A 72,089-nucleotide genomic window follows, 5' to 3' on the forward strand; every position below is an offset into this window, starting at 1 on the left:
CCCATTTTTCAGAAAAGAGTGCATATTATCTTCCAAATAGAAAAGCAAGGTAGTCAGATGATCAAAAACTTCAGAACAGAAAGAGGGAAGCAAAAAACAACATCCAACAGAGTGATTTAACTGGTGAATTCAGAAAACACACACTGTTTTACTCATTTTATAAGCTGAATTTAAAGCTTGGAAGACAGAACAAATAAATTAAAAGTGCTAAAGTGGTTACAGTGTTCAGAACTAGTGTTAGATACCAAGTTGAGTTATCCCTCTTCATCACAGTTAAAAGAAACACACCTCTTGTCGCACAAAATTTTATACTGTGATGCTTTTACTACCCCCACCCCCTACCCATTTTTCAGAAAAGAGTGCATATTATCTTCCAAATAGAAAAGCAAGGTAATCAGATGATCAAAAACTTAAGAAGATAAATAGGGAAGCAAAATAGAATATCCAAAATAGTGATTTAACTGTAGATTTCAGAAGAAAAAAAACCTTTTTTTTAATCATTTTTGAAGTTGAATTAGAAGTTTGGAAGACAGAAAAAAAGAAGAAAAAAAGTGCTAAAGTGGTTACAGTGTTCAGAAATAGTGTTAGATACCAAGTTGAGTTTTTGCTCTTTATCACAGTTAAAAGAAACACACCTCTTGTCGCGCAAAATCTTGAACTGTGATCCTTTTACTACCCCCGCCCTCTACCCATTTGAACAGAAAAGAGTGCATAATTTGTATTCTCTTCCAATTAGAAAAATAAGTAAAAGCAACTGGACATTTTTAAAATACATCTTTTCTGTCAGTCGAAGGATTGCTTAGTCCATTAAAAACAAACAGACTAGGATTTAACGCACCCATTTTAAGAAAAAGTTAACATGATAATTGATATATCAGACTTTTTTATGCAATTACTACTGAAGATTCCAGACCAGGTAAAACAATCATTTTATATCCTTTGTCACATTTGTTTGTTTTTTTATAAATCTATCTATAGCGAGTCTTGTCTCTTTGTGTCATTTAGTTATTTTCAAGAATTCTATCCTGGCAACAACAACAACAAAAACACCTACCTACCTACCCTATTTTTTTTAGCCATGTTAATAGAAACAGACAATTTATTTGTTTTGGCCTAAAGATCTTGAAACATTTGTTTTAATAGAGAAATAACAAGTACAGCCATTAGCTGTGTCACTCGAATTTCTTTGTCAGGCTGAAACTTAGCTGTTGCGTTGGTGTCTGCTGTGTGTATCTGGGTCCAAAGCAACTTTCACATTCTCATCTACACACTCACGTTACACAAGTATATATATATATACAATTCCACCCACAGAGGCGTTCGGGGATGGGGGTCTCGCACTCGGGCGAATCACACCACAAAATACAAAGTATAACGTACACAGATTTTACTATTGAACCAAAAAGCAAATTAAATCATGAATAAATCAATCAAGCAAAACTTCCACACAATGACACACTCACTCTCGGTTCACACTGCGCTCTGGACGTGCACACTTGGCAGCACGTATACCGTTCCGGCACCGTTTGTCTTCCTGCAAGTCCAGCATAGGCACACGATTGTCCAAGAATCACAATAATCCTCGTGAATGTCACAGCAGGCATAGTAGAAAAGTCCAAAAGGGTGCGTTGATGGTGGTAATCCGGTGTACACACACACACACACACACACACACACACACACACACACACACACACACACACTCCGGTTTGGTAAGTTACCTGATAAATAATGTAGCCTGTGGATTTAACGGGGAGACTGGTCAGACAGGAAGAGCAATACTTTCACATTTCCGATGTTCAGCGATAAACTTGTTTTCTTCGAGAGTTCGATCTTCGTGCGATTCTGGCGCGTTGTCACCAAGAACGTAAAAAAAACCCCAGGATATCATCATGATGCCTCTCTAGTACAAAAACCAGGTCTAGGAACTCTTCATCTAAAGTCAGTCAGTATTAGCCCCTCAAAAATGTAGATGCGATAATCTGCAAACATCTCTTCAACACAATCTGCATCTTGTCCCATCGTGATTTCTGTTGGCAAAGAACATGTGGTTCTCAACTCACAAGACCGATTTGTCATCTTTTAGAAATTCAGATCTGCCCCAAGTACGTGCAATAAAATGTAGAAGCGATAATCTGAAAAAAATATTTTCGCTTGAACGCTGCCACGTTGTCATCAGTCCGATGTCTTTTATCCAGAGCAGGGATGAACACACTTTTTCATCAGTAGTTTGTTATGTTTATCCGCAGACTGCTTTCCATTACTTGTCGTCTGTTTTAGCTTGACTCGTGGGGTTCTTCAGCCAGGCAAAAAGTGCTTGTTTACTGACACGTTCTCACGTACGACATGTCGTAAATGCAAGTTCTAACGATTGTTTTTTATTGCACTGATAGAGAATGTCGATATTTGTAAACGTCTGCCATTTCCTAATGTTTATTTCATTATTTTGCATACGGATATCGGCTAGTAAGTAGATAATCTGTTACGACACGAAACGCGTTCTAAATCCGGGAAGGGAGGCTACTCCAACGAAGAAGGGAGGCTACTCCAACGTACTTTCCAAAGTGTGCTCCAGCCTTAAACAAACAAACAAACAAAGCCCCAGGTTTAGGAGCTGCTCAAACGTCCATTGCTCCTCAGTCTGCAAGAAAATAAGCGATGGCCTGAAGGAGAATGGAAAAAAATCCTTTGTCAGCACCCTGTGTATGTGTGTGGATGGGTGTGTTAGATAAATAGGCAGGGGGTGGGGGGTGGGGGTGTGTGCAATAGCTACCACGCCTAATGCAGTCTGCAAAACAAGTGCAACACTTCTACAGAGCTTTTATGATACAAAGCTTCAAATAAGAAACACATTACAATCAAATGAAAGCTGAGCCTGTCATTGCAAACTAAGAAGGAAAACATATACAACAATCCAGTGGCATGTAAAATACTGTTCCTTCAGAAAGATGGCTCTGACAGCAGAAACAATTTAACTTGAAGTTTGAGTCAAAAATTATTTCTCTACATTAGCGAACGTACTTGCAGTAATACCCCTCACACATGAAATATTCACAGACTGAATAACAGTTTGTTCCCAATGTTGCTTCCGTGTATCGGTTAGATCCATCTCGGTTAGATCCATCTGCAGAGTACGGATTGTCATCCGTTTAAAAAGGAAAAACAATCAGAACTTGTCATCAGTGATCAACCTACCTTGCAAGAGTGGGGTGAAACACTCACTTCCTGCCAACATGTCTGCAGAAAAAAGGAAACAATGCCAATGGAAGCTTAAAATGATTCTTTTGTTCAATATGTGTACACGTGCTTCATTTCTGGGGTGAAAGTGTAAAATATATCGATGGATTGATAGAACAATATAGCCTCAAGTTCACCGCACCAAAAAATACTTATCAATCAACATTGTCATCACTCGATCAGCTATTCCATCTCTTTCATATGTGTGTGTGTGATGGTGTGTGTGTGTTTGTGTACGTGTGTGTGTGTGTGTGTTTGTGAACAAGCGTTGAAAAACGTATGTTTACCTTGCTCTAGATCTACCGATTTTCGTAGGCGGAGACTTCTCTGCCGTGACAGCGGCTTCGTTTCCCTGGCAGAATTCAACATCTTGTACAGATCTGCCGGTGATTTTCATTTCCTCCGCTTCGTGAGTCACTTGATCCACAGATTTAACGAACATTGAATGTTCTTTTAGTTCTTGTGACGGAAGTAAAATCAAGGAATTAAGTGGGCATTCCTGAGTCCTCTGCTGGCTTCATGTCCACAAAGTAAATCGCACAAACTTGCAGGGTTTGGGGGGTAGTTTATTACTTTGAAGAAGAACAGCTAGTCGTCGCTGCCCGTTCAGCATTCTTCGCGCGAGCTCCAAACAACTCGAAGAGTAGACATGTAACATGTGGGATTTTGGCAAGCGGAAATGACGTAGATCTAATGTCATTCAAAGGTGGGAATGTCAAGGCCAGTTTTTGACTGGTTTTGAACTGAAGTTGGGCTCCGAATGGAAATAAACACGTCCTCCAGCTGCGCGACCCATTGATAACAACAGTTGGAACTGGTAGGAAGATGAACAGGTCTTGCGAACTGGCTACACACTGTTACGGTTCAAGTTTAAGTTCAAAGTAAACACTCAACTGAGGTTGCAGGTAATGGCGGACTTGACTTCCTTCATAACCAAATATCACTCTTCTGACAAAAACACGCAAATGCTATGTTAAACCGAAAAATACGTAAACCGGAAAAGGAAGCGCATCAAAACCAAAATGGCAGCCCCCATGAAATCCGAAAGGTCAAGCAAACAAGTCGTGAATACATGTCCGTGGGTTTTTCAATGTTCGGTGATTTCCGTGGATACATGCGCAAAGGGATATGCGCACTTAACTGTCGTCTGCAATCCATGACATGGATCATTCTGGTAGTTGTTGCTGACAAAACATGATTTTAAAACAGAATATAATGTCAGAATAGCAATATTAACGCTAAGCTCTTATTGTGTTTTCAGCGTAGCAATAGGGTCCGGTATTTTGACTCGAACAAGTATAATGCGACTCGTCTTCGACTCGTCGGCATTATACTTGTCTCGTCTAAATATTGGACTCTATTGCTACGTTGAAAACACAATAACTGTTAATAATCGGAAAACGGATGTGTGAGACCATCCAATCACAGCCCCCGAATTCCCCTACGTGTCTATCAGAATAGCTATATAGGCCTACCTTTCTCATTAAGCTCACCTCGAGAATTGTGTGCGTGTGTGTATTTCTGTGTGTGTGCGCGCGTGAGTGCGTGTGTGTGTGCGCGTGTGTGAGTCACAGTGTGTGTGTGTGAGAGAGTTTTTTTGATTTTCCATTAATAAAAATATGTTACAGACAACGCCGCTTACCTCGAACTCGCTTACCTCGATTTTTCGGATACGTCGAAGTGAACCATTGCCATTGGTCCCGGCCGCGAAAAATTTTTTCACACGTCAGTTACGGGCTTTCAATCCCGAAGGCTATTTTCGAGTAGCTACGAACGTAAACGGAAGTTCCGATGTGTTCGGATGCTTATCGATTTGAGTTGTCGTTCGTGTCTCGCTGACCCAGTACACGGTAGCGCTGGAATGAGTGCAATCCGAGCTACGAACTTTGCCGATTGCAATCTAGAAATGATCGTCACTGCTGCAGGGTCAATGTGTGAATTAATAGGATAGAGCGAAAAGAATTGCACTCAGCACTCGCTCAATCCATGCTGAGGCTCATAAACTCCCAGCATGCAGAACATCATACAGACAGCAGTCTTTCTTTCCTCGCACCATTGGCGAATGGAACGCCCTCCCACCACAGGCAGTATCATCAGCCTCGGTGGAAGCCTTCAAAACCCAGATCTAGACACCATGCACTGCAGCAGCAGAAGACCTCTTGTACACCAGAGTTCCCATTTAATTGCCAGAAACACATTCACAGATACTTCAATATGTTGTTACTGGACTCCGAGTGCCTTTTTAGTTTCTACAAAATAATAGCACTGATGATCTAACGAGTAACGTGATCATGTTCAGTTAGATCTAAGTTGTAACAGTGTAGGTATGTTACAAAGTGCGCACGCAGCTCAATTTTTGACGTCATTGAAAATGGCCCCCCATTTTCTGATCACTCACACTGGCTCAGTTTTGGGGTCCTCTTTTCTATTCTTTTCCAAATTTACATCACATGGGCACCCTGTCGATGACGTAGAGCACATTCTTGACTTTAAGATTGAGAAAGATGTCGAGTCCAACACTGTCGAGCTCGCCGGCCAGAATATCGGGCGAAGAAGACACACAAGAGGTACTTTTATAAAAACAATTTTTAGCCTTTGAACTCTTATGAGACCCCTCTGAACAGTTAGTTTGACCATTTTCCTGCTGTTTCCCAAAGTTTCAAGTCGATAAAGCGATGCGAAGTACCTTTTAACGGATGCGCCGCTTTGCGCCCGGATTGTCACCCATGTTGTATTCACATCCAACATGGCGGTCGGTAAAGTTCGTCTGCTCTCAGTTTCACTAAAAAAAAAAAAAAAAAAAAAAAAATATTTTTTTTATAGTTGTTTAATAGAGCTCTGAACCTTTCTTTTGATACCAAATTGAACAATATTGATAAACAAATGTGTGAGTTACAGTTAATTTTAGCTGAAAAATGTCAAAAATGGTTTCAATTTATCCTCTTTGCCTCTATTACGAATTTTATTACTTTAAACATTCATAACTCGGGTTACACTTATCCAATCTCAAAGTTATATATACCATTGGAATGCTGATTTTCTGCTCTTTCAAGTGATATAGATCAAAATGTTAAATGAAGATTTTGAATTTTTTTGTAACATACCTAAAGGGGGGCTCACACACAGGCGGAGCAAGCGGAGCAGGCTGCTCCGATCCTGCTCCGCTCTCCACCTGCCCTCTCACACACAAGCTCCGGTTCCGGAGCAGGCTGCTCCGATCCTGCTCCGGTAGGGGATTCCCCTATGATATGACGTAGTTTCTCCACTCGCGCTGTCTGATGGGAAATATTGTTACACGTGGATAAGCAGTGGCGGGAAAAAACACCGTGATGTTTACCAAAGGAGACAAAAGTCTTGTCTTTTATCGCAATTACTGAACATATTTCTAAATGGACTCTGTATAAGTCAGTGTGTGTGCGTGTGTGCCAGTGCGTTTTAGAGCTTTTCAGACACAAACTATGTGAGTGTGGGGGTCGGGTGAAGAGAGAGGTGGACTAACAACTGTTGGGACATGTTTTAAGTTTTGGTTCTTTTTTGTTTTATCGAGTTATATCCGAAGCTTCAAAGATGTTCAATGTGTATAGTTACACTAGCTTCCATGGAATCCATTCTTTTCTTTTAGATCTACTACTAACAATTTCTCTTGCAGACGGTTAGACTGTTGCTTTATGTTACGCGCAATATGGCTTTGATTTAGATTTAGTTTTTTTCATTTTGTGTGTGTGGTTTGATTTAGCTTCATTCTACTCAGAAGAAATGTTTTAAACATGATTAACAACATATTACTTTATGGATGTTTGCAAATAGAAACGTACGTGTGTGTTAGGGGTTCATTAGTTGAGGGCGCTAGGGAGGTCTGGACGTTTTGAAATGTAGATGAGAATATGTGGAATCTAGCTGGCGCGTTCTCCGAATATTTGTCATGATTTATTGATTTTTATTTCATTTTCACCCTTGGAGGAGATACATGTTCAGGCCGGGGGGGGTGACAGGAACCCCCCCCCCCCCCCCCCCCCCCCTGGATCCGTCCTTGACGCAAGACAAAAAAGTATCTGTGCTGTAGCTTTTTTTTAATGTTTTATCTCACCCTCATTTTTGAATGTTGTTTTCACACACACACACACACACACACACACACACACACACACACACACACACACACACACACACACACACACACACACACACACACACACACACTTAAACATCCAATTTCAAAGCACAAGTCTGAGCTGAGAATAGATATGCATAAATGTGTAAAATAATGGTGATTTGTGATCAAAACACTTCACAGGGAAGCTTGTTTATAAACTAGTTTATGTCTTATGTATGTGTCTTCCATCGCCCTGGCAACATCAGAACTCCACACCAGCCTGCAAAAGTATAAACATAAAGGGTGACCTGGAAAAGCTGTTATGTAAAATAAGATCATCTCTGCCCTTAGACACATACAAAAACAAAAACAACACTTTGATTTTGTTTTTATTTAATTAAGAAACAAATTTAAGATAATTTTATTCCAGCTGAATAGAACTGCTTTCAAAATAAGGACTGGGCCTCTAACGGTATGTTACTCTTCATATTACAGACACCACATGTTTGTCTAGGTATATATGGGTAAAATAAGACCATCTTTAACATGGGCACATACTTCTGACTTATTTCAGTGAAGAGTGAAGGATGTGTGATTCATTACCTAACAGACACTGGTGTTAACATGTGAAATTCATTAAGCCAAAGATTCCCACTATGCACAGAACACTACCAGGCTATCATACTTTTGCTATGCGTTCCAGTAGAAGGTTACCCTCATTTTGTTTAGTTAGAGAGATCTATGATAGCTGACATTTTGGTTCAAACGTCATGGAATGTATCTTTAAGCTCTTATAAGGAAAGTTTGTCTTGTCACAAACCATGCAAAAGCACATTCCTACCTCCCAATGTAAGACTTTCTTTAATCTGAGTATCTTCCATTTAATAGTACGGCAATTAAACAAGAAAAGTCACACTCTAACTCGATGCAAGTCACACATTACATAATAACTCTCTGCAATTTAACCTCACAATCTGCATGGAGATAAATACCCTGACATTTAGTGTTAAAATGTTGTTTGCATGAAAAAAACACCTGTACCGTAAACTACAGTTGTACCTTGTATTGGCCAATCCCCCGTATGCACTAATTTTGCTCAAAAGTAGGGGCTCGTGAAAAATCGTGGTATTTGATCACTGGTTATGAGAATGATAGTAGGATTTGTTAATGTGCAAAACATGTCTATACCCTCATGTTTCTCACTATGCCGTGACACACTCGTTCGTGTGTGTGCAAGTGCTTCGCCCGAATGGAACATGGAAACCTAAACAAAGCAATACCTGTGTGTCATAGTTTTAGAACAAATGCTCATATCGCAAAAGAAAATTATGACTGAAGATCTGCTTCGCATATCTAGCGTTACGAGCAGCAGCGCTTGTGTCGGGACAAAAGTCATAAACTTGCACAATGAAACATCATAACTGCGTTCAGTTCCGTTTTCCTGATCAAAGAGGGGGGAGGGGGGAAATGTATACATGTCAAACACAGCAACGTTTCATAAAAAATAAAAAATAAAAAACCCACACAGGTCAGTTTACTTGATCTCTTTAAATCCCCCAAGGTCGACCTCGTAAACCTTCGATGAGTCTCTCAAATATTTGTCCACTTTTGACATGGCTATCCAAAGACTGCAGTGGCCAATGTATGAACTCAGCGGTTCCAACTTGAAAGTAGGGGGTGGGCGTGTGCTCGATACTGGGCGTTTACAAGGAAGTTGACTGTAATTGTATATTTGAATTCAGCATTTTGGTCAGCTCTATGTGTTTAAAAGTTTACCTTCATCATTTTGACATTCTCGTACTCAAATCACATCTCAGACAATGTTGTAGACTCCATTGATAGACGATGTGGTGCATGGGAGAACTGCAATCTGAAGAAAAGATTAAGAAAGAATACACAGAGGAAGAATAGTCACAACAACATTAGCAGCACCAACAGTCTATATGATTTTACTCAAAGAACATTTAATCATAAAATAAAGATCAGTGTCATGTCAGTGATCTAATGAGTTTGGGGAGATGGGAAGGGTGGGGGCTGTAGAAGGGTAGTTCGGGAACTGAGGGAAGTACGGGTGGGGATAAGCTGGCTATGTACACAGTTTGAAACTAATCAGCATGGTCATCTATGGATGTAGTGACTAGTGCAATATTTAACGAATTTAAAAGGACGACTCTGAAATGTATCATGTGAACCAACTTCTCAATAAACCAAATGAAGACCAGTTTAAAAAGTTACCTGTTTCATTTTGGAATGCTTTTGGTCCCATCACATCTCTGATGTACACTCCATAGACGCACTGTAGTAATAAAAAAAAAACTTTAAGGAGAAAAAAGATTATGCAGGGAGGAAGAACAGTAAGAACAACAGAATCAGCAGCAACATTCACTAATCTTACTCCACATAACACTGAATCTCAGTGAAGAGTTAGTGATCCAAATATGTTAATTAAACAGAGAGACATAGAGAGATTGAGAAGGAGACAACAGCTATGTGCATGTGCATGTGCATGTGCGTGTGTGCGTGTGTGTGTGTGTGTGTGTGTGTGTGAGGGGAAATTTAGTCATTGAAAACTAAACACTTTCTACTCTTCAATATCAACAGTCATAGACATAAGATTAAGAGCCACTGAGAAAGTTGGACATAAACATGTGTTGCAGGTGAGGAGGGGGGGGGGGGGGGGGGGGCTGGAGGGTCTTTGTTGTTTGTTGATTATAACTTAGCACAAATTCCTGTTGTGCAGTGTGTAACACTGTAATGTATAAGCAGAAATGACTGTGGAATAACTTTCTTCTGTTATATCAGTATGATTATTTGCAAGTTACCCGGATCATTGTGGCATCCTCTTGATCCTATCACGTCTGAGACTTTAGTAGACGTGCCTGTAGAGGGAAGGGATGGGGGAAGGGGTGGGCATAGAGGGTGTCGGTGTAATAATGAAGGAGGGAGGGGAGAACCATTGGTAAATAAAACTCATAATATCAACAGTTCTGAAACTATTTGAGCACGAGTTTCCCATTACCACACAAAGGTGCAGATAGCAACAGATGTTACACCGAGAGTGTGGGGGGGGGGGGGGGACTTTTAGAGGGTTGGTTGTTGGACTGTAGTATCTGAATAGCAGTGCTATGGGGTGAGGGTGGTGCTGGGGCGGAGTATGTATCGTATGTAACTTGAATTGGATAATAATAAGCATGATCACTCAGACAAGAGCTAAAAACGGTGTTAATCTTCACAGACATTACATAATATGAATTCACAAGCATGTACCTTTTGTTTTGCCCTTGAGTTTGGTAGAAGGCAATATTGAGTGTCGAACACAAGTTGCATTGATCACTGACACTGCGTCACCCTGCGGTCAATCTCCTCTGATCTGCAGATTGCACCTGCACAAACCCAAACAATGTTATGATCGCAAAAAGCCTGCATAGCCAATGGATCTAAGAACACAAACACTCGATGGATCTAATTAGGCCAACAAAAAAAATTTGTCTGTTTCTGGTAACATGGCTAAAAAAAAATAGGGTCGGTAGGTAGAGATTTTTTTTTTTTTTTTTTTCCCCAAATGTAGACCAATAAAACTAACTTTTTACTTTCTTTTACTTTATTTGGTGTTTAACGTCGTTTTCAACCACGAAGGTTATATCGCGACGAGGGAAAGGGGGGAGATGGGATAGGGGAAAGGGGGGAGATGGGATAGAGCCACTTGTTAAGTGTTTCTTGTTCACAAAAGCACTAATCAAAAAATTGCTCCAGGGGCTTGCAACGTAGTACAATATATGACCTTACTGGGAGAATGCAAGTTTCCAGTACAAAGGACTAAACATTTCTTACATACTGCTTGACTAAAATCTTTACAAACATTGAAAAACTAACTTTAAAAATCGCGCAAAGAGACTGGATTCACTATACATAGAGACAAGACACTCAACACATTTACAAATCGTCAGCGGACTTTCGTTTTCACACGTTTTTGTTGTTCATTTTCTCACCCTGTCCTTTACCACCCCCCCCCCCCCCCCCCCCCAAAAAAAAAAATTTAAAAAATTTGAGTTTGGAAAAAAAAAGTTTAGGGTCGGCGCCGAAATTTAGGGTCGGTCGGGTGACCAGAAACAGACAATTTTTTTTTTTTGGCCTTAGAGAGTCTGCAAACGAGTCATTTTACGTTGGAAATTCAATGACAATCTGTCAGTCAATGAAGCAGATAGATCTGTCCCTGCGATTGTTTTTGCAAGCAGATAAATGTTTCAACTTCACTTATCCCCTTATCATTCAACAAATTGATATCTTGCATGATGAATTTTGTGCCGAGGAGCTGAACAAACAATCAAAATCAAGCATTCAGAAGACAAACTTCAGTCGCAAAAAACAAACTGACGAGAAAGAACCTAGCTTAATTACTGCTGATTTCGGCCAAACCAACGCATTTGCATACCGAAGTCATTCCTCCTTTGATTCCAATCATTGTACATGATCTTAATGCAAAAACAATACGAACAAGAAGGGCAAAGCTCAAATGCTTGACCTTGACCTAAACCTAGCAATGACATCATACACTAAGAACTGCTTTACACATTTTTCCTACCAAAATACATGTGACCTTGACCCAAGGTCAAGGTCATCCAAGGTCATGCAACACAAAGCTGTTAATTCAAGACATAGGAAGTACAATGGTGCTTATTGGCTCTTTCTACCATGAGATATGGTCACTTTTAGTGGTTCACTACCTTATTTTGGTCACATTTCATAAGGGTCAAAGTGACCTTGACCTTGATCATATGTGACCATTTTTTAATGTGTCTCATGATGAAAGCATAACATGTGCCCCACATAATTTTTAAGTTTGAAACAGTTATCTTTCATAGTTCAGGGTCAAGGTCACTTCAAAATATGTATACAATCCAACTTTGAAGAGCTCCTGTGACCTTGACCTTGAAGCAAGGTAAACCAAACTGGTATCAAAAGATGGGGCTTACTTTGCCCTATATATCATATATAGGTGAGGTATTCAATCTCAAAAACTTCAGAGAAAATGGGAAAAATGTGAAAAATAGCTGTTTTTTAGACAACATTTATGGCCCCTGCGACCTTGACCTTGAAGCAAGGTCAAGATGCTATGTATGTTTTTTGGGGCCTTGTCATCATACACCATCTTGCCAAATTTGGTACTGATAGACTGAATAGTGTCCAAGAAATATCCAACGTTAAAGTTTTCCGGACGGCCGGACGTCCGGACGGACGGACGACTCGGGTGAGTACATAGACTCACTTTTGCTTCGCATGTGAGTCAACGAGCTAATCGAAATGAGTAACATTGCACCTGCATTGACTGCAGGGCCGTAGCAGCCCTACCGGCCACTCCGGCCATGGCCGGACCAGTTTTTTGTTAAAAAAAAAAAAATCGTCTTCATAAGCTTCAGCGCTGTGTTAGGAGGAAGGAGGGGTCGTGACTTAGATCGCACAATGACAGCGTTAAGCGAGAAATTGTCACTAATTGACATTCACAAGTGAAGACTATAGATCTAAATCTAAAGTAAAACTAAAAGGCAAACTGCGTATGCACCGACTGAGACGCATTACTGATCCACTGAGCCATCGCGTTTTGCACTGAAGAGACATCTGAGTTATCTACCTTAGTTCACGTTTTTCGTTTCCCGGGAAAAGTACCTTTTTATTTTTTTTATGGCCGGACCACTTTTAAGCGGGGCTCACACACAGGTGGAGCAAGCGGAGCAAGGGTGGAGTCATTTAGGAACCTACGCTAATTATGATGACGCGAGCTTCCATTCAAATTAACTTAGGCAACGATGGTTCGATGACGTCATCCAATAGTCACATCACAGAAGGAAATGTACAAATGCTGAACGTAGGCCATTTTAGCTCGACTTATTAGACAGATAGGCTTGAGGAGAATGATAATAACAAAGTTATTAACAGAATGCAGACCTCAATGATCGTGAGAACGCACAATACACCACTAAACAGTTCCGACGTTTACATGGAACAAAGAAGGAAAATCACGTGACCGCACAGACCCCTCTCATTGGCTGCGTCATTTTTTCGAGGAAACAAATCGTCTGCAACACAGCTGTGCGCATGTTCTGCGACTGACGAGTCAGACACTTGTTTATTTTGTTGTTTTGTCGATGTAAGTTCAGCGATTATCGATTTTAACGATGGCATGTCACTGCCCGATGATTGATTGTGACAACGGAAGCTACCGTCTTCAAAATGGAAAGCTAAACTTTGCAAAATTCAGTCCGACCAGGTTCCACACGAGTCTGTGGCCAACCACCGTTCAGGTAAGCGCAACACTGTAACAGTTCTTGATCAACTTATTTTATTGCCTGACATTCATGCGATTTATTGGTTTTTTCTGCAAATTCCATAGCATGATTACAAAATCGTTTAGCTAGACCTGCATTTATACAGCTTTGAACGTTACAAAAACTGCACTGCAGTGTTTGAATCTGCCGTGCATGAGGTCAAAATATTTGGCTCACTTTCTGTGTCGGTGTGTTTCCGTTTCTTGTTTTTATATTTAGTCAAGTTTTGACTAAATATTTTAACATCGAGGGGGAATCGAAACGAGGGTCGTGGTGTATGTGCGTGTGTGTGTGTGTGTGTCTGTGTGTGTGTCTGTGTGTGTGTGTGTGTAGAGCGATTCAGACTAAACTACTGGACCGATCTTTATGAAATTTGACATGAGAGTTCCTGGGTATGAAATCCCCGAACGTTTTTTTCATTTTTTTGATAAATGTCTTTCATGACGTCATATCCGGCTTTTCGTGAAAGTTGAGGCGGCACTGTCACGCCCTCATTTTTCAACCAAATTGGTTGAAATTTTGGTCAAGTAATCTTCGACGAAGCCCGGGGTTCGGTATTGCATTTCAGCTTGGTGGCTTAAAAATTAATTAATGACTTTGGTCATTAAAAATCGGAAAATTGTAAAAAAAAAAAAAATTTATAAAACGATCCAAATTTACGTTTATCTTATTCTCCATCATTTGCTGATTCCAAAAACATATAAATATGTTATATTCGGATTAAAAACAAGCTCTGAAAATTAAATATATAAAAATTATTATCAAAATTAAATTGTCCAAATCAATTTAAAAACACTTTCATCTTATTCCTTGTCGGTTCCTGATTCCAGAAACATATAGATATGATATGTTTGGATTAAAAACACGCTCAGAAAGTTAAAACAAAGAGAGGTACAGAAAAGCGTGCTATCCTTCTTAGCGCAACTACTACCCCGCTCTTCTTGTCAATTTCACTGCCTTTGCCATGAGCGGTGGCCTGACGATGCTACGAGCAAAATGGCATTGCGTTCAGTTTCATTCTGTGAGTTCGACAGCTACTTGACTAAATATTGTATTTTCGCCTTACGCGACTTGTTTTGTTTTACTCCATGTTGTTAGAGCATGGCTGTGATTAAAAAGCAATAAAAATTGCTTTGTAGAGCCATAAATTGTTAAATCTGATATGCATCTGTCTGTTTTCAACAGCTTGCATCCGCATCCAACACACAAGAAGAAACCAGCACAACGATATTAAAGTGGATTCGACTCATCAGCCGTGTAGACACAACAGCAGAAGGAAGGCACAAGCTTTTTTCACCTGCAAAAGATGCAAGGGTTTGTTCTCTACACTTTCTTGATGGCACACCAACTGCAGAGATTTCTTTCCCAACACAACACTTGGGATACCCTGGATTTCAACACAGAGTAAGTTTTTAAAAAAAATAATTTTCTTGTTATATTTTGTGTGTGTACGCAGTAAAGAAGATGGGAAGGTGTTGAATGTATTTGTTCACACATGCTGCTTCTAGTATCACTATGATGTGTCTGTGCCTTACAGCTTGAGTGATTTAATTGACTTTTCGTCTGTTCGTGTGTTCTGAAATCTGAACAAGAATGAATGTGGGAAGCCAAGCTAAGTTTTATGTGGGTGGTTTGTTTCCAGAGTGCGATTTGATCAACATTAGGAGAGCTCTCCATAGAAGCCAAAGGAACAAAAGAGACTGTGCCAAAAGGTCAGGTGTCATGTCTACTGTCCCGAATGACACACGATTGCTGACATTTCACCATTGCCAACAGAATAAACAAATAAGAAATAGGTAGAAAATGAATGTGAAAACTGACTTTAATTGTTGATCAGTATTTTCTATACCACTAACAAATAATCTACTTGCACATAGCTGTTTGGCAAATGTATGTTGCATGGGACACACTGACATGAAAGTGGAAGATGTTTTTCCCTCTAGAGAAACTACATATCAAGTTACACTTTTTGTGCTCTTCCATTCCAGTTGGCAATCAATTGTTAACGCATGTTATTAGAAAAAATAGAACGAAAACAGATTAGATAGAATGAAAAATGTACTGGTGATGTCATTTGGGACATACTGACATGAAAACGTCACCTTTTGGAACAGTCTCAAAAACAAGTGTACCGGGGAATTCACAGAGGGAGTTCTGTATTGCACTGAAAATGACTACAGTGGGTCCAAATGACCATGCACCTTTATAAGTTGAAGTTGGGGGCATTGAACCCAAACGGACAACATATGTGGAGAACCCTGCATGAAGATGTAATACTACCATAAATACTGACAGAATGAACCCTGTTTGGCAATGTTTCAGACAGCCAGAGTGCTGATAGACATACCCCGACCAAAGCACCGGCTAGGCAGAAGAAAATGGGCAATGCGAGATCTGGAATTCCAGTTTGAGGCGTGCCAGGCCCAAGGATCATCAAGGGAGAGGAATGGTGTGCACAGCTAGTTGATTGCCAGAAAAGTGTGACTCTGGCCCTGAACAAGACCCATTCGCGACGGAAACATTTCTGGGTGCTCTTGTTTTTGCTTATTTCTTGATATTTTTTTGTGTATAAGCAGATGCCAACTTAATGCACACCCGTTATGCGCAATCTTATTGCAATGAGTAAGCTGACTAAGGAGAACAATAGACTGAAGAGACAAGTGAGTGTGTTCAAACTACAGATTGCAAACATGGCTATGAAAAAGAACGCAGACAGAAAAAATACATGGTTATTCAGAAATCTGATTTCTCGCAGAACATATCATATTGCACTGGTATAGCCACGACTAGTCTCTTCCAATTAAATCATGTTTTTAGTGTCACCCTTTGTAACAAGAAGATGGCAGGAAAAAGTCAACAATTCTAAAAATACAAGAATTTTTAGCGATCAACCAATGAGTATTGACCCTAAACGTTATAGTATAGATGAGATGTTGTTTATGCAACAGAGACGATGATTAGACCTTAAGGATCTAGCCTATCGGTTTCGCTAATATAGGTAGAATAAAGTACATGTCACCAGAGTAGCCAAGAGCAACCTTTAACAATTTACTGGTTTGTTTTCATTTGTTTGAATGTTTCTCTCTTCTTCCTGCGCACAGTCTTCTCTCCATTTCATGTCACCTGTGCATACCATAACATTTTCTGAGAAAAAATGTTTGTTTGGCTCACATTTTGTGTGTGTCTTTATTGATGTTCGTATGATGCAATGAGTATGTCAGAACAAAATCTGAGTTCTCGTACTTTGAAATGGAGAATGAGAGACAAGACAAAGCATTACAGCACAAAGTCAAACATATCAGCACTTGCAAACAAAATGCACACAATACAGTCAGCTCAAAAAACTTTACTTATGTTGATAAACGTTATCACTAGCAGCAGATCAAATCTGATGACTTCATCCACTTGGCAATGAACATATTGGGAAGAAATATATCTAGTTTCATATATTTATATATATATACCAAAAACACACATGTAGTACAGTAAAAGTCATATCTATAATGGTGTACACAGGAACCTTCCTTTTCAGAACTCCAAACAATAATCTGATAAAAAAAATTCCAGTACAGAAAAAGAGGGAGTCTTAAAATGTAGGAAAACTTACATAGGTTTTGACAAGACAAACATTTATATTTTAGATGCGACCCACCCTACTACCTTTCAGGCTGAAAACTTACAGAAACGAAGCAGCTGTTCAACAATGTTGCTCTGCCCATTACATGTGTAAAGACAGGGGCGGATCAGTTGCTTTGTAAGGGGGGGGGGCACTTTGAATCGAAAGTGAATGTGATGGGCGCGAAGCCCCCGAATTTGCTAGGGGGGTCCGGGGGCATGCCCCCCTGGAAATTTGTTTTGCCCAAAGAAGCAAAATGGTGCCATCTGGTGCCATTTGAACTTAGAAATGGTCATAGAATCAGCATAGAAAAATCTTTTTTTTTCTTCTTCTTTTTTTTTTTTTTTTTCGGGGGGGGGGGGGGGGGCACGTGCCCCCTGTGCCCCCCCCCCCCTCGTCCGCCCCTGAAAGAGTAGAGCTTAATGCCTGGATCTGGCAAAGCATTTACATGAGTTGACAAATTGTTGAAATAAGAGTCGTCAGGATTGTTTACTTTGTGGAAGGGTTGCTCTCCTTGTTTATCTGTGTGGTTTCATAGTTAAGAGGAAAAAGCTGTTCTGTTAATACCGCTTTCCCTACTTCTACTAGTTCCTCCTGTTGCTGCCTGTATCAAAACGGGAAACAGGATTGGATTACTTTGGGAACAAGAGGTTGTGATGGCTGGCTCTGGGAAACAGGTGGTTGTGATGGCTGACTATTGGAGACACCTAGAAGTCTCTTTCTGATTTTGACAAAGATGCAATCAGGGGCTTCCTCCTCCACAATGACTTGCAGCCTGTTGCACATGGTCAAAACCCTGCCAAAAGGGAAAAAAATAAAATAATCAATATGAGAAAGAGACAGGAGACAACAACTTTTACTAAAGCATCATTTAGGACAATTTACCAAGTTGTACATAACAAATTGCTCACAAATTTGAGTGCAACTTGCATGAAGAGCATTTGCAGGGATGGCCAGATCTCAAAATCTTCACTTGCCAGACAGGCGGGTCATTTCAAGAAAGTCCAGTCCACCAAAAAGAATTGCTTGCCGGGTACAAACCCCAGTTGCTATAACTGCATTGTTTATAACGTTTTGAAACTAGAGTATTACAACCAGAAGTGTTGCATTTGACGAGAATTTTCACTAGCCAACCAGGTGAGTTGCCAAGCGGTTTTAACTAGCACAGCGGATTTTTTGTACTCGCCCCTGGTCATTAGTCAGATCAGATGATTTGACCATCCCTGAGTTTAGAAAGTCTGTTCAGTCATTGCTGATTAACTGTATCACTATCAGTATCACTGCACTTTTTTTTTTAAAATTATATGTATATAACATATATTGCTGACAGCGACAGGCATAATTTTAGTGTGTGTTAATACTAGTATGCTGGTTTTTTCAGATTTTGACACATTCCCTGTTCACTGAAACCAAAATGTTGTTAGGCCACACAAACCATCTTGCAATTCAACTTGAACCATTCTCTTGTTCAAAAGTAAAGTGCAAGGTTTCCTACCTGTAAGCCTTTCCTCCTTAAAACTCGTTGACGAGGCGATGCATGAGGTCGAGCTCACACTCACAGGCAGCCGGTGATGAAGACGCTTGGCCACAGGAATCGCCCATCTTGCTGCCTTTCAATCCAGTTGTGATGATGAATGGATAAGGATAAACTTGAGCACACCTTTCACATACAACTTCTGCTTGTACTCCCGAAGAAGCACCCTCTCTGCATTTTCTGCTTCACGGTCAACAGGAATCCCATCTCCCAAGTTCCAAAGCAGGAAAAGCTCTAAAACAAAAAGGCCTTGAGATCAAATCACAGTTTTTCGCACCTGTGGAAGGCATTCTTTTTCACCCCTCATCACCATTTTGTATGTAAACTTACAAAATACTCACTGACTCAGCTTGGGGTAAGCTTAGCAGCTATACAAACTGGCAGTGGCAACTTAGTATGCATGTTTGTTGTTTCTAAAAAATCTAACCCACACGTCAGATTGAAAATGGAAAACTTTAGCATACACTATCGCAACATGTATGCATCACGAATCGGAATATAGTTATGCTTCATAGTAAGTTAGATTCCGTGGACAGATCAACGGCACTTATTCAAGTTTTTGACTTTAATCAACTGAAAAGTTACAGATTTACAGAAGTTGCTTTTTGACTCACATGCGAAGCAAAAGTGAGTCTATGTACTCACCCGAGTCGTCCGTCCGTCCGAAAAACTTTAACGTTGGATATTTCTTGGACACTATTCAGTCTATCAGTACCAAATTTGGCAAGATGGTGTATGATGACAAGGCCCCAAAAAACATACATAGCATCTTGACCTTGCTTCAAGGTCAAGGTCGCAGGGGCCATAAATGTTGCCTAAAAAACAGCTATTTTTCCCCATTTTCTCTGAAGTTTTTGAGATTCAATACCTCACCTATATATGATATATAGGGCAAAGTAAGACCCATCTTTTGATACCAGTTTGGTTTACCTTGCTTCAAGGTCAAGGTCACAGGAGCTCTTCAAAGTTGGATTGTATACATATTTTGAAGTGACCTTGACCCTGAACTATGGAAGATAACTGTTTCAAACTTAAAAATTATGTGGGGCACATGTTATGCTTTCATCATGAGACACATTCGGTCACATATGATCAAGGTCAAGGTCACTTTGACCCTTATGAAATGTGACCAAAATAAGGTAGTGAACCACTAAAAGTGACCATATCTCATGGTAGAAAGAGCCAATAAGCACCATTGTACTTCCTATGTCTTGAATTAACAGCTTTGTGTTGCATGACCTTGGATGACCTTGACCTTGGGTCAAGGTCACATGTCCTTTGGTAGGAAAAATGTGTAAAGCATGTGAGTCGTATGGGCTTTGCCCTTCTTGTTTGAAAATATTACAATGCACGCGAAAGCGATCTGTTCAATATATAAACAAGTCACGTAAGGCGAAAATACAACATTTAGTCAAGTAGCTGTCGAACTCACAGAATGAAACTGAACGCAATGCAACGCAGCAAGACCGTATACTCGTAGCATCGTCAGTCCGGGCTTCGTCGAAGATTACTTGACCAAAATTTCAACCAATTTGGTTGAAAAATGAGAGCGTGACAGTGCCGCCTCAACTTTCACGAAAAGCCGGATATGACGTCATCAAATACATTTATCAAAAAAACGTTCGGGGATATCATACCCAGGAACTCTCATGGAAAATTTCATAAAGATCGGTCCAGTAGTTTGGTCTGAATCGCTCTACACACACGCACGCACGCACACACATACACCACGACCCTCGTTTCGATTCCCCCTCTATGTTAAAACATTTAGTCAAAACTTTTTTCTTTTTTTTTTCCCTTACACCTGTTCCTTGTCCCGGTGTGCACTCACGCCGCCCCGTCCCTGCACTCACTGTTCCATGCACATCTGAATTTCGTTCCGCTGCCAGACTTGTCGATTTTACAGACGCTCCAGGGAGGGATGTCGGGTCGCTGCGGTAGGCTACCCTCGGAAGATGACACTGCACTTCTGCTGAGTCACTTCGACGGTGTTCAGTAGTGGGTCTGTCCCGAGCTAACGGACGCAGCCCACTACCTACTATGCCCCCTACTAACGACATTGACAGCTAAGTCGTGGAGCCAGACTGAGTGAGGGTCCCCTCCAGAGAGCAGACCGCCACCACGTCCCTCCGTCGACCCCCCAGAACGTCACACGTTGAGGACTGACAGCAGAAGTACTATTCAGGGAAGGATCGAACAGGAACACTGAGACCAAGGTCACCATGAGAGCTCCGGGCATGAAGGGCCACAAGAGCAAGGACACTTTATAATTTTGGATGATTAATGAGATGAGGATGATTATAATGATGATGCTATGGATTTCCAATTTGGTTTGAGACTACGTGACAGGGCAGCACTCTACGCTTACTGTCATAATATATCCTGGTGTCAACCAGGCCCGAGAACTGCCGCACCTGCGGTGTTGGTCAGGTAAACAGAACCTGAGCACCCTCAAAGTTGCATTCGTTAAGTGAATGACACTCGGCTGTGTGATTCCAGCCTTCCCATAGGAACCATAGCACTTCCACTCTGGGTAGGAGCCGACCGCAGCCCAAAAAACCCACATGACCCTGATGGGATTCGAACCCACGACCTCCCGGCCCACAGCCCGATGCGCTAACCACTGCGCTACGGGGGCCGGTATTGTCAAAACTTGACTAAATGTAAAAAGCAGATGTGGTATGAGACAGTAAGTAAGAGAGTATTAATATATCCTACACACTGTACTTTGCATACCTCACCAAACCTTGATCTCTTCCAAAGCCTTGTGCAATTTCATATGTCAATTTAAGCAAAGAGACGTCACTCTAGTAAGTATGGGGTGACATAATAGTTATAAAATTATCCAAAGGGAAAAAGCTGTCAAATTTATCAGGAACCAATATGCCGTTTGACTTAAAAATACATTTTTACAAAACCAGTATACATATGATTTAATTTGAAACATTATGAATATGAATTCATTACCTTGTAGTTTGGTTGTGGGACAATATGTCCAGATGGCGACTTGAAATCCCTCGTTGAATTTAATGCACTGGATTCATTCTGTGGTATGGCATATGTCAATTTTAAGTGAAAAAACAAACAAACCACACAGACATACACACTCACAAGAAACTTAGTGCACATCGAAGCATCAGAACACAGAGCAATACATGGATACATTGGAACCAAGGACTACTTTAGTAGTCCTTGATTGGAACCCATCATTTATCAGTACTATCACTTTTGCATAAAGCACACTTTTGTGCAGCAGAACAAAAATAATAATTTTGCGGGATATGATAATTATCTAATTCAGTGTTAATTTAACTTTCAAAAATAATATGTATCATTGAGTTCGTCAATAATAATTTCAACAAGAAGAGCAAACGCTCGATCGAGTCACTTTCGCAGTTCTGAATATTATATGAGGCATCAGATGGACAGGAAGAAATTGCTATTCACAACACAATGCATACCTGAAGCATACCTGTGACCTTGAAAAAGGTCAAAGGTCACCAAAGCAGACGTCAAAGTGTAGAGGTCACTGGGAGTCACGTTCACATAAAATTTGAGCCCGGTCACTTTTATAGTTTCCGAGAAAAGCCCAACGTTAAGTTGTGTGTTGCCGAACAGAAAAGGCTAGTTATCTCCCTTGTTTTTCTGATAACGTTCGTAAAAGGCTACAGATGTAAATACTTTGATGTAAAGAATAATCCTACAAAGTTTCAATCACATCCGATGAACTTTGTCAAAGATATAAAATGTCTAATTTTTCCTTTGACGCTGACCTGTGACCTTGAAAAAGGTCAAAGGTCAACGAAACCATCGTTAAAGTGTAGAGGTCATTGGAGGTCACGACTAAACAAAATATGAGCCCGATCGCTTTGATAGTTTCCGAGAAAAGTCCAACGTTAAGGTGGTGTCTACGGACGGCCGGCCGGCCGGACAGACTAACACTGACCGATTACATAGAGTCACTTTTTCTCAAGTGACTCAAAAAGTAAGTCAGAAACAATAACAAACAAGAAGGGCAAAGCCCATACGACTCACATGCTTGACCTTGACCTTTACAAATAACTAAACCTAGCAATGACATCAGACACTAAGAACTGCTTTACACATTTTTCCTATCAAAACACATGTGACCTTGACCCAAGGTCAAGGTCATGCAACACAAAGCTGTTAATTCAAGACATAGGAAGTACAATGGTGCTTATTGGCTCTTTCTACCATGAGATATGGTCACTTTTAGTGGTTCACTACCTTATTTTGGTCACATTTCATAAGGGTCAAAGTGACCTTGACCTTGATCATATGTGACCAAATGTGTCTCATGATGAAAGCATAACATGTGCCCCACATAATTTTTAAGTTTGAAACAGTTATCTTCCATAGTTCAGGGTCAAGGTCACTTCAAAATATGTATACAATCCAACTTTGAAGAGCTCCTGTGACCTTGACCTTGAAGCAAGGTAAACCAAACTGGTATCAAAAGATGGGGCTTACTTTGCCCTATATATCATATATAGGTGAGGTATTGAATCTCAAAAACTTCAGAGAAAATGGGAAAAATGTGAAAAATAGCTGTTTTTTAGGCAACATTTATGGCCCCTGCGACCTTGACCTTGAAGCAAGGTCAAGATGCTATGTATGTTTTTTGGGGCCTTGTCATCATACACCATCTTGCCAAATTTGGTACTGATAGACTGAATAGTGTCCAAGAAATATCCAACGTTAAAGTTTTCCGGACGGACGTCCGGACGGACGACTCGGGTGAGTACATAGACTCACTTTTGCTTCGCATGTGAGTCAATGAACACAAATGAACATAATAAATACCTGAAAAAGCGACTTTCTTGCTGCAGATTTACCACTGTGGTTGTCTGCTATTGCCTATTTAAAAAAAAGGGGTAAAATATAGGTAATTAATATACCATTAGCTTAAGGGCAGGTGGGCCAGTGCAAAATTGACCAAATCGTTCAAAACACTGTTTTGGGTATTTTAGCAGATTATGTTTCCATAACATACCTATCATCCATGTGTGTCGGTGTTTTTGTCAAAAGTGTCCTATTTATCTGTCAATAAAGACAAAATGTGAACATGTGTGGCATTGATTGTCTTCTGTAGTCGATATTCCCCCGCCAAAAAATGTCTCATTTCAAAGGCTAGTTACGGCTTTGTCCTCAGCAAAACAGTGCATTCACGACATACGAAACTGCGCAGCAGCTCTTGACCTATAACATGACCTCAGTGTTTTGATGAATGTTCCATTCACTCAGCCACTTGTCCGTTGCAAAGGCAGCAATCGTAATCGAACGGAAATGTCCTTATTTGGAAGGTACTCGACATCCATTGGTTCGTTTCCTAAACCGAAATCGGGAACCAGTTTACTTTGTGAGTGCGCATGCTCAGCTTGCGAATTTTGCATACGGAAACTACCGAAGAGACTCTCGGCCATGACGGGAACACCCGAAGTTCACTCGGTTTTACAACATCCTGGTTACACATCAAACGATCGGTGACAACCGAAAGCGAATTTTTCCTTGAGAAACAACCTTTGATACGATAACAATGGCTCGAAATAAGAAAGAGGACAATGTCTTTATTAGTTCGGTTAGCAACAACAAGTAGTTCCGCTGGTACTAGGCCAAAGTTTGGATTCTGTCGGTGTTTCCGATACAGAGGAAAGCTTTGATCTCCACGCAGATCCACAAGTCGCCATTTCCGAACACGCCATGCAGCACACTTTTTACGTCTCGGCTTTGGCTTGCTTTGCGCTGAATTTGAGTCAGTTTCTGTGCAGTATCTCCTCGACAAGCAAGTTGAGCATTTGCTACGCAAAAAAACAAAAACAGGAGAAAGTATCCAACATCAGTCAGATTATCGGTAATGTTTGCTGGGCCTGCCATTTCCCGAACGAAACTGGATCAGCAACTGTTTGTATCAATCTGCACTTTCGTAAATTATTCCGTCACTGTCTTGACGAACTGTGTCATTTTCTTCACCGCGATACACAGTTCATTGCGAAGAGCTTCCTCAGTAAATCGTTCAGATTCCACGTACGATTTGTTGTCAAAAAACAACTCAAACGAAAGTTTCAAACTCATCATCCTCCATCTTGCTTGTCGAAGCACCAAAGTACTGTATCGATGTAAAAACAAAAGCAGAAAACTTCGAGGAAACCAACAAATCGACGAGATAACGGAAGGAAATAAGTCTCGTTCTGGCTCAAGTAAGTTACCGTTAAAAATACCGTTATTCTTGCATGCAAATACAAACGAGAATCGGGTCATTGATACACGTTTAGCGCTGGGGCAGTATCCCCATGCTGGTTGACAGAGGGAAAGAAGGGATGGACGCATAAATTCTCTGCTGGCGTGCTAAAGGCTAAGTAGTTTGCAATTCAAATAAACTAAGCTGTTCATTCATAACACAGTTTTGTCCTTGTGTGTCTGTTTCAATAGTGTTTCTGTGGTGTTCAATCTTCAATGTCGTTTTTCTCAGTTCAGCCATTTTGCCTACGGTTACGTCTTGGGTTACGCGATTTCTCTGGCTGTAATTTAGCTAGAGCAATATTTTCTTTTGTAGTTTGTGCAGAATATAACATTCTGGGGGATTACGAAGGGATTTTGCTGAAATTTTATTATAGTCATATCCAGATTATTTCAAAAAATAATTTCGCAAGCGTTACCCTAAAGTTTGACAGTTGTAACAAAGAAGTGTTCCTAACTCCAAATATAAATATAATAAACAAGATCTGCTTCGTAATCCCCTAGAGCATACCCAGAAGGATAAAATAAAACAATAATTAGAAGTGTGACAATCACATCTGATGAAAATCCGTGTATCTCCTGTACTCCACTTTTGTCTGTATTTTGACTGTTTTTGTCCCGTAAAACAAAAACCAGCAACCGAAAATACAAAAAGTGACTATTCTTTGTCATCATTTGTTCATTTCTTTCATAAAATAACATTCAGACACAATAAAACATTCAAAATTAAAAAAAAGGTAGTGCACTGGCCCACCTCCCCTTAAACCCGAGCGCTGGTGTAGCAATGTCCGAATTCTTCGGATGTCAGCTTTCTCACTCGATATATACTTGAGACTGAAATAGCTGTTCCCTAGACAAATTAAAGAAGTAAACTTATAAGGATAAAAAGCATGTCAGTTTCTTGCAAGTCAAGGAAAATTGTGGTGAGATTGAACATATTGCAACCCATAACATTGAGTGGTTATGTCCCTTAGATTGAAGATGAATCAAATTTCAATTTAAAAAAATTGGTTTGACAAATTTGTTCCCATAAATCTAATGTCAGAACTATCAGAGGGTGGTTGAAATTAACCACATGCTTTAATTCTGTTATTCTAGGGAGAAAATATCCCGCGATACCATGGATGCACGGAGCTGTAACTTAATATACGTAACATATACATACCACAATAGCTGTTAATAACATTTATACCTGGCGTTTTGCAGTAGGCGTCTCTCCTGTTGGTGACCTGTGTGCCCTCTTTGTCCCAGATTTGTCCTCTGACCAAAACGATGGGCTTCTTTCATCCTGTGGTACGACACAGTTAGATATGTTACCAGCGGCACAACATTCTATCCTGATGCGTTTTGTTGTTTCATGTGTTGTGCTTAAGTATTGTGATTGTAGTGTAAATGTGTTTTTTTCTTCTTCCAAGAACATAGTATTATGCATTTGAACAGTAGTACATGAGGGAAGGGGATTGTCAGTATGGAGTTTATGAGATATGTACATTAGGCTTGTTCATGTCCTACTTATAGGCGCGCGTGCGTATCTAATGTTGATAAGCAAATTTAGTATGGGAGCAAGTATTTTTGTCTGCTCATACTGACTGTGCTGGCAAAGAGAAAACTGTGAGTAATGAATAACAAGATGAAAATAAAGTTGACTTTCGCACAGAAAATACCATACTACATTCACGCTCTTCAAATGTAAATACACCATATTGACTAGCCCATCAAATCCTGGCTGACATTCTGCCCATAGCTGCTTGTGTGTTTGTGTTTTCATTCTATTTGTATGGGTGGGGTACCATGGAAGCTAGTGTAACAATAGATTCAAAGAAGCTTTGATAATATTTTCACAACAAATTGATTTTACTGTCTATATTTTGTAAAACATAAAGGATTACAAAATAAATCAGTGTTGGTTTTGGGTGGTCACAGAAGCCAGTACTTGTTAAGCTGTTATCACTGGAACCCCTAATCAGAAGTTGGTACTTTGGCATGTGTTCATACTGGTGCAGCGGTATATATATGTTACAGTTAATCTGTGAAACCAGGGAATAAATGTATTAACTAGGTAATACATGAATTAACTGACGGAAAAAACCAGTTAATTCATGTATTACCTAAAATATTTTAGTTCATACACGTATTCCCTACTCAGTTTCACAGATTAACTGCAACATATATAATGTGAAAGATAGAGAAAGCTCCTATTTTTGCTTAATTGACATATTTATTTTAAAAAAAAAGATAGAAGTAACTGTTGTAAAAATTGCAATCGTAAAGAAAATGTAATGGCAGTAAACTTGGAAAGCACAGCTAAGGGCAACACTGTAGAATGCACCGCGCGTCTCCAACCACTGTGATCAAAAATAAGTCAACTTGAGTGCGCTATCAATAATTATTTACAATGCTTCAGTTCTACCACAGGTGGAAGGTATCATTCGCTGGACCACCACTATCATAGTCTTACTATGATATTGGTAGTCTTACTATGATAGTGGTAGTCCAGCGAACAATATTTTCCGCCTGTGCTTCAACATCACCAGTGAACACAACCTGGGAAGCAAACATCTAAATCTAATATTTGATTTTGACCTAAATCTTAGTAATTATAGCAGAGAAAAGACTTACCATTCTGCGCATCTGTCATGAATTCCGTACACACAAAACTGATGACAGTTAAGAGTGACATAACTTGAGCCAACGGGAGTGACCAACAGTCGACAGAATAACACTGACAGCCGTCGTCCGAAGGTGGCTGAACGGACGTGAACCTAACGAAAATAAAGCACGTTCAGCAAATCAAATTATAAAACATACACGTAAAATATCAGGTGCTCTTCTGTCATCTGCTCTTCATACTTCATTATTTTGCACGTAAATCAAACCCTAAATTTTACACTGATAAACGTTGTTCGCTCGACCCTAGAGTATGGGGCAGTTGTCTGGGACCCATATATTTAAAACTGGATACCGACAAAATCGAGAAGATTCAACACAAAGCAGCGAGATTTACCTGCAAATATTACAGATCCATGGAGAAAACCCGGTTGCGAGAGATGCTGCAGAGACTGAACTTGCCATCAGTCTCAGACTCAGCACTTGCTGACCGGCGTAGACAACTTCGCCTGACGATGCTGTACAAGATAGCTGGAGGGTTAATACCAGCCATACCCCCAGAAAGTTTTCTCACACCCGCAGAGAAGAACAAGCGGAAAATCAGACCAACAAAGCCTATAACAACTCGAGGCCATTCAAAATTCCAGTGTTAGTGTTAGTCTGCCATTAAACTAACGACAACAAAGAAGGGAAGTAAGCCTGAAGGGGTTTACGGGAGTTGTCTGCCCCATTATCGAAAGATACTTCCGGTTATAACCATCAGAAAACAACAAAATGTGCGTTCTCACGATCATTGATGTCTGCATTCTGTTAATAACTTTGTTATTATCATTCTCCTCAAGCCTATCTGTCTATTAAGTCGAGCTAAAATGGGCTACGTTCAGCATTTGTACATTTCCTTCTGTGATGTGACTATTGGATGACGTCATCGAACCATCGTTGCCTAAGTTAATTTGAATGGAAGCTCGCGTCATCATAATTAGCGTAGGTTCCTAAATGGGGTGGAGTAGGCTGCACCAGGCGGAGAGATGACGCTACTTCCCTTGCAGGAGTGGAGAAAGTTGTGTGTGCGGTGCGGAGCAAGGAATAGGACACGTTTCTATTTTTGGCTCCGGTGCAGCGGTGCAGCCAATCAGCGCACTCATCACTTTCTCCGGAAATAGTAGTGTGACACTAGGTGGCATCCCAAATAACGACGGCCGCCTTTTTCGAAAGAACTTTTTCATGGATTTTAGTACACAAGAATACCGAAACGGAAAGATACAATGTGGTTTCCGCTAGATTTCAAGTCACGCTTTTCACTTTTCCGAGGAAGCCAACAGCTGAGTGTGAAGAAACGCTGCTGTTCAACTTCGAAATCTCCAGTCGCAGACGACCTTCGCTTTTGCAGTACAGTCAATCGACTCAATGCAGGTGCAATGTTACTCATTTCGATCAGCTTGTTTTCGTATATATTTTTGCATTAAGATCATGTACAATGATTGGAATCAAAGGAGGAATGACTTCAGTATGCAAATGCGTTGGTTTGGCCGAAATCAATACAGCAGTAATTAAGCTAGGTTCTTTCTCGTCAGTTTGTTTTTTGCGGCTGAAGTTTGTCTTCTGAATGTACCACTTGCTTGATTTTGATTGTTTGTTCAGCTCTTCGGCACAAAATTCATCATGCAAGATATCAATTTGTTGAATGATAACGGGATAAGTGAAGTTCAAACATGTATCTGCTTGCAAAAAACAATCGCAGGGACAGATCTATGCTTCATTGACTGACAGATTGTCATTGAATTTCCAACGTAAAATGACTCGTTTGCAGACTCTCTAATTAGATCCATCGAGTGTTTGTGTTCTTAGATCCATTGGCTATGCAGGCTTTTTGCGATCATAACATTGTTTGGGTTTGTGCAGGTGCAATCTGCAGATCAGAGGAGATTGACCGCAGGGTGACGCAGTGTCAGTGATCAATGCAACTTGTGTTCGACACTCAATATTGCCTTCTACCAAACTCAAGGGCAAAACAAAAGGTACGTGCTTGTGAATTCATATTATGTAATGTCTGTGAAGATTAACACCGTCTTTAGCTCTAGTCTGAGTGATCATGCTTATTAATATCCAATTCAAGTTACATACGATACATACTCCGCCCCAGCACCACCCTCACCCCATAGCACTGCTATTCAGATACTACAGTCCAACAACTAACCCTCTAAAAGTCCCCCCCCCCCCCCCACTCTCAGTGTAACATCTGTTGCTATCTGCACCTTTGTGTGGTAATGGGAAACTCGTGCTCAAATAGTTTCAGAACTGTTGATATTATAAGAGTTTTATTTACCAATGGTTCTCCCCTCCCTCCTTCATATTACACCGACACTCTCTATGCCCACCCTCCACCCCCTTCCCCCATCCCTTCCCTCTACAGGCACGTCTACTAAAGTCTCAGACGTGATAGAATTAAGAGGATGCCACAATGATCCGGGTAACTTTGCAAATAATCATACTGATATAACAGAAGAAAGTTATTCCACAGTCATTTCTACTTATACAGGGTGACACGAAAAAAACAGATCCCACCAAAAGTTTAATATTTTCTGAAATAATCAGCCGATTCTTTTATTTTTTCAGGTGAGCCAAGCTGAAATGATGTTCTAACAGCCCACCAAGTTTGAGCTTCAAGATGTCATGGACAACGGAGCATAAGACATTTATAGTCGAGGCCTATTTTCGCCGGCGAACAGATTTGCTCGGGCTGCGCACAACAGACTCTCTGACTGAATCAATATTCCTCGGTGTCCTTGCTGATTTAGGTCGACCAGAGTGGGATCCCCTGTTAGGGTTTTTACTATTGAGGTTATTGACAGTCCCATGGTCTCTGAACTTATCCCTCCATCCATAGATAACTGATTTAACAGGAAAGTCTCTACGTCCAAACTGTCTTTTGAATTCCAGTTGAGCAGCGTGGATAGAATTCGACCGAAAATAGGCCTCGACTATAAATGTCTTATGCTCCGTTGTCCATGACATCTTGAAGCTCAAACTTGGTGGGCTGTTAGAACATCATTTCAGCTTGGCTCACCTGAAAAAATAAAAGAATCGGCTGATTATTTCAGAAAATATTAAACTTTTGGTGGGATCTGTTTTTTTCGTGTCACCCTGTACATAACAGTGTTACAAAACAGGAATTTGTGCTATTAAAGTTATAATCTACAAACAACAAAGACCCTCCAGCCCCCCCCCCCCCTCCTCACCTGCAACATATACATGTTCATGTCCAACTTTCCCAGTGGCTCTTAATCTTATGTCTATGACTGTTGATATTGAAGAGTAGAAAGTGTTTAGTTTTCAATGACTAAATTTCCCCTCACACACACACACACACAAACACACACGCACATGCACAGCTGTTGTCTCCTTCTCAATCTCTCTGTGTCTCTCTGTTTAATTAAAATATTTGGATCACTAACTCTTCACTGAGATTCAGTGTTATGTGTTATGTGGAGTAAGATTAGTGAATGTTGCTGCTGATTCTGTTGTTCTTACTGTTCTTCCTCCCTGCATAATCTTTTTTCTCCTTAAACAGTTTTTGAGTCACTTGAGAAAAAGTGACTCTATGTAATCGGTCAGTGTTAGTCTGTCCGGCCGGCCGGCCGGCCGTCCGTAGACACCACCTTAACGTTGGACTTTTCTCGGAAACTATCAAAGCGATCGGGCTCATATTTTGTTTAGTCGTGACCTCCAGTATTTACATCTGTAGCCTTTTACGAACGTTATCAGAAAAACAAGGGAGATAACTAGCCTTTTCTGTTCGGCAACACACAACTTAACGTTGGGCTTTTCTCGGAAACTATAAAAGTGACCGGGCTCAAATTTTATGTGAACGTGACTCCCAGTGACCTCTACACTTTGACGTCTGCTTTGGTGACCTTTGACCTTTTTCAAGGTCACAGGTATGTCTTGAAGGAAAAAAATTGAAATATCATATCTCTGAAACTATTCATCGGATTTGATTCAAACTTTATAGGATTATTCTTTACATCAAATTATTTACATCTGTAGCTTTTTACAAACGTTATCGGAAACACAGGGGAGATAACTAGCCTTTCCTGTTCGTCAACACACAACTTAACGTTGGGCTTTTCTCGTAAACTATAAAAGTGACACAGCTCTAAGAGTAACAAATGTTAGTGTGTCTACTGTTAATATGATTGCTTCGAAAAAAAATTAATGATGCTAGTTTATGTGAATTAAGTTATTGATGGGGTTTGTTTATGTGAGATTAATGAGAGTATTTTTAATGCCAAGGTAAATATTTTGTTGCTCGATCCATGCAATCTCATTCTTCAGGTATGCATTGTGTTGTGAATAGCAATTTCTTCCTGTCCATCTGATGCCTCATATAATATTCAGAACTGCGAAAGTGACTCGATCGAGCGTTTGCTCTTCTTGTTTTATTACTACAGTGCGTCTATGGAGTGTACATCAGAGATGTGATGGGACCAAAAACATTCCAAAATGAAACAGGTAACTTTTTAAACTGGTCTTCATTTTGTTTATTGAGAAGTTGGTTCACATGATACATTTCAGAGTCGTCCTTTTAAATTCGTTAAATATTGCACCAGTCACTACATCTATAGATTATCAGATTAAGTTGTCTTCTTCTGCATTATGCATATGCAATATTCATCTTTAGTGCGCGCGTGTGTGTGTGTGTGTGTGTGTGTGTGTGTGTGTGTGTGTGTGTGTGTTTATTGGTTGAAGACGACACAGGCCCCTTCCCTTATTTGTTTATCTGTGTGCGAGACTTCGTGAGTCAGTTGCATAGGCAGGATAGCTAACTGAGTTGCCTGCAAGACCGTTAACGGCATTTTGCACTGTATATTTGCTGTACATTAATTTCAGCTTAGGTATGACCAATACCAAAAGTTACAATGTTGTAGGTGAAAATTAATGGTCTGTCTTTTGGGCTCTTTCCAAAAAGGATCCGAATTCGGGGATAAACTCAACCGTTTCGGGTTTTATATGGAGCCGTACACTAATTAACCCGATTTAAGCATTAAAGAATTTAAGAGTGTTAGTTTTGGAGGGTATAAACTATGTAATTTAAATGAAAATTTCAATAATAAATTTTCGTATAATTAATATACTTACCCAATTCTCATAGTTTATACCCTCCCATCCTTCCACGCTACTTAATTTCCTATGGCGTCTTTTTTTTAGCTTGGTTACCACCCTTTCGAGGGCAGGTAATTTGAGTAGTTTTTCGACATCTAGCATATATGAGATCTTAGTCAATGCATCCCTCAGACAACCAGTTACACCGTTAATGACACATGAAGCAATAAGGTAACTATCAGATAACACTTGTATACAGAAAATCCACTCGGACAAGATCAACAAAATCTTACGATCTTGTTAACTCATTGGAGACGTAATGTTTTAGTCCTTTTTTTTTGGTTGAAAATGTGCTGAAAAAAGAAGATTACAGCTAGATCAAAACTCAAAAGTGTTCCAAATTACCCCTCCATTTGACCTGTGAACTCGCCACTGTGTTGACCTTTGTCATGCATAAGATATAGTTAATAATCGCCAAATATTAACTAACTAGGTCAACAGGTCAAGAAGTATTAAGCATTTTTATGGGCTGCATTTGTTTCATTTGTGTCACCTTTTATGTTTATACTTTTGCAGGCTGGTGTGGAGTTCTTATGTTGCCAGGGCGATGGAAGACACATACATAAGACATATAAACAAGCTTCCCTGTGAAGTGTTTTGATCACAAATCACCATTATTTTACACATTTATGCATATCTATTCTCAGCTCAGACTTGTGCTTTGAAATTGGATGTTTAAGTACTAGCTAAAACCCTGAATAAAGTCTTCGCAATACATGGAATGGGATCAAAAGTGTGTGTGTGTGTGTGTGTGTGTGTGTGTGTGCGTGTGCGTGTGTGTGTGTGTGTGTGTGTGTGTGTGTGTGTGTGTGTGAAAACAACATTCAAAAATGAGGGTGAGATAAAACATAAAAAAAGCTACAGCACAGATACTTTTTTGTCTAGCGTCAAGGACGGATCCAGGGGGGGTTCCTGTCACCCCCCCCCCCCCCCGGCCTGAACATGTATCTCCTCCAAGGGTGAAAATAAAATAAAAATCAATAAATCATGACAAATATTCGGAGAACGCGCCAGCTAGATTCCACATATTCTCATCTACATTTCAAAACGTCCAGACCTCCCTAGCGCCCTCAACTAATGAACCCCGAACACAATTGGGGGCCACCCCCAACCTGATACGGTCCGGCCATGAGCGTTCTATATCGTCCTCTTTAGAAACTTGTTGCGCTGTTGACACACGTACGTTTCTATTTGCAAACATCCATAAAGTAATATTTTGTTAATCATGTTTAAAACATTTCTTCTGCGTAGAGTGAAGCTAAATCAAACCACACACAAAATGAAAAAAACTAAATCTAAATCAAAGCCATATTGCGCGTAACATAAAGCAACAGTCTAACCGTCTGCAAGAGAGATTGTTAGTAGTAGATCTAAAAAAAAAGAATGGATTCCATGGAAGCTAGTGTAACTATACACATTCAACATCTTTGAAGCTTCGGATATAACTCGATAAAACAAAAAAGAACCAAAACTTAAAACATGTCCCAACAGTTGTTAGTCCACCTCTCTCTTCACCCGACCCCCACACTCACATAGTTTGTGTCTGAAAAGCTCTAAAACGCACTGGCACACACGCACACACACAGACTTATACAGAGTCCATTTAGAAATATGTTCAGTAATTGCGATAAAAGACAAGACTTTTGTCTCCTTTGGTAAACATCACGGTGTTTTTTTCCCGCCACTTCTTATCCACGTGTAAAAATATTTCCCATCAGACTGCGCGAGTGGAGAAACTACGTCATATCATAGGGGAATCCCCTACCGGAGCAGGATCGGAGCAGCCTGCTCCGGAACCGGAGCTTGTGTGTGAGAGGGCAGGTGGAGAGCGGAGCAGGATCGGAGCAGCCTGCTCCGCTTGCTCCGCCTGTGTGTGAGCCCCGCTTTAGGAGCTGTGCTACGGCACTGGTCACTGTACTGCGAAAGCGAAGGTCGTCTGTGACTGGAGATTTCGAAGTTGAACAGCAGCGTTTCTTCACACTCAGCTGTTGGCTTCCTCGGAAAAGTGAAAAGCGTGACTTGAAATCTAGCGGAAACCACATTCTATCTTTCCGTTTCGGCATTCTTGTGTAAAATCCATGAAAAAGTTCTTTCGAAAAAGGCGGCCGTCGTTATTTGGGATGCCACCTAGTGTCACACTACTATTTCCGGAGAAAGTGATGAGTGCGCTGATTGGCTGCACCGCTGCACCGGAGCCAAAAAATAGAAACGTAGCACACAGCACTTTCTCCACTCCTGCAACGGAAGTAGCGTCATCTCTCCGCCTGGTGCAGCCTACTCCACCCTTGCTCCGCTTGCTCCACCTGTGTGTGAGCCCCCCTTAAACAGTGTACAGTCAGAATCACCAGCATCAGCGTGTGCCAGTATGCATGCGGTTTGTGGCTCCCATACGCGTGCATGCTTTTTAATTAGAGGGTGTATTTTAGTTTTACGACAAGAAAAAGAAGTTCTTTCCTTCAAAACATCCAAAATATCCGTATTAGATGTTGTCGTTGAACATGTGTTGCACACAGCAAACATTTTGAAATCTCCGAAGCTGCTTGCAAAGATGACGCAGAGATCTGTACAGTATCTCTGGATGACGCAAGGATAGTGTTCGACTCGGCTCTTTGACTTGGTAAACATCGGAACTTCCGATTACGTTCGTAGTTACTCGGAACCAGCCTTCGGGATTGAAAGCCCGCAACTGACGTGTGAAAAAATTTTTCGCGTCCCGGCCAGCAGCCTTCTTTTTATCACTAAAATTCCTTCACTTACCTCGACTTTGGATAGCTCGATTTTCTGCTTAGCTCGATCTCATGCCCAGGTCCCACCTTATTTTGATCACATCGGTTAGCTCGATCTTCACAGACTTTTTGTCTCTCCATATGACGTCAAACGAGAAGTGACGCACAAATGTAAACGTCATAAGATTATGTTACCCCAAAGAGATGAGGAAATCTTTCGCAAAGAAAACATGGAAAAAAGTCGCTAAACCAATCAAATTGCCAGAAATGAGAAAGAGAGAGAGAGAGAGAGAGAGAGAGAGAGAGAGAGAGAGAGAGAGAGAGAGAGAGAGAGAGAGAGAGAGAGTCCACAGCAAATATTCAGTGCGTTATTCAGTACAGAAAAAACACGTAAATCATGTGCCTGTGACGCTCAAATAGAAAGAAGAAAAACAAATGACGCTTTATAATATGACGTCACAGGGCTGTGCTAATGACGACAATGTAGTAGATCACATGCACTGGGAGAAGCGCCGATGGTCAACTTGGTGTATACAGACTACGCTGCTTACCTCGATTTTTTGGATACGTCGAAGTGAACATTGGTCCCGGCCAGCAGCCTTCTTTATATCACTAAAATTCCTTCACTTACCTCGACTTCAGATAGCTCGAAGTCTTCCTTTGAAAAATCGAGCTATCCGACGTGTTGGATAGCACGAACTTCGGATACCTCGAACTTTTTTGGGGGCCCCGACAAGATCGAGGCACAGGCGGAAGGTATCGTTCACTGGACCACTACTTTCATAGAAAGACTACAAGGTATGTCACTCAGCTTCGAGTCGTGCTCCACTAACTTCAGAAAAAAAATTATGCAAAAAATAATTGCCAATGTCAAGAATCTGTGTAACTTTACAAATGCCATGATAAATGAATGTTCTAAGTTATCTAACTATCTGTACCTTTTATATTTAGCTACCTGTCCGCTGCATGTTTTTGAACCGTATTTTGTGCAACCAAACGTGTCTGTCACCGGCATACCACTTAGATCCTGTGGGAATGATGAACGTGGTACGTCCGAGGAGATAGTAGTGCGATGCGCTCATTGGTTGATAACCGGATATTCGATGATTAGTTTTGATTTGGCAAACGGTTCTTCGCCAAAAACCTAATAGAGTGAAACTCCCGTGGGTAACTTCCCTTTGCTGCAATATTTACATATGTTTTAGACCAATCAGCACTGGTATGCATATTCGGTGCGGGATGCATGATTTCTTCCCAACTACAGGGGTGCGTTGCATAGGCAGAGCGCCACAGAACGTTTGCGAACGTTTTCTAGGCAACGCATAGTTTTGTTGTGGCGCTCGCGAGCGTTAGCAAGCGCTCGGTACGAGTACCATTGTCTGGGGTCACTGAAGCGTAACAATGGCGACCGCTCGCCGAGAATGGTCTAGGCAACGGGGGTTTGCGCGGAGCATTCTGTAACGTACCTGAGAGGTGGCACGCCAGAAACTATTGCACTGTACAGAGCTTGCTGATTGACTCCCTGTCTCTTTCTCTCTATCACAGTCTCTCTTTCTTTCTCTGTCTCTCTCTCAGTCCCTCTGTGCCTGTCTCTCTGTCTACGTCTCTGTCTCTCTCCTTTTCATTCTTTCTCTCTTCCCTCTAACTATGTCTTTCTCTTTCTTTCCATCTCTCTCTACATCTGTCTGTCTCTCTTTGTGTCCGTATGAAAGTCTCTCTCTTATCTTTTTTGCTCTCTTTCTATTTATCTCCCCTTTCGCTCTCTTCCCCTCCTCATCTCTTTCTCTCTCTCTCTGTCTGTCTCTCTGTCTGTCTCTCTCTCTCTTTCTTTCTCTCTCTCTCTCTCTATCTACCTCTCTCTCTATCTATCTCTCTCTCTCTCTTTCTTTCTTTCTCTTTCTCTCACTCTCTCATAAACACACACACACACACACACACACACACACACTCACAGATACAGAAGCACACACACACACACACACACACACACACACACACACACACACACATAGGCAAATATAGGCACACATGTAAACACACACTCGCAGACACGCGCGAGCGCATATGCACGCATGCATACTCACTCACACTCACGCACACACACACGCACACATACAGACACATGCTGTACATACATATACACACACACAAGCACACACACACACATACACACACACACACACAGACACACAGACAGAACGTGTGTACATGAGTGCGTGTGCGCGCGCGTGACTGCAAGTGTGTGTTTGTGTGTATGTGTGTCTGTGTGTGAGTGTGTGTGTGTGTGTGTGTGTGTGTGTGTGTGTGTGTGTGTGAATGTGTAAAGCACCTGTGTGTTTGTGTGTGTGTGTGCGTGTGTGTGTGTTTTATGTGTGTGTGTGTGTGTGTGTGGCTGTGCGCGCACGTGTGTGTGTGTTTGTGTGTGTGTGTAAGGTTGTGCATGTGTGTGTATGTGCGCGCGTGTGAGGGTGTGTGTGTGTGTCTGGGTGTGTATGTGTATGTGTCTGGGTGTATGTAGGTGCATGTTTGTGTGTGTGTGTGTGTGTGTGTGTGTGCGTTAGCATGTATGAGTGTGTGTTAAGGGTGGTTTGTGTGTGTGTGTGTGTATGTGTTTGTGTGTGTGGTTGGGCGTGTGCATGTGTGGTTGTGTGGTTGTGTGTATGTGTGTGTGTCTGTGTGTGCTTGTGCGTGTTTATGTGTGTTTGTGTGTGTGTGTGTATGTGTGTATGTGCACGTGTGCATATATGCGTGTGTATGTGCACGTGTGCATATATCCGTGTGCATGCTAATGTGTGTGAGTGAGTGCGCGCGTGAGTATGTGTGTGTGTATATTATATATGTGTGCATGTGTTTGTAAGTGTGTGTGTGTGTCTGTGTGTATTTGTATGCGCGCGCACAAGCGTTTGATTGTGTGAGTATGTATGTGTGTGTGTGCGTGTGTGTGATGTGTTCGTGTGCGTGTGTGATAGCTTGTTTGAGTGCGTGTGGTGTGTGTGTGCGTGTGTGTGTGTGCGTGTGTGTGTGTGCTTGTGTGTGTGTGAGTGTGTGTTAAAGGTGGTGTGTGTGAATGTATATGTTCGTGTGTGTGGATGTGTTTTTTGTGTGGGGGTGGGGGGCTGTGTGAGGTTGTGTGTGTGTGTGTGTTGCTTTTTTCACGAGATCGAACTTATGATTGGAAAGACTGACGACCACAAACATTCACAGAGAGAAGAATGCGTGCAGAAAGTGACACTTGCGGGTTGTTGAGATGAGGCATAAGAGGGAAGGAACTCTCTCTATCTGTCTGTCTGTCTGTCTGTCTGTCTGTCTCTCTCTGTCTTTCTCTGTCTCTCTGTCTCCCCACTCTCTCTCTCTCTCTCTCTCTCTCTCTCTCTCTCTCTCTCTCTCTCTCTCTCTCTCTCCCCCTCCCTTCCTATTTCCGTGTAACGAATTGTGTGGGTGTATTTGCTTGTGTGTTTTGGTAGTAACATACGCGACTGCATGGCACTTTAAGTGTGTCATCTTGTATTTGCTGCAAGGTCGCGTTATCTGCTTTTTTCACGAGATCAAACTTAAGATTCAAAAGGCTGGCGTCCAAAAAAAGTCAGAGGGAGAAGAATGCTCGCAGTTAGTGACACGTACGTGCGGGTTATTATGATGAGGCATAAAGAGGGAAAGAGTTCTCTCTCTCTCTCTCTCTCTCTCTCTCTCTCTCTCTCTCTCTCTCTCTCTCTCTCTCTCTCTCTCTCTCTCTGTCTCTGTCTCTCTCTCTCTATCACACACACACACACACACACACACACACACACACACACACACACACACACACACACACACACACACACACACACATTCTTTATGTCTCTTTCTGTCAGTCTGTCTCTCCCTCTCTTTCTCGCTCTCTCTGTCTCTTTTTCTCTTTACCTCTCTCACTGTCTCTCTCTGTCTCTCCCTATCTCACTGTCTCTCTCTGTCTTTCTCTCTCCATCTCTCTATCCCCCTTCCCCCACCTTCATATCTCCGTGCAATAAAGTCTGTGGGCGACCGGTTTGCATTGTACCGTACCTTTAAGACAACAAATCTTGTAGAAACATACTTGTCAATTCCAGTAAACAGACACATTTTAAATGTTTTGGTTAAATTTAGATTGGGTATTTCCAGACTTGCTTTACATACAGAAAGGTATAAAGCTGTAAGTGAAAATAATTTGGTCTGTCGTTTGTGTCAATCTAGTACTGAAGATGAATTGCATTTTGTTTTATGCTGCCCTGCACTTGAAAATCTAAGACGTCAATTTATTCCAGCAAAATTTTGTAGATGTCCTTCGAACTTCAAACTTGCACTGTTGTTGTCTGTGAAAAATGAAACTATACTTTGCAATGTAGCTAAGTTCTTGTATTTTTCATTTAAATGTTTAGAAAACGCTGTTTAAGCATTAGTATTTTATGATTATACATTGTCTTTTCTTCTGTTCACTTGAAACGACGCGTGTGTGGATTGCTGCTGCACACACGCTCTACTTTTGTGTAACCAGCCCCCTTCCGAAAGGGGCTAAGGCCTTAAAGGAATAAAATCTTGTTCTTGTTCTTGTTGTTCTTGTTCTCTCTATCACACACACACACACACACACACACACACACACACACACACACACACACACACACACACACACACATTCTTTATGTCTCTTTCTGTCAGTCTGTCTCTCCCTCTCTTTCTCGCTCTCTCTGTCTCTTTTTCTCTTTACCTCTCTCACTGTCTCTCTCTGTCTCTCCCTATCTCACTGTCTCTCTCTTAGTCTCTCTCTGTCTTTCTCTCTCCATCTCTCTATCCCCCTTCCCCCACCTTCATATCTCCGTGCAATAAAGTCTGTGGGTGTATTTGCTTGTTTGCGTGTGCGTAAGGCAGCGGCTGTGTGTGTGTTTGTGTGTTTGTGTGTGTGTGTGTGTGTGTGTGTGTGTGTTTACGCGTGCGTGTGTGCAGAAGGGCGAGAGGGAGAGGGGGGCGAGAGAGAGACAGATAGAGAGATCGAGAAAGAGAAAGAACGGGAGGGAGAAACAGACAGATGAAGAGAGAGAGAAAGAGAGACAGAGACACGGAGAGAGAGAGAGAGAGAGAGAGAGAGAGAGAGAGAGAGAGAGAGAGAGAGAGAGAGAGAGAGAGAGAGAGAGAGAGAGAGAGAGCGCACGCGGGCTTTTTACTCCTAAACATTCCCCTTTAATCAACCTTTATTGACTGACATGAAGACCACAACACTTTTCCACGGACTCGACAAGAAATCCACCTGTCAAATCTGACCACCAAAAAAAAAAGAAAAAGGAAAGGCCCTGCGTGGGGTACGAAACTCAAACACACACACACACACACACAAACACAGATATCCTAAGGCCCAATGCATAGCGTCACCCCTAAAATGTACTCATGGACTGAGCTGTAAGCGATTGGACTCGTCTACTTTGGTCAGTGCGGGTAGGGAGGGCTGTTCCAAGTACAAATCGACTCTTCGCATGATCGCCCCTAATATGCTTGCATGGACTCGGCCGTCAGCGAAGAGATGGGTCCATTTACTTGAAAGTGGGTAGAGAGGTTAGAATTGAGTTCGCCGCGAACAGTTCGCCGCGAACATAGCGTTGCCTACAACATGAAAACTGTTTGTGTCTTCGCGAACAGAACGTCCGCTCTATGCAACGCACCCCAGGTAGCGGTTCGCAAACGAACATTCGTCCAAATGATGGTTAAAAACAACCTGCAGCGGACGGCAGCTGAAAATTAAAGGTGCATATAGTTAAAACAATCATTCAACTGTATTTATTTGACCTTACACAGACTGTAGGAAGAGGCAAACGTCTTGAACAAAAAAATTGTCCGCAGGAAGCGACTCCAAGAACATAGACGACTCGAAGCTGTGTGACATACCTTGTAGTCTTTCTATGAAAGTAGTGGTCCAGTGAACGATACCTTCCGCCTGTGATCGAGGTAAGCTGCGTTGTCTGTACCTGTACATGTATTATGGATCCTTAATCAAAACAACGTCTTACACACACACACACACACACACACGCCTCAGGGACTCAGTTCCTCTTTGTGTTGAAAATATTAGGTCTCGGCGAGCCCGGACCGAAATAGTTTTTGATCTTAGTGACCAAGACTAGTACGACTCCAAAAGATTACAAAATGACGTAACGTTGCGCCAAATGACGTAAAATACTTTACAATCATTCTAGTCTGGTCCCGTAAACATCCTGATGGAATTATTTTTGAAGCAAATAATCTTATGGGAAGAAAATCACTTCTTGGCAACATCAAGCCCTGCTGAGGTTGATGCGCTGCGACACGGTTGGTAAATAAACGAATGCTCATGAGCGCAAGAAGTATTTTTTTTAACTTACTGTACTGATCTGCCGACAAGGTCTGACAACGACATGTGGCAAGCATTCTAGTAAGCTTAATAATGAAGATACAGAGCCCCACTACTTGCACCTGAATACTCTGAGCAGTTGGCCAAGCTAACTGTCAAGTCGGCAAATTGGAGGACTACTTTTACTGGCCATATGTGACTGATCTGCTCTGTAGACGTGATGATGGCAGAGCGTGGGGTGGCGAGCTGGTTGCTGCTCATGCTCGCCACTCACCTGCTGTTCACGGCCAGCCACGGGTTCTGTCCTACGGACTTCTATGGCGAAGGTTGCAAGAAGAAATGCAGATGCGTCAGCCCAATCAACAGCAACGAGTGTGCCTGTGCGTCTACAAACGGCCAGTGCGACATGTTGTGCATGTCGGGAAAGTATGTCCTGCCTAGACCCACCGAGCACCACGTGGCGGCCGCGGTGCTGGGAGGAGGGGCCGTAGCCTTCGTCATCGCTGCCCTAACCCTCCTCGTGTGGAACAAACACCTGGTACGTTTGGCCCCTCACCTTACTGTCACGTACGCATTAGACTGTGCCAATTTGTTTAGGTCGGGATATGCTTGGGACTGAGAGTGGTCGGTTTGACCGTGTGTGTGTACTTGTTTGTCTGACACGCCAGTAAATACAGCACCCTATACTCACGTGACATGTATGTGACTATCCCCCAAATTCGATTTATTCGAAAACGCACCGTGCTGCTGATCGAACTTTGGACCATATCCCCCCCCCCTCCCCCTATTCTAGTTTGTGATGATAAATGGTATTTTGACTTTGAAATTAGCTTCAACGCAAAATATTTCTGTTCATATTCAAGGGACGTAACCGCTCGGTGCGTTTTCGAATAAATCGAATTTGGGGTAAAATCGATCGAATTACATCACAAATCTGCTTCAATTGCAAGATCTTGCCATGATTTTCTCCCTCAAGATAATTGTACCGCTTGAAATTGGCGAGAAAACAGTCAGTCTGAAGTTAATTTTACATGTCACGTGAGTATAGGGTGCTGTATTTACTGGCGTGTTGCCTTCTTAATGCTTATCTGCTTGCCTGTTTCTGTAGCATAAAGCTATGTTTCCATATAGTGACGCGACGGCGACACGAGTGGCGCTGAGAAGGATAGCACGCTTTTCTGTACCTCTCTTCGTTTTAACTTTCTGAGCGTGTTTTTAATCCAAACATATCTTATCTATATGTTTTTGGAATCAGGAACCGACAAGGAATAAGATGAAAGTGTTTTTAAATTGATTTCGAAAATTTAATTTTGATCATAATTTTTATATTTTTAATTTTCAGAGCTTGTTTTTAATCCAAATATAACATATTTATATGTTATTGGAATCAGAAAATGATGAAAAATAAGATGAACGTAAATTTGGATCGTTTTATAATTTTTAATTGTTTTTTTACAATTTTCAGATTTTTAATGACCAAAGTCATTAATTAATTTTTAAGCCACCAAGCTGAAATGCAATACCGAAGTCCGGCCTTCGTCGAAGATTGCTTGGCCAAAATTTCAATCAATTTGATTGAAAAATGAGGGTGTGACAGTGCCGCCTCAACTTTTACAAAAAGCCGGATATGACGTCATCAAAGACATTTATCGAAACAATAAAAAATAAAACGTCCGGGGATATCATTCCCAGGAACTCTCATGTAAAATTTCATAAAGATTGGTCCAGTAGTTTAGTCTGAATTGCTCTACACACACACACACGCACAGCCGGACAGACAGACAGACAGACAGACACACACACACACACACACACACACACACACACACACACACACACACACATACACCACACCCTCGTCTCGATTCCCCCCTCTACGTTAAAACATTTAGTCAAAACTTGACTAAATGTAAAAAGATGTCAAGGTTAAACTTTTATTACCTCTGATATGGTTTGTCAATTCCTTGTAACTTCTAGTTGAGTTGTTCTTTGCTACTGGTCACAAGTGGGGGTCAGCTCACACGGACGCATTTTTTCAATACAGTCTAGGGGAGAAACTGGTCACAAAGCACCCAGTACATGCCAGAGAGATAGGAGAATCGGCACAATCAAAGAAAATACCAAAATCATTCAATAGATATGGAAATATTAAGATTTACTGTGAAAATGCTAGCAAAAATGGCGTCCAAAAATGGGAACGCACACTTGGTGCGTCTTTGAAGACTTACCTCCCGTTCTGTGTTGTGCTGTTTTTGTTGAAATAGTATCTAATAAAACTGATGCAGTTCTTGAAATGTTGCAAATTATTGTTGTCTTTGTGAAATGCGAGAGTGTTCTGAGGCGTAATCTGCATACGGCTGATGTCCCACATAGGGTACCCCACTTCGATCAGCGTATCACTCCAAATGAGCTTCATAGCAGAAAAGCAGATACACTACCAAAACACTGCATAACAGATCTACAAGTCTGAGCCAGAATCATTGAAATTTACTTTCTGTATAAAATATTGCAATCAAATTTGTTCACGCCGTCACACAAATAACGCAGGTTACCCTCGCCTTCGATTCAAAGTAACTCCAATCTGACTGAATTACCATCGAAACGCAGATGACGAACTGATTCACCACACATTTGTGGTATTTTACACACAAATTTCAACTGTGTTGTTTCGCGATAAACAGCCATAAACAAACAAATGTGGCGCCGTCACGTCGCCTCGGAAGGAATAACGCAGGTGACCAAGACTTGTTTCCGATACCTGTCTGATTAAAATCATCGTTTTTTTTCACGAATGACGGCTCTTTGGCAGATCTGGTGAGTTGGAAACTGTCTATGAATGTTTCATTTAATGTCAAATGCGTACATTCTTGTCGATATTGTTACCTTTGGGCTCATAAATTAAGTCAATCGTCGTGTTGTCCGAAAGTGACTTTTGTCAGCATAGAACTTACTGTGCTTTGATCATTGACTGAGAAGAATCTTCCGATGACACTAGTTCATTTCACTACGCGACTGCAGATCTGCAAGGAAACTTATGGCAGGGGAAATAAGCTTAACTGAAGACGAATAAGCGGAGTAACTGTTCTTCAATGGATTGCTCTCACTGATCTAAATATTTAGATCTTGTCGTCTGCTAGTCTGCTAGTAAGTAGTCTTCGGTCGTGTGAAAGTCACATCTATTTTGACTGTGTAGTGAAATGTTGATCTTTGATGATTTGGCAACATAACTTCGCTAAATGTCAGTGCTTCGAGTGTATCTCCCCGTTAACCGCATTTGAAAACGTCTTTTAACAAGACCATGTTTGGACAGCCCAGACGGGGAGGATCCTCGATAGCTCACAGGGTATATAATGTTTTCCGCCGTTTTTTTTAAAGAATCCTTTCAAATGTGCTATTCCAAAAGTACCCTATGACACGACTCGAGTGGCAAAGAACATTCTCTGCAATTCCTGTCTCAGTCCGTGCAGCCGTTTCGGGTCCTATCGTCATCATACAAACATACACACAGACACACAAGAACCAGCTTTAAAAGTTAGATTATGTAGGAACCATGTGAACCAGTGATTTTTTCTTATGTACAACAGATACTACAGTATGTCTGCATTATGAAAAGCAATATTTCAAAAACAAAACTAGAGATTTGGATTTTGACCACTTTTCCCCCTTTCTGTCACCAGTACTGAAGAACAACTCATAATTTCTGAGAGGTATTGTACTACCAAAAACGTCATCTCGTATACTGTCCGGGCGTACTTTTTAAAAATTTGAATTTATTTTAAAAATATAAGCAAGCTCTTTCTAAGCACTATCATTTTAAATGACACGATTGTCAGTGCTGTTGCTGCAGTCATTTTTGTGCACGAGGAAGTCCCTGTGAGTCTTCGCCATGACTAAAAGTAAATGTCCGGGGAAATAGGCGCAAGTGCGGTAACAATTTTTAGGAATATATGTTCATCCCACTTTGAAGGATTTTTTTACACACGAATACGCTCAAAACAACCTTCAAACGATTTTTGTTTTTGAACTGGTCTTTGTTTACAGCTGAAGTGCGTCTGAGTCTAGCCAAGAGGCAACAAAGAGAGAAAATAGACTTGGGGTTTCCATAACCGTCATCTCCGTTACCGGCTTTTTCTGGCACATTCGAAACCATTTATGTTCCATCTTGTGATATGGTGTTCGCTCACATGACCAACAGTCAAGCCTTTGAGCTTGCGTTCCATGTATTTGGATTTTCTGTACGTATAGATTCAAGGGTGCCGCTGGTGTAATTTGTAAACACACCATTCGCAGGTTTCAAAAACGCCACTGAAGAGTTCAACCACGCGCGTTTTTAGATCCAGTCACTTAAACCGTCGTATTTGCTCAAGCTTGCTACGTAGAAACACATCATTACCACAGTTGGAAGGCTTAGTGATTGTTTTACAAGCTAGTAAAATTTCGTTGATCTAGTCCGAGGAGATTTTGTGTATTAAAAGTGTTATATGATATTGTAACAATCAAGTTTGCGTTTTAATGAAACAGATCCTGTGATTGGTCAGAATGCCCCAACTCATTAAAAATTACAGGTGACTAATTGTCGATAGCCACTCGCTAAAAAATCCATTAACAACCTGCTGGCGAGGCGCATTGATACAACCTCAACTAGTCTCGGTTAGCTTTGAGGGTCATTTTACAAGTAGGAAATATGAAGTACCAACGAAATACCGAGACCATAAGGTATGCGAAGTGATGACGTCGAATACGTGACGTAAGTTGATGCATGAATTCTTTCGGACTACGTCAGTCAATTCCAAAGATCGCTTTTGTGACGAAAAGAATTTGTTTTGAGTTTGCTGTCCAGAAACCCGTCAAAAAAGATGGGAAAATGTATGTGAAAGAAAACAAAACAGGAGGAGAGTGATACGATAGGAATACAGAGACATATTTCTTGGGACTTGACCCTTGCAGGTAGGTGGACTGAAAGTAGTGTGTGAACAGAACAGAACCAATTCTGTCTGTTTACCATCGCATGAAAGCAGGAAAGAGATCGTCGTCAGATTGAATTACAATAACATTAACACGCTTCCATTTGAAACTTCTCGGCGCTTCGCTCCGTCGGGCTTCAATTACCTTTGGTCGGGCGTCAATCCCCGATGAAGACCTCGAAGTTTCAAATGGAAGCATGTTAATGTGTAAGTGTTACATGATAGTTAGTTACGTTAATCAATATGAGGCTTATATCGCGCGTATTCCGTGGGTACAGTTCTAAGCGCAGGGATTTAAAAAAAAAAAAAATTATGCAATTTATATCGCGCACATATTCAAGGCGCAGGGATTTATTTATGCCGTGTGAGATGGAATTTTTTTACACAATACATCACGCCTTCACATCGGTCAGCAGATCGCAGCCATTTCGGCGCATATCCTACTTTTCACGGCCTATTATTCCAAGTCACATGGGTATTATTGCGTCATTTGTTAACTACGGTGTTTCAGTTGGTCATCTTGCAGTGAAGATCTAATGAAAACTAAAGATATTTTCTCCTGGGCACCCAATTTAATAAGCTAAACAAAAACACCAAATTTCTGCGAAAAAGCCAGAAAGTGGTTTTCGTCTTTTTTTTGAAAACCAAGTGGTCGCTACTTATTGAATGAGTGTAACGTCTTTTTCACGAATTATAGTCTATTTCAAAGACTTGCAACAATTTTCAACATTATTAATCGAGAAAACTCAACACTTTGTAAGAAATGTGGTGCACAAAACAGTGTTCCTGATCACGAATCATTGTGTGAACTTTCTTATTAACTTTCTTTCATGAAGTGTACGTATTTTTCTAGCAATAGGCGTGTCCCCTGTTTTGAGCGAACACTGTTTTCGTGGTGCACTACCTGTGTTTTTTTAAAAATCGACAAAAATACATAGCGGCCATAATTTCTCTTAATTTGAATGAATTTCAACTTCAAAAACATTGTTTTAGAATGCAGATTAAAAAATATCATTGTATGAAGAATTTGAAAAAAAACGTTGGTTATACCACCTACCAGCAAGCAAAAAATTTTTTTACATTTTTGTTTTAATCTATCAACTTTTTCTTTATTTTTGTATTCTACCTTCTTGTATTTTATTCCGTTTTCTTCATTCCGAAGCTTTTGGGTTGAAGATCGAATTAATCAAAAGGTTGCATAATTATCGAATACTTCCAGTGAACGATGTTCCAGAATGACCTATTCTACTTTTTTTTTTAGTAACATCAGCATTTAGGAAAAGCTTATAATTTGTTATAACCGCGTATCGATTGCAATTAATGGCGGTTGAATACGTCTAGTTCATTAACTTCTACTTCAACTTTATCTGCTGTAAGGTCCGGCAAACTGGTGGCAGCTAAATAGTCTCAAGTCAATGAAAACTTTTCGACGATTACCTGCAGGTGTGTGTGTGTGTGTGTGTGTGTGTGTGTGTGTGTGTGTGTGTGTGTGTGTGTGTGTGTGTGTGTGTGTGTGTGCAGTTGAACAAGAAGGGTCCGCTCCGCAGGCAGCATGGCAGGGGTTGTGTGGACGCCCAACATCACGAACCCGTGGACGGGCCCGCCAACCAGATGCTGCAGTATGACGTCACTCTGGACCACTCCAAATCCAAGAAGCTGCTGGCAGAGATGAGCTCCACATCGCATGTGGCAGACATGCCCAGGGCCGCGAGCTACGGGACAATGGAGGCCAGCACCAGCTCCGTCAAGTCCTACGCAACCACGTTTGATTCGTCGGTCGATGTGAGCCAGGGCACATTGATGGACGGCAGGCTCTACCTTTCGCGCCACAGTGATCCCCAAACCATCGATGAGAATCCTTTGGAAAATATCGATGAGGAAGCACAGACTTCAGAAAACCAAAAGCCCAGTCCAGCCGCAGTTACAAATATAAGAACCGGCGAACAAGAAGTGGGTGCAGCTGAATCAAAACCTGCAGATCAAGCGACAGCGGAGACTGCATCAGGTGTACCTCAGCCGGGAAATCAGAATGAAGTTGGGAATGTAACCACATCAGAAGGAGATCGCAACAATCTAGCGAAGTGACAGTTAGGACGTAGTGGGTCTCCGGATCGGTAAGGCGTTTCCATGGCAAGTAGACAGCAAAGTCTAATGAACTACAGCACGTAAAATCTGGACAAAAGGATCGCGAAAGGCTCTACTACAAAAGCACAAAGCGGCTGAAGAGTCAGTGCATTTGAACAAGAGACAGACGAAGCATCTGCAAAGACCCCATGTGACTGATGGGACCTTTTAAGGCACTCTTTCTGGTTGAAGACGGGTCTCTTTGGCAGGCCGTCGCTTTTGTATTTTATTTTGACAGATTTAGTTTTTTGGGCACATGCAGGGCATCCATCGAGGATGTACCTGCGATCCCATAGTCCGGACCAGGTCAAAGGTTGTATGACACAAATTTCAAGAACGTTGATGAAAAAATAGCGACTTGACAGTGTGGCCTTAACTTTTGCAAACGGGCAAATATGGCGTCCTCAAATAGCCCTATCAAAAATCGGGAAACACGACACAAGCAAATGCTCTAAAAAAAAAAGTGTAAATCAATGTTCATAAAAATCCGTTTGATATGTTTTGATATTAGATATGGGTCATTCTCAGTCATGGTCCGAACACGTAACATAGACACAAAATGAAAGTTCAAAGAAAATCGTTGAAAACTAGATTTGCAAAAGAATAGGGTGTGATAAAACTATAAGTGAAAAAAGTTAAAAAGAAACTTGCTGGTTTTCCTTATATGGAGCTACAACGTATGTAACCGTTTTTCCATTGCACAGTCGAGGCATGGACACATAAAGACATTGTCAAGACTGAGAGAAAAGGCATTGAAATGCAAATCAGAGTCAGGACTGTTCCGCTTAGCTGTGCTTGTCCAAATTTACTTGGATTTATCATAATTCAGAACAATAAAGCAGTTAAACGAGTTGAATATCTGACGGCAAAATTCGCTTCAAACTTTGCATGTAATATCTTATTAACTTGGGAAAAAGTACATCAAACATTAAAATGAAATAATTAAGAGTTTGGGTTGTACCATATTCTGACATAAACTTGGCCAACAAATTATTGCAACAAATTTCGCACCCAAATTAAAGCATTAATTCCCGTGTAATTTCATTAAAACTTTACATGCCAGTTAAGGCCGTTCACTTGATTATCAGGATCAATTTTTGGATTAAAGATATCTTTTACAGGGATCACGTGACCGCCGCTCAAATAACGGTACCTTCAAAATCGACCAGACAAAAACAGAAGGGCCCAATAAAAAATCGACAAAAAATCACAATAGGCAAACCTTTGCAACTTTTACATACGAGAAGAAAGTCAAATCAATTATAACTACCCTGAACAGGTTGATTTGTTTAGCTAGCTTGCGTATTTCGTGTGCTATGCTATTCCTTCTAATGCGGTTGTCGATCGCAAGAGCGGTCAAAAACGGGACTTTTTGCGTCATTTTTTTTTAGGGGTATCATGACAAAAAAGCGCTTCACTTTAGCAATGACTTGGTAGATTGGTTTGAAACTTTCAGAATAATTTATCAACATACTGCAAATACTTCGAGCGAAATTTTGGATCGTTACAGTCATGTGTTAAGATGTTATGCAATGTTTTGGAAAACGTTGTTAAACTCGTCATAGTTCAGTTGTGTCCAAAAAATTCATGACTTCGCATGTCTGCGAAAGTTTTATGTGCGTATATGCACTAACACAAATTTGCTAGGCTTGTAAACACGCTTCATATTTAAGGGATGATTCTGGTGCCACAGCGATGCCCAGCCAAGCGTGACCGCAGCATGTTTTGAGAGGCACGCAGCGATGACAGCAGTCAGAGCGAAACAGCGTGAACGTTCCATATTTTCCTTATGTGTTTGCATGACTAGCAAATTTATGCCAGTGGTTACACACAAATGAAACTTCGACAGTATCTGCATGAATCATTTATCTGTAGACATGCAAAGTCGTGCATTTTTTTGACATAAGTGGACAATCCTATGACGAATTTAACAACATTTTCCAAAACATTGCGTCACATATGAGAAAATATCTGTAACGATCCAATGTTGCTCGAAGTATCTCTAGTATGTTGGTACATTATTCTGAAAGTTTCAAAGCAATCCACCAAGTCATTGCTAAAGTACAGAGCTTTTTGTTATGACACCCCTAAAAAATGACGCAAAAATTCTCGTTTTTGACCGCTCTTGCGATCGACACCTGCATCAGTAGGAATAGCATAGCACACAAAATACGCAAGCTAGCTAAACAAATCAACCTGTTCAGGGTAGATAATTGATTTGACGTTCTTCTTGTATGGAAACGTTGCAAAGTTTTGCCTATTGTGCCATATGATGATATGAGAATTTGCCAGTGTATCCGGTTAGTGTGTGTGTGTGTGTGTGTGTGTGTGTGTGTGTGTGTGTGTGTGTGTGTGTTTCGACAGAGGTAATCGCGCAAGCACAGATAGTTCGCAGGATTGGTTGAATACGAATGAAATACATTTTAAAAGCCAATCACAGGACATTTCACAAACTCGTAAATTGCTCGGCTTGGCGCGCGTTTTTGCTTTGGTACCTTAAAAATTTGTTTGTGAAATGTTCACTCAAATTTAGCCGATTTTGTCGATTTCTTAAAAGTCGATATTTGAATCACAAAGGTGACATCAGTGCATTCCGTATAGTCTCCTGTATCCGCTAAATAGCGACTTTTTGTATTATTGGAAAAAGACCATATCATGTCGATCTGTTCAAAAGTGTATAACTAGAGACTGCCTACTTGACTGAGATGATGTTACACAATTCCACGCAAAACACGTGCTGACCTAATTCACAGAAGCAGGCAGGCTCGCTGGGCCTTCGTCCTTTCAATGTTGAGCGAGTTTTGGCGAGGAACTGGGTTGAGCTACGGTAGGGTCACTGCGCATGTCTGGTTTTGTTCTTCGCGGAAACGCTGTTGGGTTGTGTCCAGTCGCGTCCCTTGCAACAAGATGGCGACAAGCGCGTTACGGATTTACTGTTGTGGAGAGTTGATGGACGACGATGATGAACAAGCAGTACTGTTTTATTGTTGATGTGAATGTAATGCCAAAACATCGAACCATCGATTCGAACGTCAATGAAGAAGTGAGCGTGAAAATCGAGCGCAAAACAGCCGGGTAAAAGTTCAGGGCGCTAAAGTACATTTGAGCCGAAATCGCACCCAAACTCCTGTTGACCTCATTTCTTCCCAAAATAAACATCACTGCTAAAATAAAATGCATTAAAACCAAGACAGTATCCAACCCAGTATCCTTAATTTTTGAAAGGCTAAGTGATTTACAACAAATGTCTTCTCACAATCCGTAACTTTGTCAAAAAATATTTGCAGAAGTTTCTCACCTCGCCTTGGCAGCCATCTTGGAACTGGAGAGACCCTACGCAGGAGGCAAGGTTGAAAGTTGGTTAACCGGTGACGTCACTCCAGTCGTACCGGACCGAGTTTTTGCGACCTCCGGTTCGACTCGAGTCACCTTAGTTGACGCCAAAACTCCCTCGTTGTGTACTGCACTAGTTCAGCCAGTCCTCTGTTTCTTAGACGCTAGATTTGGCGAGTGTGGCGAGGAAGTAGCGTTTCTTAGGCAATTCTCGCCGCGAGGAAATCTAATTCAGCGAGCTGAACTGAACCGCGCTGAACTTTTTGTTACAAGGATGCATTAACACACACACACACACACTCAATGATAGATGTCTTTGATGACATCATATCCGGCTTTTTGTAAAAGTTGAGGCGGCACTGTCACACCCTCATTTTTCAATCAAATTGATTGAAATTTTGGCCAAGCAATCTTCGACGAAGGCCGGACTTCGGTATTACATTTCAGTTTGGTGGCTGAAAAATTAATTAATGACTTTGGTCATTAAAAATCTGAAAATTGTAATTAATTTTTTTTTATATAAAACGATCCAAATTTACGTTCATCTTATTCTTCATCATTTCCTAATTTCCAAAAACATAAAAATATGTTACATTCGGATTAAAAACAAGCTCTGAAAATAAAACATATAAAAATTATGATCAAAATTAAATTTCCGATATCCATTTAAAAACAATTTCATCTTATTCCTTGTCGGTTCCTGATTCCAAAAACATATAGATATGATATGTTTGGATTAAAAACACGCTCAGAAAGTTAAAACGAAGAGAGGTACAGAAAAGCGTGCTATGCAGCACAGCGAAACCATTACGGCGCTGAACAGGCTCGTCAGTTTCACTGCGTTTTGCACGAGCGGCGGACTACGGTCATTGTGAAAAAATGCAGTGCGTTCAGTTTCATTCTGTGAGTTCCACAGCTTGACTAAATGTAGTAATTTCGCCTTACGCGACTTGTTATTTCTTCAAACCGGTGTCTTGTGCCTTTGCTTGTCCCCAAGCTGTATTGCAACTTCGAAGGGTCTGTCAGTGTTCGTTTGCTTCAGTGAATGATTTAGGTCAGTCGCTCATACTCGGCTTGATATGCACGAGGAAAACGAGGAATGACTGTCCTTTTTACATTCAGTCAAGTTTTGACTAAATGTTTTAACATAGAGGGGGAATCGAGACGAGGGTCGTGGTGTATGTGTGTGTGTGTGTGTGTGTGTGTCTGTGTGTGTGTGTGTGTGTGTCTGTGTGTGTGTGTGTAGAGCGATTCAGAGTAAACTACTGGACCGATCTTTATGAAATTTGACATGAGAGTTCCTGGGAATGATATCCCCGGACGTTTTTTTTCTTCAATAAATGTCTTTGATGACGTCATATCCGGCTTTTTGTAAAAGTTGAGGCGGCACTGTCACACCCTCATTTTTCAATCAAATTGATTGAAATTTTGGCAAAGCAATCTTTGACGAAGGCCGGACTTTCGTATTGCATTTCAGCTTGGTGGCTTAAAAAATAATTAATGAATTTGGTCATTAAAAATCGGAAACTTGTCATTAATTGTTTTTATTTTAAACGATTCAAAAACAATTTTATCTTATTCTTCGTCACTATCTGATTCCAAAAACATATACATGTGTTATATTTGGATCACAAACAAGCTCTGAAAATTAAAAATATGAAAATTAGGATTAAAATTAAAGGACCATAACAGGCTCTTTTTAAGGTCAGATAAAGCAGTTGGAGTTGATTTAATGATATAGGTAAGCATCTACAGATGCAAAAACCGATCAGTAAATCTCAGGTTTTGTGTTGCATCAGTCTAGTTTTACACAAAATGCATGCTCAAAAAGCGACCAAATTCGTCTGCTACGCGAGACTTCAAATTCCCCGCGGCGGCAAGCCCTTGGCTGTGACGTCACAATGGGGAAACAGAAGCGAAAGTAGCAACGCTCGGTGTGCGTCTTTGCTGCAGCTGTGGATGCGCGCGTGCTCCCTACATCATGCCGAGAGAGTGTGCTGCTGCCGAATGTTCGGAGTTGCAAATAAAAGATTCAGGCTTGAGTTTTTGAGTCACTTGAGAAAAAGTGACTCTATGTAATCGGTCAGTGTTAGTCTGTCCGGCCGGCCGTCCGGCCGGCCGGCCGTAGACACCACCTTAACGTTGGACTTTTCTCGGAAACTATCAAAGCGATCGGGCTCATATTTTGTTTAGTCGTGACCTCCAATGACCTCTACACTTTAACGATGGTTTCGTTGACCTTTGACCTTTTTCAAGGTCACAGGTCAGCGTCAAAGGAAAAATTAGACATTTTATATCTTTGACAAAGTTCATCGGATGTGATTGAAACTTTGTAGGATTATTCTTTACATCAAAGTATTTACATCTGCAGCCTTTTACGAACGTTATCAGAAAAACAAGGGAGATAACTAGCCTTTTCTGTTCGGCAACACACAACTTAACGTTGGGCTTTTCTCGGAAACTATAAAAGTGACCGGGCTCAAATTTTATGTGAACGTGACTCATTGTGTTGTGAATAGCAATTTCTTCCTGTCCATCTGATGCCTCATATAATATTCAGAACTGCGAAAGTGACTCGATCGAGCGTTTGCTCTTCTTGTTATTTGTTTCTATCCGACTGGGTAACAACTACAACGACGACAATAACACTGACAACAACTCGAAAACCAAGAACAACTACAATGTCAACAACAACAGCTTTACAATGATAAACTGTAGGTGGAACACGATTGATTTGACACGTTACAACCTTGATTTCATTTACGACGACGACAACAACAACATCAACTTAAATTGGAGAACATAATTATACGTCTTCAACAACATAGCCAACAACAAATCCGATAGAACTTCAATCACAACAGTGATCATGGGCTGCCTAATCTATTTGTTGAGTCTGGCAGACATTTTACTTCCACCCTTGAGAGAGAATGTTTTTTCCTCGTACACTTTGTGCCTCAAACCTGACTAAGAGGATACAATTCTACATTAATCCCCGATTATCAACCAAAATAGGTGGGACACTTCCGTCTCAACTCGGACGCCGCTGTAAGAACGATCTCCAGTAACAGACGCTGATAACGACACAGCTATCTGCTCGCTCCTAAGCCACTCCCCCAGCCTGTATGCCTACACACTGGCACCAATTAAACCTCCAACTGAGCTGTTAACCCGTGGTTTGTAAAAATGTAAAAATATTGTACAAATTACGTCGAACCTCAATCCGCGATTTGTAAAAAAAATTAAAACAAGAGGCGAAGCCTTCAAGGCTCACGTAAGAAATCGACAAACAGTAACACAAACTCAATCACTTCGTCACACATACACACACACACACACACAGTAAGCGGCATAGGTGACACTGTGCAAGAAAGCGAGACACTAGATCTAGATCTGAATGGCCGATTTCGAAGAAAAAACTAGTCTCGGCCCGCTCGGCAAAATAACAATGACCGAGACTTTCAGTAATTCCTTCGCGTGACGTCTAACCCTCTTACGTCATAATGTGACGTCTTCAAATGTTGTGACGTCTTCAAATGTTAAAGTTTCTACCACAGACATACATACATACATACGCACGCACGCACGCACGCACGCACGCACGCACAGACAGACAAAAGTTAGCATCGCATAGGCTACACTTACGTGAGCCAAAAATTCTCTATTCAGCCTATTGTCCCATCGCTGGGAAATTCGGATCGCTTCCTCCCAGTGGAAAGCTAGCAGCAACAGAGTCCCGCTACCCCAAAGTCAAGGGATCCATTAGATTTGTTTTTCTTTCTTTTTCCATTTCGTTATTTTCCTTCATCGCTTGCGAATTCGGATCCCAGTGAAAAGTTAGCAGCAACAGAGTCGCGCTTGTGGTCCAAGTTGTGAACATTTCCAAGTTGTGGAATGTGTCCAAGTTGTGGTATGTGTCCAAGTTGTGGTATGTGTCCAATATGTGCAATGTTGTGGTATATGTCCAAGATGTGGAATGTGTTCAAGATGTGGTATGTGTTCAAGTTGTGGTATGTGTCCAAGTTGTGGTATGTGTCCAAGATGTGGAATGTGTCCAAGATGTGGTATGTGTCCAAGATGTGGTATGTGTCCAAGTTGTGGTATGTGTCCAAGATGTGGTAATGTGTCCAAGTTATGGTATGTGTCCAATATGTGGTATGTGTCCAAGTTCCAAGTTGTGGTATGTGTCCAAGTTGTGGTAAGTGTCCAAAATGTGGTATGTGTCCAAGATGTGGAATGTGTCCAAATTGTGGTATGTGTTTAAGTAGTGGTATGTGTCCAAGTTGTGGTATGTGTCCAAGCTATGGTAATGTGTCCAAGTTATGGTATGTGTCCAAGTTGTGGTATGCGTATAAGATGTGGTCTGTGTCCAAGTTGTGGTATGTGTCCAAGATATGGTATGTGTCCAAGTTGTGGTATGTGCCCAAGTTGTGGTATGTGTCAAAGACGTGGTAATATCGTCATGTGTCCAAGTTTTGGTATGTGTCCAAGTTGTGGAATGTGATGGGACAATAAAGAAATGGAGAAAAAAAATCTAATAGATTCACTGACTTTCGAGTAGCGCGACCCTGTTGTTTCTAGCTTTTCACTCGAAGGAAGCGACCCAAATTTCCCAGCGATGGGACAATAAAGAAAAGGAAGAAAAATCCCATAGATCTCCCTTGACTTTGGGGTATCGCGACTCTGTTGCTGCTAGCTTTCCACTGGGAGGAAATGATCCGAATTTCCCAGCGACGGGACAATCTAGTAATGATATGGAGAAAGAAAACAAAAGCAACGGAGTCGCGCTACCCCAAAAGTCAAGGGATTTTGTTTTTGTGCCTTGACTTTTGGGATGACAAGAAGATATCGGGAATATTAACGTGATTTGTAAAAAAACTGATTACAAATCACGGGGCGCGCAGACCCTTGATTTTAACTCCCAGGCTCAAAACTGTAAGGTTCAGCAGCTAAAATTGCTTCTATGAATACGGCTTCTGACGTCATCGAAAATTTTACCCAGAATTCACCACTTCCATACTCTCGCGGACGTTCGAGATACAATGGCCGCCAGATCGGATCGCGAAAACGCTTCGCTTCTGCCACGAACTTCGTCGGATTATAGCCTAAACGATTCCGAAATAAACTAAACCCTGTGAGGGAAGGTGAGAAAACAATTTCCTACGGCATGCATATGGTTAACCTAAGTCATTTGTCCAAAGCATCAGTGTTCATTATATCCACAAAAAACACTAAAAGCTTTAATAACACATTTACTCATGCATGTGTATTCAGCATTGTTTTCACTACGTTACATATACGACGCTTTATATTTGTGTATAATATGTAATGTGTAAATATTCATATGTTGTTGTTTTTCTCTACCTTTTTTTCTACGTTAATATCCGTGTAAATATGTGATTAGATTAGTCCCCTCTCTGGGCGAGGGCTGGTTGAAAAAAAGCTCGTGCCTTATGCCACAACCCTCGAAAGCTCGTGCCTTATGCCACAACCCTCGAAAAATAAAATTTGATTTGATTTGAAGTCACGCCAAAACGCAAATAAACGCGTTTTTGACACCAAAAATAGCCTGTTGGGGTCCTTTAATTGTCCGAAGTCGATTTCGAAACAATTTCATCTGATTCCTTGTCGGTCCCTGATTCCAAAAACATATTGATATGATATGTTTGGATTAAAAACAAACCCAGTACGCTAACAAGAATAGAGATACAGACAAGCGTGTTATCCTACTCAGCGCGACCATTACCCCACTATTCTTGCTTGTCGATTTCACTGCCTTTGCCTTTGTGGACTGACGAAACTACGAGTATGCGGTCTTGGTGAAAAAATGCAGTGCGTTCAGTTTCATTCTGTGAGTTCGACAGCTTGCCTAAATGTTGTTATTTCGCCTTACGCGACTTGTTTACATTTAGTCAAGTTTTGACTAAATGTTTTAACATAGAGGGGGAATCGAGACGAGGGTCGTGGTGTATGTGTGTGTGTGTCTGTGTGTGTGTGTGTGTGTGTGTGTGTGTGTGTGTGTGTGTGTGTGTGTGTGTGTAAGAGCGATTCAGAGTAAACTACTGGACCGATCTTCATGAAACTTTACACGAGAGTTCCTGAGCATGATATCCCCAGACGTTTTTTTCATTTTTTCGATAAAAGTCTTTGATGACGTCATATCCGACTTTTTGTAAAAGTTGAGGCGGCACTGTCACCCCTCATTTTTCAATGAAAATGATTGAAATTTTGGCCAAGCTATCTCCGACGAAGGCCGGACTTTGGTATTGCATTTCAGCTTGGCGGCTTCAAAATTAATTAATGAGTTTGGTCATTAAAAATCTAAAAATTGCAATTAACATTATTTTATTTTTTAAACAATCCAAAAACAATTTCATCTTCTTCTTCATCATTTTTTGATTCCAAAAACATATAAATCTATATATATATACGACTTGTGTGTGTGTGTGTGTGTGTGTGTGTGTGTGTGTGTGTGTGTGTGTGTGTGTCCGCGATGCACGCCCAAGGTTCTCGATGGATCTGTTTCAAATTTGGTGGCCATATTCAGGTACACCCCGGACACAACCTGCTCGATGAAATATTTCAACACGTACTCTCAGCGCACAGCGCTGAACCGATTTTGGTTTTTCTCTGGATCCATTCCCAGTAACTCTTCCTTATCTTCTCCAGTGTTTTCAGCGTTTATCTCCCTTCCTTCGTGTGGCGTCAATCCATATTTCCGTTAATACGTTACTATTTTTAGAATGTCACTGCACTGTCCAGAACACTTTCCTTGCACCCGTAAGTTGTCCTTACTGTAAAAGTGAAAAGGTTGAATCAATTTATAGCCACGCGAAAAATACACTGTCATCTATCTCTATATATTTATAGATATAGATATGAGCCTGTGCCAAAACGTGCTTGCCAAAATGGGACATTTGGGGTTGAAAACCAAACTGGAAATAATACTGTCTTATCTTTATACACTAATTGACTTTGTATAGTGTAACTATTTCCATAACCAAAAAGATAACTTGGGCTTTACTTTTTGCGAAAAAACAAAAAAAAACGCATCAACATAGCGGTGTGTCAACTATAACGCGAGACACAGCATTTTCATAAGTATCTTTATAAGTTCTTAACTGATTTGCTTCAAATTTACTCAGCAAGTAAGATTTACATCCCAAAAGAGATTCATTGAGGAACTTCTAAAATGGACCTTGTATTTTGAAAAATAAGACACCCATCACTGTGTCCTGAGTTACAGTTGACACACTCCAGTCACAAGAAATCCTGTAAAAAAAATTAAAAACAGAGAAGATGTTTCAAAGACTAGAATATTTTATTAAAACCATCATTTGCAACTCAAACAAACCTCAAAATCACATGAAAAAGAAAGCAAAGTAGAAAAACTAGTCCCTGCTGTGTCAACTGTAACGGGGTCAAGGAAGACATGAAAATGGCACTGTGTCTCATGTTACGGTTGACACACAAAGTCAGGAACAGACACTGTATGATAGCAGATAACAACAATACTGTAGTGCAAACATATGCAACTAATACTAAAATGCTACATAAAGAGTTGGTTTGAATACCTTTTATAGGGGGGGATATGGGATAGGGGAAAGGGGGAAGATAATAACAATAACAATAACAGCACTTCATTGTCCATTAAAATATTACATAAAAATGGAAATTTTTCTTCGGCACACCCTGCCTGCCTGTAAACGATTATAACAACAATTGTATAGGACGACACACATAAAACATAAAACATAAAACATAGGTTCACAATCACAAGCACACATCATATTTCTAATAACACTAACCTAAAGTGCTGTCCTTGTCATCTTAAAATTGAGTAATTTTACAGATAATATCTAATAAGGTAAAAAAAAAAACGTCTTTAAGACTATCACAATCAAATATGATATTGCACTATGTAAATTTACCCTCTCATATCACAGGAGTTGGGTTTCACAGCAGAGTAATCACATTACAAATATTTCACACACACCTTCACACATTGTTTGTGTTTGTGATGGGATAGAGCCACTTGTTAATTGTTTCTTGTTCACAAAAGCACTAATCAAAAAATTGCTCCAGGGGCTTGCAACGTAGTACAATATATGACCTTACTGGGAGAATGCAAGTTTTCAGTACAAAGGACTTAACAATTCTTATATACTGCTTGACTAAAATCTTTACAAACATTGACTATATTCTATACAAGAAACACTTAACAGGGGTAAAAGGAGAAACAGAATCTGTTAGTCGCCTCTTACGACATGCTGGGTATCATCGGGTAAATTCTTTCTTGTCCCAACCAATATGGGACTCCCCCTAACCCGCGGGGGGCTCCTGCGTTAACCGATCACCGGGAATGTTGTAAGGAAAGAAAATACAAACAAGATTTACCAAGGACTAGAAATTTGTTTTAAAACCATCATTTGCAACTCAAACAAACCTTAAAATCAAAAGAAAAAGAAATCAAAGTAGAAAAACTAGTCCATGATGTGTCAACTGTAACGGGGTCAAGGAAGACATGAAAATGGCACTGTGTCTCATGTTCCGGTTGACACACAAAGTCAGGAACACACACTGTAATGTGACAAGAGAATAAGAAATGCCAAAATGCCAGGTGTTACATGCAGGAAGTGCAAAATAAGGATAAGATTTCAAATGTACAAATTCATTGGAAAATGGATGGCAAGAATCTCAAAAACACAACAGAAAACTAACCAAAACATTCCCAAATAGTGGTATATTTACACCATCAGCTTATACAGAAAGTTCCGACAGTTAATGTTCGTGAACATTACATTCCAGTCTGAACGAGTCAAAAGTCATTAAACAAACAATTTTGCACTCAAAACTGGTTAAATAAAAATGAAAAATTAAAACGCAAGTTCATGGAGAAAACAAGGTAAAATTACAAACGCCCAAGGGAAATGTCAATCTCATGAATATCCTCCACATCCACACATTAAGTGTCACTTGCACTCTCAAATAGTCATGCACATAATCAAAGAAACACATGGCACACTAGCACCCTACAAAGGTAAATACAAGACTTGATCAATCACAAATTGGTAATCAGAGATTTAAAAAAAAATGTGCACCTCTACCAATAAATACACACAAGCATTCAAAGTACCACAATGTACAAGACTAGGGAAAATCACAGATCAGCTTTCACGCATAGCTTTAGCTGCCAATGCCTACATGTAAAATAATATGATAATGATAACTGCAAAGTTCGAAAAATTGGCTTCCCCCATCAAATAAATTAATCTACTCGGGCTATGCATGATCAGCAAACTTGCCAGACTGTCACTGTCAGAAGGGAGTCAGACCAAACCAGATGCAGACCTGTTTACACTAAACCCGAGGCAAGAGTACTTTCCCAAAACGTTGAGTGTATTTTTCAAAAAGTTGGTGTACTTTGCAAGCAAAGCCATACGCGTGGGTGCAAACGTGTTTGTGTAAGAATAGCATGTCTTCTGTTCCTCTCCAAAGTTCGTTCATGGCAGACATCGTAGCGTTCAGGGTCCAGCTTTAGCCGTTGTCTGTACTCTTTGGATCGCTCGTTGTTCTGCTTCCGGACTCGTTCAGCCTGGGGTGACAATCTGACTTGCAGTCGCAGACCTTACAATCACGAAAAAGAAATGAGGCTCAAGTACAAGACAGAAAAATATTTGCCCACAGCACATCTAGAATTTAATGACATGTTCAAGTGCAGTTTCTACAGCACTGACCCCTGTCTCTTCTACCTCTCCCAGATAAATGTAACATTTCACTTTTAAGAGCAACAATACCACTTCTAACATCAGTCCTAAGAACTAAGACTGTACTGGATTTCCTACAAAGAGATGTGTCTAAGTTGACACAATCACCATAAATTAATATGCTTTCATCTGCAGAGTCATTTATTTACAAGGCTGGTAATTGAGGTAACTAAAAAAACAAGTAACAAAGGACATAAAACAATACTGTGTCCTTCCCAAGAAAAGTTACGGTCGACATGCATTCCTCGTAAATCAAAGCTACAAACATTAACAAAAAAAAACACAACCCTAAACTCTCAATTCCAAAAGTTAAAAGTAAAACGCAGACCTTAAATAGAAAAGAAAGGCATACGTATGTAAATGCATAGCTGTCCAAAAATACTTTGTGTCATTCGTAACCGAGACACAGCGAGAGTTACATGTCTTGCGTTACGATTGACGCAAGAAGATCCCCGAGTGGCCTTCTCGAAAAATATTTCACAACCAAACCAAGAACAAGTCGCTTAAGGCGAAAATACAACATTTAGTCAAGTAGCTGTCGAACTCACAGAATGAAACTGAACTCAATGCAATTTTTCAGCAAGACCGTATACTCGTAGCATCGTCAGTCCACCGCTCATGACAAAGGCAGGGAAATTGACAAGAAGAGCGGGGTAGTAGTTGCGCTAAGAAGGATAGCACGCTTTTCTGTACAACTCTTCGTTTGAACTTTCTGAGCGTGTTTTTAATCCAAACATATCATATCTATATGTTTTTGGAATCAGGAACCGACAAGGAATAAGATGAAAGTGTTTTTAAATTGATTTCGACAATTTAATTTTGATTATAATTTTTATATTTTTAATTTTCAGAGCTTGTTTTTAATCTAAATATAACATATTTATATGTTTTGAGAATCAGAAAATGATGAAGAATAAGATGAACGTAAATTTGGATCGTTTTATAAAAAAAATGTTGTTTTTACAATTTTCAGATTTTTAATGACCAAAGTCATTAATTAATTTTTAAGCCACCAAGCTGAAATGCAATACCGAAGTCCGGCCTTCGTCGAAGATTGCTTGGCCAAAATTTCAATCAATTTGATTGAAAAATGAGGGTGTGACAGTGCCGCCTCAACTTTTAAAAAAATCCGGATATGACGTCATCAAAGGTATTTATCGAAAAAAAGAAAAAAAAAGTTCGGGGATATCATTCCCAGGAACGTTCATGTAAAATTTCATAAAGATCGGTCCAGTAGTTTGGTTTGAATCGCTCTACACGCACGCACACACACACGCACGCACGCACACACACACATACACCACGACCCTCGTTTCGATTCCCCCTCTATGTTAAAACATTTAGTCAAAACTTGACTAAATGTAAAAACAAGTCCGAAAACTCATACATTACTTGCTAATCCAAGCGGAACCATTGTTTGCTGTTGCTATTGCAAGCCGTGAAAATGTTCAGTCGATCGTAACAAAGACATCACAGAATATGGATCGATCGTAACGAAGACCCAAACTGTCCCTGTGTCTTAATTCAACAAAAAAACAACCAGCGTGCTTCAACGAACTTTTTCAGTCCAGACAAATGCTTAAAATATGAAAGGAAGAATCACCCAGAACATATTCGTTGCTACTAGCCCGGTAGCTCAGTTGGTAGAGCACTGGACTTGTGATCGAAAGGTCGCAGGTTCGAATTCGGGCCGGGACGGACACGGGTCAACTTTATGTGCAGACCCAGAGACGGAAGCCATGTCCCACCCCCGTGTCATCACAATGGCACGTAAAAGACCTTGGTCATTCTGCCATAAGTGCAGGTGGCTGAATACACCTAAACACGCAGACACCTGGGTAGCGCGACTCCGTTGCTGCTAGCTTTCCACTGGGAGGAAGCGACCCGAATTTCCCAGCGATGGGACAATAAAGTAATGAAAATGAAAATGAAATGAAAATTAAAATAATACAGCGAATAAGTAAAAAACTTGAAGAATTTTGAGTCGATCGTAACTTTATGTCGATCGTAACGCTCCTCAAACAGGAGACATGAAACGAAAACTTACCTTCCCTGCGAAAGTCGGCCATCCGTGTAGCAAAATGGAGTCCAACTGCGTGCGTGTAACGTTTTTGCTATTTATAACAGCAGCCCCGATACTTCCGCGGTCATTTAAAATAAGTTATTGAATATTGAGCGATCGTAACAAAAAGACATGAAAATTGCATTCAACCTAAAAACTTCTCAAAACTACTTAAAATACTTTTATTTTAAATCAATTGTTTGCAAATCAAATAAAACTTTTTATTTACTGCTGCTTACAACTTTCGGTTGCGATAATGACGTTCGTAGATTCGAAAATCGAGGGACGTATCGTGAGTTCGCTGGAGACACAGGGAGTTACGATCGCTATGGACGTTTTTGACGTCAAATATTTTGCCAATAAACATCTTTTTTTTCGTAGACATCATCTTTTCGTGGTAATTTAGGGTACATTTATCAATATTATGGGCACTGTTTCTAACTTGCCGACGGAGATTTCTGGACCGCGGACGAACAAAACACCAAGTACGGAATGTCCCACTTTTAAGTCGCCGGATTTGCTCGCTTCGGCTAACATTTTAATTTTGTTCATGTAGGTGTAATGCATGCAAGCTTCTGAAACTGTCTTTGCTATGTCTTTAACATACATGCTTTCAAACTGTTCAGTGCTTTTTGCGATTGAAAGTGCGGTTGATGAACAGTAATGCATGAATATGACGGCTCTTTCGGCAGACCACGTTTTGGCACAGGCTCATATAGATATATATATATATATATATATATATATATATATATATATATATATATATATATATATCCCATGACCTCCCTTCTTTGTCTCTGTTACTTCAGTATGGGTATATATGTTGTATTTTTATAGCTCAATAAATACATCATGGACTCAAAAAAATATATGATAGTGCAGATTCCGATTTGGGCGAAGAACTACTTTGCTCCCGACCTTTGACCTCGCGCCGAACAATGTGACACATTTGTATGAAGTTCCAAAATCGTATTGCACGGCTCAGAAAACCATATCAGTTGCACGCAAAAATGAATCTCAGAACTGATCTGATGTATGAGATGCAATAAGCAAACGTTTCTTTCATTATGAAAGCAATGCAGGTGGGAAAAAACGAACATTCAACTTACAAGATAACCAGATGCTAGCGAACCAAAACAAAAACACGAGTACCCTCCCCTTGCTTCGTTAGCAGACGACTTTTGAGAATCTGTCAGACCGTCCTTACCTGGCACGGTTGGGCTTCGCTATCATCAGCTGTTTCACGTGTTTTGCGAGCAAGTCTACTCTTTTGCCTGGCTCTGCAGTAAGTCCACATTGGCGATGAAGGTATCTAAGAACTTAACATGTGTGTATTTTTCCGTAATCCAGTCATATTCTTTCAAAATGCAATCAAGCGGCGGTGACAGACTTGGGTCCTGTTTTCATCGCATCAATACCAGTTTAGGTTCATGCAAACACACTCGCAAAACAGTTTATCATGTAGATACATTTCAAATAGGGAGCAAATGGTTAAATCTACATATGTGTTCCCTAAAATTTGCTTCTCTGTCAATAAGACTAATTGTATAATAATGCGTTCGAAAAAAACAACGTGGAATCGATTCTGAATCGAGTCGAGTAAGCCAAATGGGGGCCAAACCGGTTTCCCCGTTCCGCCGACCTGAAACGCAAAAGAATTGTGCGCTTCAACTAAATGGATTTCTATACGACTTCATTACTTTCTTGCAACTTATGAACCTTTACTTAACGCTTTTAAACGGTCTGAAAGTAGTGTTACCGCGTACTTATAGATGCACTCATTCGTTTTATTTTTTCAGCGACGGTCACTTAGTTTAAGGTTGCAAAAAGGCCATGTCTCGCTGAAAACACTGTTTCACACTCCACAGATCGCAAAAGTGCCGCTAGTAGTCTACACTTTGTGTTTGATGGTAGAATGGGATATACAGATTACAACACTCGTGGTTTTTTATATGGCTTGTATTTCAGTCAAGACCCAGCGGGAATATCAATCGAGAGCCACTCGCCAAAGGCTCGTGTCTCCCGATGATATTCATCCGCTGGGTCTTGACTGAAATACAAGCCATATAAAAAACCACTCGTGTTGTAACCTATACATATATATATATATATATATATATATATATATATATATATATATATATATATATATATATATATATATATATATATATATATACGGCTTCTGTGTGTGTGTGTGTGTGTGTGTGTGTGTGTGTGTGTGTGTGTGTGTGTGTGTGTGTGTGTGTGTGTGTGTGTGCGTGGGCAACACCTGTGGATTGTAGAGTTCTGTTTGTGATGTGGTCTGGCGCCTTTGGTGTGTCTGTATGTTCAGGCTTTCCTTTGAGAAGCCATAACAGTTATTCTCAATCCCGTTTGAGTGGACTTCGCCTTCAAAGGTGATTGTGGTGTTTCGGCACTCGGTTACATTTGGCGTCGTCGACAGCGATGGGACTCGACATGAGGAGGGACCTAAGCTTGGCGGGTCCATGGTTCGGAACTTTGGGGACAAAGTTCATTCAAAGGGGGTCGAGTGTGACAGGGAGACTACCGTCGCCCTTCACAGCAAACTCTGCAGAGTTGTTCGCCTTAGAAGTTGTGGGCTTTCCTTGCATGTACCCGTAAGTTGTCCTCACTGTAAAAGTGCAAAGGTCGAATCTATTTATCGAAAAATCCACTGTCATCTATCTATATATTTATATATATATAGATAGATATATACGGCTTGTGTGTGTGTGTGTGTGTGTGTGTGTGTGTGTGTGTGTGTGTGTGTGTGTGTGTGTGTGGAGGCAACACCTGTGGATTGTAGAGTTCTGTTTGTGATGGGGTCTGGCGACTTTTGCCTGTCTGTATGTTCTGGCATTTGAGAAGCCATAACAGATAATATAGGGCTTAGAAATAAGCTCTAAAATTCTCAATCCCGTTTGACAGGACTTCGCCTTCAAAGGTGATTGTGGTGAACCGCCACGCTGTCTGTCTCTGTCTCGCGATTCACCCCGGCGAAGCCGGGTATTCCTCTAGTATGTTATATTTGGATTAAAAACAAGCTTTGAAAGTTAACAAGAGTAGAGATACAGAAAAGCGTGCTATCCTGCTCAGCGTAACCACTACCGCGCTTTTCTGGCTTGTCAATTTCACTGCCTTTGCCACGCGCAGTGGACTGACGATGCTACGAGTACATACGGTCTTGGTGACAAAGTGCAGTGCGTTCAGTTTCATTCTGTGAGTTTGACAGCTTTACTAAATGTTGTATTTTCGCCTTCCGCGACTTGTAGGCTCACGTAAGTGTAGCCTATGCGATGGTAAACTTTGTCTGTCTGTGCGTTCGTGCGTCTGTCTGTCTGTCTGTCTGTTTCTTTAACATTTGACTAAACACCAAAATACTCATTTCTTCTGGTTATTTTTCAAGCACCATCTTCAAAGTATTGAAGCAATGATCAACATTTTGTCGGCATGTGTTTAGTTAAAGCGTGTATCCAAAGAAAACGGGTGGTGGGAGGGGGGGGGAGGGGGGGTTTAGGGGGTAGAAGCAGATGACTGGTTTGTGTCGTGTGTGGTATGTAGACCAGGTCAGGGGTCAAGATTAAGGTCGCGTGAAGGATTGTGGTATAGATTTACTTTTCAGTTCTCACTTCTGCATTCGCCGATTCGGGGAAGACGATTTCACATTGTTCGGTTTCTTAGCTCCAGAAAAATAGATAAAGAAATTACCAAAGGGAGATCTACAGTTTGATCTGCACAGCGTTTTTTCAATGTCTGCGCGAGGAAGAGCTGTCGAAAGTGCACTGTCGATCTGGCAGTCGCGTCTCTTACAACGTGTCACCTAAAAAAAAATCTTTTTATTTCAGCAGACACGGATGTCAAACACAGTGCTAGGCAGTCACCTCTAGTGAAATGAGTTGATCTAAAGTGCCTGTAATATTTGGATGTCTTTGTTCTTGGTTCGATTTTCAAGACTTACAGTAGAGTCTCAAGTTTACTCTGCCCGTATAAAACTGTCCACCATTTACTTGAACATACAGATATAAGGAAACGGAATGAATCTGTTCTCAAAGTCAAAACTATGACGATTTTGCTTCAGTTTCAAAACATGCTCTGTCATGGTTCTGTCTGCAAAATTTGGTACCTTGCAACAACTTCCTTGGATTTGAAAGACAGTTTTTTAATGCTAAATCTACCTAGATCTGTATCGCGTTTCATTCCAGACTCCTCTGTTTGATTGTACTGTTTGCTGTTGGACAGTAGGTAGAATGCGAGTTTTGAGACAACGACAGTCGTCCAAAGAAAGCTTGCTGTGGAATTTTGTTGTACATAATGGTACATAAGATTCTGTATTTGTCTGCGGTTAATGTTAATGGCTTTTTTTAACATTTAGTCAAGTTTTGACTAAATGTTTTAACATAGAGGGGGAATCGAGACGAGGGTCGTGGTGTATGTGTGTGTGTGTGTCTGTCTGTCTGTCTGTGCGTGTGTGTGTGTGTAGAGCGATTCAGACCAAACTACTGGACCGATCTTTATGAAATTTGACATGAGAGTTCCTGGGAATGATATCCCTGGACATTTTTTTCTTTTTTTCGATAAATACCTTTGATGACGTCATATCCGGCTTTTTGTAAAAGTTGAGGCGGCACTGTCACACCCTCATTTAATAATTATTTCATCTTATTCCTTGTCGGTTCCTGATTCCAAAAACATATAGATATGATATGTTTGGATTAAAAACACGCTCAGAAAGTTAAAACGAAGAGAGGTACAGTAAAGCGTGCTATGAAGCACAGCGCAACCGCTTCCGCGCCAAACAGGCTCGTCACTTTCACTGCCTTTTGCACTAGCGGCGGACTAGGTTCAGTTTCATTCTGTGAGTTCCACAGCTTGACTAAATGTAGTAATTTCGCCTTACGCGACTTGTTTTTTGTTCTTTTGTTTTTTTGTTGAAGATGCATAGTTTTGTATGGTTGATGTTATTTGATGTTGCTGTCTGATGTTGAAGTCGTGTACCAAAAAGAATTAAAAACGTGTAAAAAAATTTTTTTAACAAATGCAATACCAAAGCCCGGCCTTCGTCGAAGATTGCTTGACCAAAATTTCAATCCATTTGATCAAAAAATGAGGGCGTGACAGTGCGGCCTCAACTTTCACAAAAAGCCGGATATGACGTCATCAAAGACATTTATCAAAAAAATAAAAAACATGTCCGGGGATGTCCTACTCAGAAACTCTCATGTAAAGTTTTATGACGATTGGTCCAGTAGTTTTCTCTGAATCGCTCTACACATACACACACACACTCCACGACCCTCGTTTCGATTCCCCATCTAAACTTGGCCAAAAAATTATTGCAACAAATTTCAAACCCAAATTAAAGCATTGATTCCCGTGTCATTTCATTAAAACTTTATATGCCAGTTAAGGCCGTTCACTTAAAGGCACAGTAAGCCTCCCGTAAACCATCACAGATACTGTCAGGCTTTTACACACAGTACAAACACCCTTCCATTTGAACGCTCACCAAACGGGAACATCCTAGGTGCCCTACGTAAAGAGCGAGCAATTTTCAAAGAATTAATTTTGCGGAGAGAGTGTCAGAGACAATCGGACCGTGGTGCATTTTGGCGCTAGACCTAACTTTTAAAATCTAAATAATAAATTGACAGCTTGTTACACAAACATTCTTAAATCATAAAAGAATTCTTTTTTCATCAAGACAAGATCAGTACAATTCGAAGTTTTGAAAGTTTGAAAAAAGAAAAGCCAGGAAGCAGGGTCACGCAAGGTCGTGGTTCTCGTAGCAGACGACGGTTCCTCTGAACAGTCAAAAGCCATCGCTAGAGTTCTTGTGAACCACAGCCGTTTGTTTCGTGCAAAGTCAGAGGTACTTAATAACATGCTATTGCAGATAAGCTCACAGCGAGTCACATTCAAATTACTAACTGACGACTACATTGTGAAAAAGGGAAACTTGATCACACGGGTTCACGATGGCTCAGGGGTAAGATAAACCACGCAAAAATAAATTCTTTGAAAATTGCTCGCTCTTTACGGAGGGCACCTAGGATACCGTTTGGTGAGCGTTAAAATGGAAGGGTGTTTTTACTGTGTCGTGCCTGACAGTATCTGTGATGGTTTACGGGAGGCGCACTGTGCCTTTAACCTTCAAGATCACGTTTTGTATTAAATATTTCTTTTACAGGGATCACGTGACAGCCGCTCAAGTAAGGGTACCCTCAAAATCGACCAGACAAAAACGGAAAGGCCAAATGAAAAATCGACAAAAAATCACAATAGGCAAAACTGTGTAACTTTAACATACGAGAAGAAAGTCAAACCAAATATGTACCCCGAAAAGATTGTTTTGTTTTGCTACCTTGGTATCAAGTTTCGTGTGCTGTGCTATTCCTACTGATGCAGATGTCGATCGTAAGAGCGTTCAAAAACGGGACTTTTGCGTCATTTTTTAGGGGCATCACGACAAAAAAAGTTGCACTTTAGCAATGACTTGGTGGATTGTTTTGCAACTTTGAGAATATTCTACCAACATAATAATAATAATAATAATAATAATAATAATAATAATAATTGTCAGTAAGTACTGGTGTCACATGACTGATGTGAACCAGTTGATTGGCTAATGGCGATGCGCTAAAACTGTTAGCGCACTCTTGGAGTGCGCTAACTTTTCCACAGAGCGTATTCTTCCGCCCTTTGCCTAAGCGAGACTGTGCTCTCATCCTCAGAATTAATTAATGACATGTAGCTTATATTCTCCACAATACCAAATGACCATAAATTCCCTGCTTCTCAATTAAAGCAGAAGTGGGTTTTTTTCTGACAGATTGCATGTGCCTGTGCCAGTGATCTAAAAATAGAAGCCGCTGTGTTTCATCTAATTTTCGCCGACTTGCATAGATTCTTCTCATATGCCGTGTTAGTGGCATGTAGCTTATCATCCACATTACCAAATGATGAGTTAGTATACAATTCCCAGCGGCTAACAAAAAACACAAGTGTTATTCCGATAACGTACCAGCTAGACCAGTTTGGAAGACTGACTCGATCGACTCTGTAGCAGACTACACAGAAATACGACTACATCAGTTCAGTAAATGAATGGTTTCCGAATTATTATTTCAAGGCAAGAACAATCGTAATCGAAAACGTGTAAGGTTCAGAACGTTCTTACCAGATATAAGACTTATTACCAGCCTGCCTCATGCGTGCAGACTCAGTGCAGACTGCGGTGGTTCGATTGCCCAGGTAGCCTAGCAGTAGCTCATCTGCCTTTCACGCCTGGTGGCAGTAGCAGACGACATTAACCCCGCTCAGCAAATTAACATGTTGGGCAAATGTGAACGAAAAAACGATGGGGATATAATACGTGTAGGGTTCAGAGCATTCTTACCGTTCATATTTAGTATCAGACTCCCCGATGAGTGAAGATACAACACGAGAAATATGCCACATTTGTTTTGAAAATGTGCGAACCGTCGAGTCCCGCTTCGAGTCAATTCAAGGGGAGTCACTCCGCACAGTCAATCCGTCGAAGCTCGACTGGAGGTTTCGAATCGCAAATAATGAAGAGCACAGTCCTTTCTCCGAGTTCAAATGAGGTCTCTCTGAAAGATCATCACTGTTCAGATTAACGCTACACTGGAATTTACCAACAGAAATTAAAATGCGTGTGACGAAAGCACGACACACTTGAGACACCCCACACAAAAGTAGATCTTTACTGTACACGACCTGACCACACAGTTATGCCTATTCAAATGCGCGTTGCAAAATGTGCGTTTGGAATCTTCTTTTTTCTATGGCGGTACTGACAATATCGTTATTGAAACAATCCCAGTGCACTAAGGGATTTATAGAGCAAATCTCGAAAATAATTATTGAACTCAGCGCTATGCGCTTCGTTCAATAATGAATTTTCTCGATTTGCTCTATA

General features: G+C 40.8%; 2 protein-coding genes and 3 long non-coding RNA genes across 6 annotated transcripts; 3 read left to right on the plus strand and 2 right to left on the minus strand.

Moving 5' to 3' along the window:
• Positions 1–7,441: 7,441 nt before the first annotated feature.
• LOC138946044 (uncharacterized) lies at positions 7,442–10,794 on the minus strand. Its single transcript, XR_011449180.1, has 4 exons — positions 10,598–10,794; positions 9,566–9,626; positions 9,107–9,200; positions 7,442–7,610 (listed from the first exon to the last, which is right to left on the minus strand). It is a non-coding gene; the product is annotated as an uncharacterized lncRNA (long non-coding RNA).
• A 2,288-nt stretch (positions 10,795–13,082) lies between these two features.
• Positions 13,083–16,825, plus strand: LOC138983675 (uncharacterized). The gene is made up of 3 exons (XR_011461226.1): positions 13,083–13,629; positions 14,839–15,057; positions 15,976–16,825. It is a non-coding gene; the product is annotated as an uncharacterized lncRNA (long non-coding RNA).
• A 159-nt stretch (positions 16,826–16,984) lies between these two features.
• On the minus strand, positions 16,985–28,474 carry LOC138983673 (uncharacterized). 2 transcript variants are annotated; one of them, XM_070356954.1, is made up of 7 exons: positions 28,066–28,474; positions 27,681–27,823; positions 26,254–26,349; positions 23,628–23,681; positions 21,771–21,848; positions 18,765–19,037; positions 16,985–18,065 (listed from the first exon to the last, which is right to left on the minus strand). In XM_070356954.1, exons 2-6 carry the CDS (start codon positions 27,690–27,692, stop codon positions 18,933–18,935), a joined length of 345 nt encoding a protein of 114 aa, XP_070213055.1. In that variant the 5' UTR covers positions 27,693–27,823; positions 28,066–28,474; the 3' UTR covers positions 16,985–18,065; positions 18,765–18,932. The 2 variants fall into 2 exon arrangements, 1 of the variants encoding a protein (XP_070213055.1); XR_011461224.1 differs by lacking the exon at positions 23,628–23,681 and having other exon boundaries at positions 28,066–28,447.
• A 366-nt stretch (positions 28,475–28,840) lies between these two features.
• LOC138983674 (uncharacterized) lies at positions 28,841–33,548 on the plus strand. Its single transcript, XR_011461225.1, has 4 exons — positions 28,841–29,081; positions 29,571–29,686; positions 32,120–32,180; positions 33,348–33,548. It is a non-coding gene; the product is annotated as an uncharacterized lncRNA (long non-coding RNA).
• Positions 33,549–41,772: 8,224 nt separating this feature from the next.
• Positions 41,773–50,311, plus strand: LOC138946045 (uncharacterized). Its single transcript, XM_070317568.1, has 2 exons — positions 41,773–42,432; positions 48,380–50,311. The coding sequence occupies exons 1-2, from the start codon at positions 42,115–42,117 to the stop codon at positions 48,941–48,943; spliced, it is 882 nt and encodes a 293-aa protein (XP_070173669.1). The 5' UTR covers positions 41,773–42,114; the 3' UTR covers positions 48,944–50,311.
• Positions 50,312–72,089: the final 21,778 nt, after the last annotated feature.

This window comes from Littorina saxatilis, linkage group LG13, assembly GCF_037325665.1.
Source record: "Littorina saxatilis isolate snail1 linkage group LG13, US_GU_Lsax_2.0, whole genome shotgun sequence".
NCBI classification, from domain to species: Eukaryota; Metazoa; Mollusca; class Gastropoda; order Littorinimorpha; family Littorinidae; genus Littorina; species Littorina saxatilis.

Coding starts and splice junctions, on each gene's coding strand:
- LOC138983673 (XM_070356954.1), bottom strand. Junction 23,682..26,253: donor CGCCTACTGCAAAACGCCAG/GTATAAATGTTA, acceptor TTTTTTAAATAG/GCAATAGCAGACAACCACAG. Junction 19,038..21,770: donor TCCCACAACCAAACTACAAG/GTAATGAATTCA, acceptor TTTTTGTTTTAG/AGCTTTTCCTGCTTTGGAAC.
- LOC138946045 (XM_070317568.1), top strand. CDS start 42,115: ATGATGGCAGAGCGTGGGGTGGCGAGCTGGTTGCTGCTCATGCTCGCC. Junction 42,433..48,379: donor TCGTGTGGAACAAACACCTG/GTACGTTTGGCC, acceptor GTGTGTGTGCAG/TTGAACAAGAAGGGTCCGCT.